This window comes from Oryza sativa, chromosome 1 (genome assembly GCF_034140825.1).
Source record: "Oryza sativa Japonica Group chromosome 1, ASM3414082v1".
NCBI lineage: Eukaryota > Viridiplantae > Streptophyta > Magnoliopsida > Poales > Poaceae > Oryza > Oryza sativa.
The window spans coordinates 37646941-37713676 of NC_089035.1; the positions used below are offsets into that span (position 1 = coordinate 37646941).

The 66736-nt window shown below is 41.5% G+C and overlaps 10 protein-coding genes across 31 annotated transcripts in view; 3 read left to right on the plus strand and 7 right to left on the minus strand.

Moving 5' to 3' along the window:
• The first annotated feature begins 865 nt into the window (after window positions 1-865).
• LOC4324752 (uncharacterized) lies at window positions 866-3803 on the plus strand. The gene is made up of 4 exons (XM_015764821.3): window positions 866-1991; window positions 2071-2231; window positions 2310-2663; window positions 3021-3803. The coding sequence occupies exons 1-4, from the start codon at window positions 1643-1645 to the stop codon at window positions 3294-3296; spliced, it is 1140 nt and encodes a 379-aa protein (XP_015620307.1). The 5' UTR covers window positions 866-1642; the 3' UTR covers window positions 3297-3803.
• Window positions 3099-11656, minus strand: LOC4324753 (RNA polymerase II C-terminal domain phosphatase-like 2). 13 transcript variants are annotated; one of them, XR_010737927.1, is made up of 18 exons: window positions 11158-11656; window positions 10370-10840; window positions 9448-9658; window positions 8734-8891; window positions 8586-8656; window positions 8387-8492; window positions 8221-8310; window positions 7811-7859; window positions 7368-7498; window positions 7232-7285; window positions 6867-6963; window positions 6540-6714; window positions 6314-6394; window positions 5899-5964; window positions 4539-4607; window positions 4265-4300; window positions 3319-3391; window positions 3099-3242 (listed from the first exon to the last, which is right to left on the minus strand). XR_010737927.1 is itself a non-coding variant. In XM_026022341.2 (17 exons), exons 1-16 carry the CDS (start codon window positions 11488-11490, stop codon window positions 4288-4290), a joined length of 2214 nt encoding a protein of 737 aa, XP_025878126.1. In that variant the 5' UTR covers window positions 11491-11656; the 3' UTR covers window positions 3099-3391; window positions 4265-4287. The 13 variants fall into 13 exon arrangements, 4 of the variants coding, with proteins under 4 accessions (XP_025878126.1, XP_025878125.1, XP_015620273.1 ...); XR_003240234.2 differs by having other exon boundaries at window positions 6506-6714; XR_003240235.2 differs by having other exon boundaries at window positions 4534-4607; window positions 6506-6714.
• Window positions 11657-13902: 2246 nt separating this feature from the next.
• On the minus strand, window positions 13903-15693 carry LOC4324755 (cis-prenyltransferase 4, chloroplastic). Its single transcript, XM_015773493.3, has 4 exons — window positions 15314-15693; window positions 15164-15231; window positions 14400-14883; window positions 13903-14325 (listed from the first exon to the last, which is right to left on the minus strand). The coding sequence occupies exons 1-3, from the start codon at window positions 15677-15679 to the stop codon at window positions 14430-14432; spliced, it is 888 nt and encodes a 295-aa protein (XP_015628979.3). The 5' UTR covers window positions 15680-15693; the 3' UTR covers window positions 13903-14325; window positions 14400-14429.
• A 3774-nt stretch (window positions 15694-19467) lies between these two features.
• LOC9266107 (probable 3-deoxy-D-manno-octulosonic acid transferase, mitochondrial) lies at window positions 19468-23260 on the minus strand. Of its 5 annotated transcripts, none has more exons than XM_015765505.3 (11): window positions 22928-23260; window positions 22787-22829; window positions 22236-22358; window positions 21950-22069; window positions 21796-21874; window positions 21519-21656; window positions 21178-21275; window positions 20763-20853; window positions 20534-20653; window positions 20374-20444; window positions 19468-20034 (listed from the first exon to the last, which is right to left on the minus strand). In XM_015765505.3, the coding sequence occupies exons 1-11, from the start codon at window positions 23239-23241 to the stop codon at window positions 19837-19839; spliced, it is 1395 nt and encodes a 464-aa protein (XP_015620991.1). In that variant the 5' UTR covers window positions 23242-23260; the 3' UTR covers window positions 19468-19836. The 5 variants fall into 5 exon arrangements, with proteins under 5 accessions (XP_015620991.1, XP_015620993.1, XP_066162054.1 ...); XM_015765506.3 differs by having other exon boundaries at window positions 19584-20034; window positions 21519-21635; XM_015765507.3 differs by lacking the exon at window positions 22236-22358.
• A 402-nt stretch (window positions 23261-23662) lies between these two features.
• LOC4324757 (GABA transporter 1) lies at window positions 23663-29922 on the minus strand. Its single transcript, XM_015765508.3, has 5 exons — window positions 29599-29922; window positions 26976-27206; window positions 24879-24976; window positions 24580-24766; window positions 23663-24476 (listed from the first exon to the last, which is right to left on the minus strand). Exons 1-5 carry the CDS (start codon window positions 29705-29707, stop codon window positions 23728-23730), a joined length of 1374 nt encoding a protein of 457 aa, XP_015620994.1. The 5' UTR covers window positions 29708-29922; the 3' UTR covers window positions 23663-23727.
• Window positions 29923-39607: 9685 nt separating this feature from the next.
• On the plus strand, window positions 39608-44690 carry LOC4324758 (nucleobase-ascorbate transporter 12). The gene is made up of 10 exons (XM_015773074.3): window positions 39608-40220; window positions 40304-40401; window positions 40489-40659; window positions 40788-40888; window positions 41699-41834; window positions 41926-41976; window positions 42082-42369; window positions 42667-42901; window positions 43008-43294; window positions 44071-44690. The coding sequence occupies exons 1-10, from the start codon at window positions 39767-39769 to the stop codon at window positions 44290-44292; spliced, it is 2043 nt and encodes a 680-aa protein (XP_015628560.1). The 5' UTR covers window positions 39608-39766; the 3' UTR covers window positions 44293-44690.
• Window positions 44691-45804: 1114 nt separating this feature from the next.
• On the minus strand, window positions 45805-48945 carry LOC4324759 (uncharacterized). Its single transcript, XM_015756193.3, has 4 exons — window positions 48553-48945; window positions 48034-48467; window positions 47669-47948; window positions 45805-47270 (listed from the first exon to the last, which is right to left on the minus strand). Exons 1-4 carry the CDS (start codon window positions 48658-48660, stop codon window positions 45948-45950), a joined length of 2145 nt encoding a protein of 714 aa, XP_015611679.1. The 5' UTR covers window positions 48661-48945; the 3' UTR covers window positions 45805-45947.
• A 479-nt stretch (window positions 48946-49424) lies between these two features.
• Window positions 49425-51921, minus strand: LOC4324760 (protein BUD31 homolog 1-like). The gene is made up of 4 exons (NM_001405434.1): window positions 51766-51921; window positions 51067-51204; window positions 50800-50987; window positions 49425-49857 (listed from the first exon to the last, which is right to left on the minus strand). The coding sequence occupies exons 2-4, from the start codon at window positions 51158-51160 to the stop codon at window positions 49702-49704; spliced, it is 438 nt and encodes a 145-aa protein (NP_001392363.1). The 5' UTR covers window positions 51161-51204; window positions 51766-51921; the 3' UTR covers window positions 49425-49701.
• Window positions 51922-56534: 4613 nt separating this feature from the next.
• On the plus strand, window positions 56535-59398 carry LOC4324761 (WD repeat-containing protein ATCSA-1). 2 transcript variants are annotated; one of them, XM_015756294.3, is made up of 9 exons: window positions 56535-56837; window positions 56998-57255; window positions 57370-57529; window positions 57618-57798; window position 58008; window positions 58120-58411; window positions 58543-58697; window positions 58774-58863; window positions 58946-59398. In XM_015756294.3, exons 1-9 carry the CDS (start codon window positions 56685-56687, stop codon window positions 59135-59137), a joined length of 1482 nt encoding a protein of 493 aa, XP_015611780.1. In that variant the 5' UTR covers window positions 56535-56684; the 3' UTR covers window positions 59138-59398. The 2 variants fall into 2 exon arrangements, with proteins under 2 accessions (XP_015611780.1, XP_015611788.1); XM_015756302.3 differs by lacking the exon at window position 58008 and having other exon boundaries at window positions 57618-57820; window positions 58186-58411.
• A 372-nt stretch (window positions 59399-59770) lies between these two features.
• LOC4324762 (uncharacterized) overlaps window positions 59771-66736 on the minus strand; it is a 9722-nt gene continuing 2756 nt past the window's right edge. The window contains exons 4-16 of one of the 5 annotated variants that reach the window (XM_015756230.3): window positions 65899-65987; window positions 63490-65243; window positions 63269-63400; window positions 63073-63139; window positions 62921-62960; window positions 62660-62732; window positions 62522-62584; window positions 61932-62009; window positions 61175-61347; window positions 60971-61017; window positions 60663-60882; window positions 60233-60593; window positions 59771-60109 (exon numbers count right to left, since the gene is read on the minus strand). In XM_015756230.3, the coding sequence (XP_015611716.1) occupies window positions 60319-60593; window positions 60663-60882; window positions 60971-61017; window positions 61175-61347; window positions 61932-62009; window positions 62522-62584; window positions 62660-62732; window positions 62921-62960; window positions 63073-63139; window positions 63269-63400; window positions 63490-65243; window positions 65899-65987 (3011 nt within the window). In that variant the 3' untranslated portion in view covers window positions 59771-60109; window positions 60233-60318. Of the gene's footprint in view, window positions 60110-60232; window positions 60594-60662; window positions 60883-60970; window positions 61018-61174; window positions 61348-61931; window positions 62010-62521; window positions 62585-62659; window positions 62733-62920; window positions 62961-63072; window positions 63140-63268; window positions 63401-63489; window positions 65244-65898; window positions 66002-66736 lie in introns of all 5 variants that reach the window. The other 4 variants (XM_015756222.3, XM_066305960.1, XM_015756214.3 and 1 more) reach the window with 4 other exon arrangements.

Genomic DNA, 66736 nt, shown 5'->3' on the forward strand with positions numbered 1-66736 from the left:
ATTCATGAATTAACGAAAATGTGCAAGAGCTCTATTTGCCTTTGCCATTCTATTCTATGGGTCAGCTTGCATTTTGCGTATGACACCCCCACCCTCTTTAGCAGCATCTACTAACTCGGAACTTAATTTAAAAGCCATATTTTGACCCAGACGCTTTTGGGATGCTTCTAATAACCAACGAATGGCAAATGATCTCCCTTATCTATATCCTATTCAATCAGAACTTTCCGCATCGATCCTTTTTATTACGTCTTGTTTTTACTCCTATATTCTTGTCTAGATCCTATTCAATCGGAACTTTCCGCGTCGATCCTTTTTATTACGTCTTGTTTTCACTCCTATATTGGGATTTACCAGTAATAGTCCTTCCTTTAGTTTCAGATCCTTCAAGGCTTCAATCCTCCCTCCTAGAACCCTGTTCCCTGCATTTGTATGTCAATGAAATGAATGTTCGGGTGAACTGTATGTCTATCGTTTTATCTACTCCCATCATACGTGTATTGTTGGCTGTATATATCCACCTATGGATATAGAGGCTGGATTTCTATCCATTATCTTAAAAAAAAGATCATACGTGCATTGTTGTCAATGTCTGCAGTGCACACTTTCATTTGCTAGAGCAAATAACTCACGCGGTCATGCCCTCGTTCCCTCCGGTTTGTTTGCACTTCAGTTCCAGCTAGCATCCTTTTCTTCTGTTGCATTGATGCCGAAGCGAGAAGGCAAGAAACCATTTGCCATGGTGCTCGAAGGCTTGTAAGAAAACACGGGCATTTGTTGTGACTTGTACGGTTGATTAGACGAGCCGTACGACTAGGATGTTGCTGCCTCTTTTTTTTTTTCTCAACACGTTACAGTTTCCTACATACAATATAGCACTTCATCTTGTAAATACTTTTTCCTCCCCTACTTAATATAACACCAGCTTTGTTGGCTTCATTTTTTTAAAAAAAATATATACTCACTCCATTTCTAAATGTTTAACACCGTTAACTTTTTAGCATATGTTTGACTGTTCATCTTATTCAAAAACTTTTGTGAAATATGTAAAACTATATATATATATATATATATACACACGAATCAAATGATAGGAAAAAGATTAATAATTACGTAATTTTTTTTAAATAAGACGAACGATCAAACATAATTAAAAAAGTCAACGGCGTCAAATATTTAGAAACGAAGGGAGTATATAACTTTTTTTTAACATATATAGCACTTCATCATCTATTAACCCACCACAAGTCCACACCTGTGCAGTGCTGTGCAGAGCTAGTCTCAGTTGGCACTCCCGGACGGCCCGGTCGCCCGCACGGCTTCGCTGCCGTGGCGGATCCAGTCCACGGCAGCGGGCGTCGCAAGTCGCAACGCAACGAACGGCAGGGGCAGACGGATGCGAAACACTCGGCGCGCGCGGATCCGACGCGAGACCAGGGCAGCTAGGAGAACGGGGACAGGAGGGCCCCGCGGGCGCTAACCGCCTTGTCACCACGGCCACACACACTGCCGTGCGCGCGATTCCCTCGTCCCACCCTGCTGAAAAAGGCCCGCCCGGAGCGCGAATGCATCCGTGCCGCGTCAAGCAACTCTCGGTGGTGTGGTGTCCACTGTGCAGCTCCCGTGCAGGCGTTCCGCTTTGATGGAAACCGCCGCGGCCGTGGTGTGCCGAGGCGGCGGGCTGCGCGCGCCGGCGCGTCGCGGTGGCAGTGACAGCAGCACGACGCGCGCGGGTGGCGTTGCTGCCTCCCCGGCGCCCGCCACCACCGCGCGACGGAGGCCGCTGCTCGTCGCGTCGCTCGGGGAGCCCCTCATCACGGCGCAACCCTTGTCGTCGTCCCTGGGAGATGGCGCCGCGGTACACGAGACGCTGGCTCGCTCCGATTCGGTGATCCCGTCGCTGAAGCCGTCTCACTGCGTTGATCACTCGGTCCAGGTTGACGCCGACGAGGAGACCGGCTCCACCAAGACACTCCCACCTCCTGATGACGGTGAGCTCCACTCAAAAATTACAAAATCACAAGACGATGCGATTCTCTTAAACAGCTCATGATATATTCTACCCTCCAGTTCCTACGAAGACAGTGCACGTCAAATTCGTGCTGCAAAAGCGGTGCGCGTTCGGGCAGCGCTTCCTCGTCGTCGGCGACGTCGCGGCGCTCGGTCTCTGGAATCCGGCGAAGGCGGCTGCTCTGGATTGGTCCGAAGACCACGTGTGGACAGTGAAGAAGGTGAATCCCATCACGCGAATCCTTCCATTCTCCGTGTATAATCTCGTAATGAATCATCCCCACTTCTGATCTGTCCAGGAATTGCCAGCAGAAAGATCGATCGAGTTCAAGTTCTTGCTGCAAGATCGATCGGGACATGTCGAATGGCAGCACGGTCGTAACAGAATACTGCATGTAGCTGACACCTCGAACACCTTGATTGTCTGCGAGGACTGGGACGAGGCGAAGAATCAGCAAGTATCAGAAGAGATTGGTGACGCAGATGGGATATTTTCAGGAAGCGATGGCGTCTTCCAGGAAGATGAGCTTCAACTGGGTGAAGAACAAGAGACCAACAAGGGTGTGACTGTAGGTGTGGATGATGCAAAATCGGCTTTAGTCACTTATATTTACAGGGAAATGATGGGAGCAAACGACGCGATCCAGCCACAGGTAAGTTGCCTGGTGACAGTATTGTTCTGTGTAAAAGGGCAGCAAACATTTATGTGCAACAATATACTACTCCCTCAGTATTTTAATGTATGACGCCGTTGACTTTTTGACAAGTGTTTTACATTTCGTCTTATTTAAAAAATTTATGTAATTATAATTTATTTTATTGTGATTTGATTTATCATCAAATGTTCTTTAAGCATGACATAAGTATTTTTATATTTGTATAAAAATTTTAAATAAGATGAGTGGTCAAACGTTAGTTAAAAAGTCAACGGCATCATACATTGAAATAGAGGGAGTATTTAAGATCAGCTTCTTGTTAATTTAATCGTCCCTTTTTCTTTTCTAAATCAGTTAGCATTGGACAAACACCACAAGATTCCAGATGAGCTTAGTGGGGAGGCAAACATGGCAGCACAAGATGGCAATCACACTGCTACTGCAGCCGCAGCTTCTGGTTTTGCTGGAAGCAACGGTGAGGATGCCATCTTGCACAAGGAGGGCGATCCAGTAGAGAATAATAGGCTGGGGCTGGCCAGCATTTTCTTCAATGACATGGCCTGGACCAGGAAAGCCCTGCAGCAGTTGCTCCGAAGCCTTGGTTTCCAAATCGGCACGAGAAAAACATGAAGTAAGCATCAGAGACGCTGACCTGCAGTTTTGGCTGATCACACGGTCTCGCGGTGCCTTCATTCAAAACTCGAAAGCTTCTACATGCTGCAAACCTACAAGGAACAAGTGTATTGAGAACTGCAACAAAAAACCCTTTACGTTGCTAAGGTCTGCAACACCAGCAGTACTTGTTAGCAGTGCAAAAAGAGCAGGAAAGCTGTTAGCAGTGCAAGTATGTTTAGGACCAGTAATGACTAAGCTACCAAAAAACTCAATTAGTGAAATGCATATTGTGGTTAAATTTATCTGTTCGATAAATTCTGTAGAATACATCTAGAATAAGAGCCAGGAAAAGCTGAAAGTCTGGAGATTTGGCATAACATGTGCTCCATAACCACAACGTATAAGCTCAACCACATGTACTTTAATCCACCAGATTTACGTTCATTTCTCAATCATTTCAGTTGTAATGCTAATATGCTCTTGTTCTGGTGATCTAGTAAAAATGATGTCCATGATTTGCAATGCTTTCTTTAATTTACATAAGAAAGCTGGCAGCATTTAAAACATGTAAACGTGAAATATCAGCGTGGACATTCCACTTTAATTAAACTAACTTGTTTACAAATAACTGTATCCGTCAAGGAAACAGTCAATATTCATGACATACCCCTACCCCTACCTGTTTACAGCTATCCAACTACGCCAGTATCCTGTGAAGATTACAGCTTTGGTTGTATGGAGCAAACGGTCCAAGGTCAACAGAATCCACGATGCACCATGCCCAATTCTCTATAATTTATCACCTTCTAAACTCGGAGAGGCAAAAAACACTTTGCATGAAAATCATGGTTCAAGAGGCAGCCAGCCAACCATAATTGGAGAAGCGCTTCCAGTAATAAACCAATGGATTGCCAGAATGCCACAATTTTGAAAATGGCATGTTATCAACAGCTGGCCTCACATTTCAACATTATCAAACTCACCTCTGTGGGATATAAGGGGAAATTCAGCTGTTGCATCTGGAATAAAAATAATAAGAAGAGATGACAAGCTGTAAGATAAGAGAGACATAAGGACTGAATAATGATTAATTTACATCTTACTATCCAGAATACAAGATATTTTTAGGAAGAGATACTGGCAAAAATACTCAATGAAGTCCAGAACAAAACATTATTCGTAAATAAAAATAGCATTCATCTGCAAATTAAGATATGTTGACGTGCAAAAACGGCAAGCATCAAATAGCTACCTTACTGGTCTCAAATGCTTCTTGATTTGTGGGTCCGTAGTTGTTTTCAAGGTCTTCAGCGCCTCTTCTGCAGCCTGAAACAAAATGTTTAGTGGTGAGTATCAGGAAACCGCAGCAATAAAGAGGCTATAACAGTGCTGTTGCCCCCTCGAGACAGAACCAGCACACTTTGCACCAGGCAGTTATTAGTGGTTAATGCAAGTAACTGGATAGTTAGGCAAGTCCTGATAAAGTTTTTACTGGCCAAAATATTTCCATTCAGTTTTGAAGTTTAAATGTATCAAAGTCACTAGAAGACCTACTTTTGTTCAAAATGATATCCTAATAATGGTAATGTGTGGACCAAGTGGACAGCATTCATGGGTTCGAATCCTGAGAAGGATTTAATTTGTTAGAAATCCCACAAGCCCTTTTGGCCAAATTGGTAATGGTAAAGATGGCATTTCCAAATTCCCACAAACTCTTTTGGCCATAACATATCACGTGAACACAAGCTCTGGTGCACTCACTGTGCACACCAACTGACATATACATACTCATAAAACAGAGAGTTTTTTTCTTTTCTTTTTTTTTCCTTTTGGTAACCGCTGATATTTAATGGATTTGAATTCCAAAACTTATATATAGGTGGAGTAAGATTAGAAGTAAATGAACAATTTTATTTAAGATTTTCTGGTGACATTGGTTAGTTGTTGTGCACAAAGTGCACCTGAAGCATGTGTGCATAGGAATGTCCCCCCTTTTAGTCGATGTTAAGGAGTATATTTACATCTCATGTTCATGTCAGCAGACTTGAAGCTCACCTGCCATTAAATATCAAACCTAGTTTACGGGGGTGTTTTGGCCACTTCAGGAACAACTTCAAATTTGCACAATATTATGAGGCCGGCTGAAACAGGTAGAATTTTATAAGGCAGCTTCTTGGTTCAAGCTTGCTAGTGCAATTAATGTTGGGACATTAATTTTGGACAAAGTCATGCTGGTGGAGCATTCTAGGAGAATGTGATTCGGGCTTGTTGCAGGCTTGAGGCAGCAACCTCGAAACACAGAGGCATCTTTAGTATTCCCAATAATTGTGCAAATGTCAAAAGTCAGATCCTAGTTAGATTAGTATACACAATTCCTATTAGACAGATTTTCTGCAATAAAGCACAATATCATGTAGATATATACATATGAAATGTACAACACTACAATCTTTGCAAGCCAGCAGGTGCCTCATTTATCACATCTGCGTGCAAGTCAGTGCAATGCCTGATGCAAATATAATTTAGAACGACAGAACTCAAAAAAGTATTTAAAGTGGCAATGCATCAACACATAAAAGCTATGAACAAAAGGCGAGAGCAATATAAAATATAGTACCTGAAGCTTCGCAAAATCTTTGTTCAAATCAATGCCCCTCCCAAGAATTTGTCCTCCTAATTCAGCCTACAAAGGATAACAACAGTTGCAACATTAATTGCATTAACAAGCTCATATAAGTTAATTTTAAATAGGCAATTAGCAAATATCCAATTTAGTTTAGTTTCTAAACACTTGCCAGTATAATACAGGAATATTTGTCATAAGCTAAAAAAAACTAGGTAGCAACCAGCCGGCTCCCTCTGGCAAGTAGTAACCAGCTAGTTCCCTTCTTCAAACAAAAACCCAATACCAGACAGGTGAGAACTGGTCTGCTCCAGAACTGCAACACCCGGGTACACTGTGGTATAAGCCAGAAGGCCCACAACTATGCTAGGAGAATTCTAGAACGATGCGACTATGCAAGTTAATTAACCTGGAAATGGTATTCTCCATTTAATGCTGAGCCAGAATCCCGTACTTGATCGCGAAATACTACATGTTGGTCCTCCAAGCACTAGAAATAGCAATTGCAAATTACAATTCAATTAAGCAAAGTTAAGAAAAGAAATAACACATTAATAAGGACACTAAAATGGAATATAAGTGCAGCAGCAGCATCTCTTACAAGTTCTCTAATAAGACTTATAACAGAGGACAACCTATCCAAAGCTTTTGAATGATCCTGTTCTTTTAATGTACTTCCAGATGGCTCTTCCATAGAAATATCCTCTGAGAGAGTAATATCTTCGAGAAAGCCATTTCCACTCCCAGGAGGCTTGTTCACATCTTTATTAAGAACTCCAGCAACAGGAGCCATGAATGACAAGTAATTGCCTGCAAGTCAGCCAGATAACAGGATTTAAGGCACATGGAATTTCTCATCAGTGAATGCTTTAGAAAAAGAATGACACCTGTAAACACGGAATTGTAAAACAAACGTAACTTTTCAAGCTTGCAATAATCAAGATGTAAAGGATTATACTCACTTTCCAAATTCTGGAGAGCTTTTTCAGCAGCTAGTACTTGGGCTTCATCTCTTGTTTTTCCAATGCCGATCCCGATTTTTTCATTACTAAATAGAACCTGGAACATCATATGTATAGGTAACATGAGGATCACATGATTAAGTAGAGATATCACAGCATTGCTATACAAATCTGGTAATGCACCCGCAAGCAAACAGCTTCAGAGCAAAAGCACTGGACTGATGCTGAAGTTGAGAGTTGAGACGCCAAAGGAAATGTGTCTCAACATTCTAAATATATATTTTTCTCAATTAGAATTTCAGCCCAAGCTGTTGCCAAGACCACATGGAAACGAAGTATAATATGTAAAAATTCAAAATGCCAACCTCAACAGAAAATTGCATGTTTTTTCCACTGCTTACAGTAGACCTGAACTCCACCTAATGAAGAAAGAACAGGAGATTACTCTCAGCTCATAAGGGCAATGGCAGAAAACAAATATAATCTTAAAGATCCAAATACCCTGGATTCGCACAGCCGTCCAATTTCTTGCAACACCGTGACAAATAATGAGGGGGTTGTTGCCAATGATCCCCCGTTAGATTGGATATTTGTACCACCTGGAATGCCACGGAGTGCCACTCCGTCGTCATCTACAAAGATTGGTTTATGTTACTCGAAGCATCAAATTACAGATCCAAAACAATATATGAATTGTACTTCTTTAATAATAGTGAGGTACAATTAGGATTTTCAAGCATAATGTTGATGCTGCTGCATTTCATAGTAGAGTACTCTTTCCTTTACAGGGAAAAAATGGTACAGAGAAAACCATTCCCTCTTTTAATGTCCGCAAGGTAATAATAAAAAATGACTAAAGTGATTTATAAATGCAAGGGTTCAAGAAAGCCCAGGAAGAAGAACCAAAAGAAAGCCAATAAAGATAATGGACATGAGGTAAGTACCTGACAAACGGGTTGATGATGGTATTTGTTTCTGGTCTCTAGGATATGCCTGAAATAAGGAACACACTAGCATGATCATTATATACTAGTCTATTACAAACTGATAAAGAAACTAGTGATGATTTTGCTAGCTAAGTGATAGAACTGTGGACTTAATTTTGATACAAGGACAAATCCAATTGTAAGCCAAAGAAGGATCAATTTGATACACCTACATTTCTTCTAAAATGAAATAACACAAAGTAGATGGTTATAAATAATTGAAATCAAGCTACATGACAGCATTTATATTATGCTGTATAACAGCGCTTACCATAGAAATAGGCATCATTAGCTGATTTGATCTAGGTGAAAAAAAAAATCAAGTCCCTAAAAATCAAAGCAAAGCAGAAACGAAGATCAGCACTCACCAGCCCATTCAACCTCTTCCCTACTTCAGCTCCACTCATACCCTCAGGTATAGGGGCAACATCCTTATTGTTTGGTGCAAAATTAGTGTCCTGGAACAAAATTAGCAGTTGGATAACCATTTAGAAAATAAACACACACAAAATAACAACGATTCAATAATGTTACCTCACAGACTAAGTAGTCACCAACATCAGGAGCATATGGAAGATCTAGCAACTCATTTTCATACATTAGTTCAAACACTTTTCTCAATAGATTTTCATCGAACTCTCTGCAATGCATTGATGAACGCAAAGAATAACATTACAACAGTAAGCATGATATCATCAGAATGCACATACGGTATCTTATATTTTTTACCAACCTGAAGAAACCACCACGAACATTGCAAGCAACATTTCTTGCAACACAAAGCACAGGCACAGCATTTGCCATCTAAAATATGCAAACAGGGTCCAGAATGAGATATTGTTGACCAAAAAAAGTGTAAGCAATAAAATACAAATAAATACCTCAGCTTGTGGGGCATAATATGGAGTATATGCTGGGACAACATGAACTCGAGGTTGATCCTTCTCATCCCAAACCTGCAGTCGGTCATCAATTACCATGGCCATCTTCGGATGGCATCCTTTGTCTTTAAAAACATTCTGCAGACACTTTTTCGAACCTGCCATGAAATAGAATAATGAATAATATTGGTGGTTATGTCCATGAAATTATGGCAGGAACATAGTCCAGAGCTGAGACAATAGAGATAGTAAAGCGAAGATCTATGTTATGTATTATCCATATAATGGGCAATGGCAAAGCGCAATTTCTCATTCACTTAAGCATTCTACACAAATATTATATTGTTTAAACTAAGAATAAGTTTTATACAAATTTAAACAATATTTAGTACTACTTATGCACTATATTTGAAGTTGTAAGGATAAGAATGAAATACAATACTAAGGGAATGAACGATACATGCTAGAAAAACTATGGGTTTTCTCTCTGGGACACTAATCTGCAATACCGAACCCATTCCTTCTCAATAACTTGGAAACACAACATAATTTCATTGTACATGAAAAGATAGATAACACAGAATATTCGTGTTCAGTGTTTTAAAGTAGCTACTCTGTGTTTAGTAACGATGTCAATATAACAAAACATGTTGAGACAAGAAAGCAATGAAAGATAGCAGAAAAAAAAGAACCTCCAATTTCTTGAAAATTTACCTGACTTTACACATACTACACGCTCTGCAAGGTTATGAGAGCTTATCAAGTTGGCTTCTGGATCAAGAAGCCTCCACATCTCAAGAGCATAATCTCTCTCAGCCATTGTACATACATAGACCTCAAATCGTTTGCGTCCCTTAGCAGTCAGGTAACTTCTCAAATCCTCCCAAGCAGGCCTTAGCTTTACAAAAACACTAGTATCGCGAACCTGAGCAGAGTATTAAAATCAGACAGGGGATAAGGTAATCACCTCAAAAAAGGGAACTAATTACAGAATTCTACAATAATTAAAAACTCTAGTTATCTCAAAATTTTGAATAACTAGACATATGAGAATTATACTGAGCCCATTTTCAGTCCAGAATGACTTAATCAGCTTGATTAATCGTCTCAGATAAGCATTACAAAAATAATTACTAAAATAGAATCTCTTTTTTCTAATTGGCAGCAAACATATGAGCTGATAATAACACATTGTGTGTAGGTTGTCAAACTTTGTGTTAATTGTTATTTCATCATTTCCCAAACCATCAGGCTACAAGTTCATTTCTGCATCTGTTTTATTCATAAACATCACATGTACAAAGCAAATTATGTAACTATGCAGATCATACAGACCTGTAGGTAGAAACAATGAGCCTGAACAAATATGTCTTATCCGAGGATCAAAACTGCAGCAATTACAAGTCATTTATAGAACTTATTTTTGTACCATCGCTAATAACCAAATAGACATACAGCATGCCTTTTGTGGGCAGCAAATTGGAGCCCAGTTCTATTTTTCCAACCCAGGAATAGGTCCAACTGATTTCAAAGTGTAATTCTAGATAACCCCAGGCCAAAAACATGCACACAGGCAAACGATAACAACATTTCATTTAAATGAAATATATTTATACATGATCTATCTGAATTGTACCTCTGGATTTATGCGAGTTAGAATCGCATTCCTTTCTGGCAGCCTGATAACAGGCCGGAGAACACGCTCCTGCCCACCAGAGATAGGCAGAACTTCCTCCTTTTGGGTCCCAACGATTCTGCCATTATCTGTAACTGTATCTGTGTCAATGAACTCCTTGAGCAGCTCCCTGTCCTCAATATACCGCTTGATTTCTGCAGACATCCCTGCTATCCTGACGGGGTCGTCTTCAATATCCATCCTACGGGAAAGCATCTCGATCCGGTCCTCAAAGGACTTCATTGTGTTAGCGACAATAAGGGTTTCATCGAGATCAAATACGATAGCAAGGCACCGCAAGTTCAGCATCCCAACAGATGCTGCATAGATCCCAGAGCGTACTGAACAGCACCAAAAGCATGGCACCTTCTCCACCTTGCTCGGCATTGCCACTAGGTGTAGCTCCTCATCTCCAACTACTACCACTGCGCTCTACACAAACCCAAGGAGACAAAAAATTTTATAAATCCTATTATTTCGTGCCCCTGATGGAAATATCATCAATGGGAAACATCATCCGAACGAATCAAACCACATCAAACACACAACCCATCGAAGATCCATAATAGAATGTGTAAAACGCTTTGATTACTGGTGATTGCCCCAAAATTTAGAAGTGGCGCTAATACCATTTCCCAAGTAGTCGCTGTAAACAACTTATTTCGCTTCGATTTCGAATGGGAGTACCAGCTATACTAATACAAAGCGATGGACATGAGCGATTGTTGAGAAATTGCGTGGGGGCAAACCTTGTACTCGTTGAAGCAAGTGAGGTAGAGGCGGTGTAGGCTCGGGTGGGGAGGCATCAGCTTGGCCTGGAGCTTGCATCGCACGGAGAAGGGCGCGATGGTCTGCAGGATGGCGAGCGGCGGGCACCGCTCGCTCGTCGGCGAGAGGTGGCTGATGCGGATCTCGTTGCTCGGGAACGGCAGGCTCCCCTCGGCCCCCTGCTTCATCGGGAACACCTCCGCCTCGCCGAGGAACACGTCGCCGTGGAACATCCGCATGGTGACCCCACCGGCGGTGGCACCGGCCCCTCCTCCGGGGACGGCCGCCTGGGGCGGGGCGCGGGGCGTCGCCATCGCGGGCGAGAGGGAGGAATTGGAGAGAGAGAGAAGGGGGGAGAGTGAGAGCGCGCGCGGCGTGGCGTGCGCGAGCGAGAGAGGCGCCTTTTGCCTCTCCTTGGCTGCGGCCTGCGGCCTCCGCCTCCCGCTTCGACGGACGCGGATTCGCGGGTTTTGGCAATTTGGGGGGAAGAAAAAGGGGGGGGGGGGGGGGGGGGTGGAGGAGAGGAGAGAGGAGGAGTCAAGACTGAGAAAGAGGGGGCTTCGGTGCGCTTATATAGGCAGCCTGGGGGCCGAGGCGTGAGGGTGGAGGGTTCCGTTTGTCCGGTCCGGTCTCCGGTCTGGCTGCGGTCGGTCGGACCACGTCGCGTGCCGAACCCGGCTCGGTGCGTCACTGGGTTAGGCACCCCGGCACGGCATGTACGGTCGGTGTGGTCAGAACGAGATCACTGATATTCAGGTCCCACTTATTTCAAAGGCTACTTTTTCATCCATCCAATATGGAGATATTGAATTATACGCTACTTTTAGATGTGGCAATTGACTATTTGCCACTGAATCCACATGTCATTAAGATAGGTGTGACAAATAGTTAATTGTCAAATCTAAAAGTGACAAATAGTTAATTGTCAAATCTAAAAGTGACAAATAGTTAATTGTCAAATCTAAAAGTGGCAAATAGTTAAATGCCCCAATATGGGGTACGGAGTACTTGCTACTCCCTTTCATTTTCATTTAGGCGGCTGTATTGAGTTCCTCTGCCAAAACTTTTTTAAGTATATGGACAAACATTTGAAGTATTAAATATAGACTAATAACAAAACAAATTATAGATTCCACATGTAAACTGCGAGACGAATTTATTAAGCCTAAGTAATCCGTTATTAGCAAATGTTTACTGTAGCATCATATTGTCAAATCATGGCGTAATTAGGCTCAAAAGATTCGTCTCGCAATTTACATACAAACTGTGTAATTGGTTTTTTTTCCCGTCCACATTTAATGCTCCATACATGTGTCTAAACATTTGATGTGTTGGAATTTTTGAAAATTTAAAATAAACTAAACACGGCCTCACTTTGATTGTCATATTTCAAAAAATCAGATTTTAAAATTTGATCATCACATTTTAAAGTGAATGGAGGGAGTAATACAAAATCAAAAAAAGACTAAAATACCACTATTTTTATCAAATCTCAATTTAATTATTCTTCCTTTTATTTACTCCTAGTGAATTTATCTCATACTTTCACAAACTCCGATTTGAGACAAAAGAGAAGAGCAAAAAATAAATAAATTTACTCTAGGACGAAAGCAGTACAATTTATTACTACATCCGTCTAATATATTAGCAAAATCTTTTATATTTTAGGATGGGTATAGTATCGTATTGAAGTTGATCATTGCAAAACTGACATATGGATCTCACTTTTTCTAGGGTCCATGCCTGACTCCTACAGTCCTACGCAGGAGTTGCATCCGGCGTGGTTTGCACCGGGAGACTAGTTTTTGTTTTCTGCATATTGGGGAATCTCCTTTTCTGTTGAATTGTACTACTGCGGACCAGCTTAGAACCGTGTGGGAAAATAGGAAATGCTTGTGGAACAATCAGGTTGGATTGGATTTATGGGTGGATTGGGATCAAGGATAAATACTCTGTGAATAAATTTTGGACAAAAAAATTGGTATCAGCATTAGTAATAAACAACCAAGCATGTATGTTAAACAACTTTCCGTTGGCTGCTTCAACTGATATGTACAAACTACTAGTAGCATTCAGTGGGAGTAAGTATGTATGCATATATATATATATATAGTTCACTCTTATCATATTTCATAAGATTTCTCATGAGCTGTAATCAGGCATGGGGTACTGATGATTATATCTTCGTACCCCAACTTCTATAAAAAAAAATTACGGTTACATAGACAACTAGACAAGCACAACCCGTGAACACATTAGTACTTATTCACTCACCTGAACTGGACACCCTCTACCTCTTTTACATGATTTATGTGCTAGTACTACAGAGACCGCAACAATGGTACCAGCATTTATCATGCCATCGATCCTGCCATTGATCATAATGGAGCAATACAAGGACATGATATGCTTAAAGTGTGAAGAAGATGCAAAGGACAATGAATAAACAAGAATTATAGAGTTGTATGCACTCTAGGGTTCAAAATCTCGGCGAAATTTGAGCATCTAGAGCCGGCTCAAAATGCGCATCTCGAATGGTTTTATTCAAAGTTTATTGGAGTTCATTGAAATTTTGCTAAAATTCGTTCAAAATTAACGAAAAATCACTTGTAGTTGGCATTAGATTATTTTTATTTTTATAGTTTGTATAACCGGTGAATAAATGGTCTCCAGTACTAATCAAATATTATGATCAGAAAGTGTAGTGAAAAAAGAAGATGCAGGAATATGTGAGAAAAAGGAACTGAAACCAAATAAGTTGGCCAATCTCATGTTACTTGGCCGTTAATACTAGTACTACTCCGTCGAGTACACAATGAATGATTCACTGCTATCTAGTTTGTGGTTCTAATAAATCGAATACATTATACTCTTCATATGTTCCTTGTATAAACCTGTTTGTTTGTGGTTCTGTGAATCAAATGCCATATACATGACATTCGTGTTTGTGCTCCTCATCTTGCAATTTCATAGCAACATTTTTCTACTCAGTATGCCTAGTTGTCATGGTGTTTTCACTTGCTGAATTGCTTTTCTACATATTTTTGGCTCTTCTTGTACTGTATGTTCAGACTTGCCTTTAACATGGATAATTGAAGTATTGAACTAACATGAAAAATGTGATGTCCTATGCTTCTTGATCAACATTCCTGCAGAGAACCAAGTCATAAGCATTGACTGATATTTACCTGCCAACTATCACTGAGCATTTTCAGACACATACCTTTCATGCTTCAACTTTTGTATGTTTGTGCTACAATTTTCTTACACCAAATCGCCTGTCTCTGCTCTGGAAGGAGCAAAGCGCTTCGAGGTAATCAGCCTCCCCGAAATCAGGCCACAGCGTGTTGGTGAAGAAGAGCTCCGAGTACGCTGACTGCCACAGCAAGAAGTTGCTCAGCCTCAGCTCGCCGCTGGTCCTGATGAGAAGGTCGGGGTACGGGAACTCGTCGGCCGCGCAGCTCGTCTCGAGCTCGTCGGCGAACAGCGCCTCGTCGATGTCCTCCGCCGCGAGCGCCTTGCTCTGCACCTTCTGGGCAAGCTTCCGGCACGCCTGCACGATGTCCCTCCTCCCGCTGTAGCTGATTGCCAGTGTCAGATCAAGCTGTGAATTGTTCCTCGTGGTCTCCTCGGCTTCTCTCGCAATCTTCTGTAGAGAAACCGGTAGCCTTGAGCTGTCACCGATTACACGTAGCCGAATTCCTTCCCTGTGGAAAAAAAAAATCCTCATTTTGTTGTCCACATCACCACATGACATGTACACATTAGACTTTGGCAGGAAATTATACTGGCTCCTGTGAAAATTGAATCTTTTTCCTATGAATCTTGCAAGAAATTCCTATTACAAGCTGGTAATTGAGTTGCTGGTACGCCCGGAGCACTGTGGGCTTTGAGCATCTATTGGCGAACTTCCAGTTCCACAAAGCCAAGTGTTGTGAACGCGTGAGGCATTAACTAATTATTTAATTTGCAAGTACGGATGTTTACCTCAGAAACTCGGCGACGCTATCGTGGATCACCCGCTCGAACAGCCTCATCAAGAAGTCCACCTCCACCTGCGAATTCCAACATGGCGAGGACGCGTCAAGCTCGGCGAAGGCAGAGATTTCGAAGGAATCGGCGGCGAGGCGTGTGTACCTTGGGGCGGCTCCAGTTCTCGTTGGAGAAGGCGAAGGCAGTGAGCGCGCGGATGCCCCAGGCGCGGGAGAGACGCACCGTCTCCTCCAGCGCGCGCCGCCCGGCCTCGTGCCCGGCCGCCGACGGGAGCCCCCGCGCCCGCGCCCACCGCGCGTTCCCGTCCATCACCACCGCCACGTGCCGGGGCAGCGACTCCGCCCGAAGGCATCCAGGGAGGAGAGACTCGGCCGCCGGGGCTGCGCCGGCGCGCGGGCATGGGCATGGTGGTGGCGGCGCGGGGCGCGTGCTGCGGCGAGGGGAGGTGGGTAGCTGATGGGTAGCAGCTGGAGAGTGGGAGGGCAGCATGGTGTTGGCGGCTTGGCGCATTGCCCCCAAACTCCGACAAAAGGATGAAAAGCTCTGCATTTATTAACCTTTTAGAATTGTTTTTTTCTTTTTTTTATGATGTTGTGATTTCCTGGGGAATTCTAAACAAATTGCAAGAAATTGATTTACAAGAATACTACGGGACGATATCTCGTTCGAACGGTATCGTGACCTTAGGGTACGGACAAATTTGGGGATAGACGGGGAAGTATAGTTTCCCGCCTATCCTGAGAGTGAGCTCAAAAGCAAAGTGAGTGAAAAGTATTTTTCTCTATTGAACTTGTCCCTGCTTACAGGATCTAGGTCGGCTTAAATGACTCTCAACCATACACTTGAGATTACAAGTTTGCCCCTGAGGGCCTACATATTATCATACTACCCTTATAAAGTTTACAATCCTAAGAGCATTTTACTATATTTTAGTGGTCTTCAAGTAACATCCAGTGAGAGTAGTTGGAGTGATCCCTGTTACCTTCTTGAGACATGTTCTTTTGTAGTTGGAGTGATCCCCAGTTACCTTCTTGAGACATGTTCTTTTGTAGTTGGAGTGATCCCCTGTTACCTTCTTGAGACATGTTCTTTTGCTCAATGATACTTTCCCTTGACTTCAATCATCCGGGTAGAGTAATGTCTCTCTCGTGAGGGCTTGAATACATTTTTCCCATCTTCTGGCTTCTCACCTGCTAAGTGAAGAGAATTGTCCAAACACGTTGTGTTGTTAGTAATATACCCCATCAGTCCAAAAATATAACAACCTTTAACACTCAGTATTTGTTCCAAAATATAACATTTTTTTTCACCAACATTCTCTTCCCAACAATTCACAACCCTCCATCGTTCACTTTTCCTAACTACCTCCACTTCTTAACCAATCACAACCTTTCCCTATTTAATTCTAAAGAAAACCCCTGTGTACCCCTGAAAGTTCACCTAATCCCTTCTATACCCTGAATTTTGCTCAATCCCTTACATACCCCTAAATTTTAGTATGGATCCCTTCCATGCCCTTTCCGCTAGTTGACCGTTAAATTCTTATGAAAAAGTCCATTTTGCCATTTGGTATAAAGAAGTATATAAATTAATAGAGTATATTGTTGGAGCATAGAAATTTATTATATGAGACTATTATGTTTATGAGATAGTTATGCACCATATTATTTGCGATAAATATACTTTTAGATATGACATAAAAAATTAATACTTATTTATTTTTTTAGCATATGTGTTCTGATAGTAATAAACAAATCTGTTGTATTACTATGAAAACACATGCTACATAAAAGAACTTTTAATAACTAATAAATAAGTATTAAATTTTTATATCATATGTAAAAGTAAATTTGTCACAAATAATATGGTGCATCACAGACTCATAAATATAATAGTCTCATCCAATAAATTTTTACATTCCAACAATATACTTCATTAATTTATTATGTTTCTTCGTAGCAAAGGGCAAAATGGACTTTTTTTCAAAAGAATTTAACGGTTAACTAACGGTCAACTAGCGGAAAAGGCATGGAAGGGATCCAAACTAAAATTCAGAGGTATGTAAGGGATTGAGCAAAATTCAGGGATATAGAATGGATTAGGTAAACTTTCATAGATACATAAGGGATTTTCTCTTAATTCTATCTACTTTCTTAATAACTGTGTCTAACTCTAAAACTTCTTATATTCTGAGATGGAGGGAATACTGATTTGAGCAAGTGAAACTACTCAAACGCACTTTCCTTGGAATAAACATTTCTTGGGCAAATGCAAATGATCGATCAAGGGTTGTTACAGGTCAAAACTTCATTCGAGCAGATTGCATGGCTCAAATACGATTTCCTTATTGTGTGTGTTTTTGCCGAACATAGGGATGGCGTTCACCCCCTACTACAACAAATGGGATGATACTAGTTAGGTATAAGGTCCTGATATCCCTAAGGTATTAGATAATACTTGAGATCTGATAACTATAAGGTATTATACCTGATACCCAACCGGTTTCATCCCGTTCGAACGGGATTTCGTCGTACAACAACCCCTTTATATTCCTTTGTGAAGGTGTCAATAAAACTGAAACCATTGACACGTAGGCCTTTTTCCTCTTTTCAAGAAGGAAAGCTCTGTAGTTTAATAAAAATTGAAAAGAGTAAATTGTATTGGTGGTACACAAACTTATTAGGTGGGTGCAATTTAGTACGTAAACTTGTAAAATGCTTATTTCAGTACACGAACTTGTCTAGTTCGTGCGAACGAGGACCAAAATAACTTAGCAATGTTAATTTATGATGTTCATTAGGATGTGACGTGCATACGTATAGTGAGTATGCATAAGACACGTAATATTTATAAATTTCGTCTTAACTTTATCCTTCAGAATGGAAATAACGAATCTCATATGTTTCTAACCCTTATATTAGTGCTAAGTTTTTTAATCTTTCTGATTTTTATTGAATAGATATGTCTAATGGCAACCTTCTTAGATATATGTTTACATAGTATCCTAATCAACCCCTAAATTAATAAGATTAACCATGTAGTGTACTTTTCGGTTTTCTCCGCACGCACCTAGACAAATTCATGCACCAAAATGAGCATTTTACAAGTTCGTGCACTAGATTGCACCCATCTGACAAGTTCGTGTACCGGCGATGCAATTTACTCAATTGAAAACCATTGACGTATATAAAACGCTGAATAGTGTATATCCTGCATTCTTGCTCTGAACGTTGCCTTGGCTTTTTGCTCCATTTCTGAGAATACGGACGGGCAGTTAAAGGGGCGTTCCTAGTATGTGCGTACGCCGACGCGGTAGCCTAACTAACTCTGTTAGTTAAGGATAATGATGGTAATTAACAATAGATTTTTTATTTTATTAGGAGATTCTTTTTCCTAATAGATTGAAAAATTTTAAGTTACATTTGAAAACTTTTGACTTAAGATTTAAACTTTAAACTCAAATTTTGAAAACTTTCAACTCGAACTTTGAAAGTTTTCAATTTGCAAGAAAATTTTTTAAAACTTTCAACTCGAGATTTGAAAACTTTTAACTCAAATTTAAAAACTTTCAACTCGAGATTTGAAAACTTTCAGCTCAAAATTTGAAAACTTTCAACTCGTATTTGAAAACTTTCAACTCGAATTTGAAAACTTTCAACTCGAGATTTGAAATTTTTTAAATTAAGATTTAAAAATTTTTAAGTCAAGATTTAAAAACTTTTTAAAAAATAAAAACACTTGCTGCTAGAAGATTAAAAAGTAATCAGGAAAAAAAGAAAAAAAAAGGAAAGCGAAAAAAATCAGGGAAGAAAAAAAAGTGGAAAAAAAAAAGAGAAAACAGCGGTGGTTAGATTTCGCGGGCGCACGCCGAGTGGGCCGTATGGAAAAAAAAAGAGAAAACAGCCGGGAGTGCGCGCTGCCGGCGCGCGCGAATTAGGTTTCTCGCAGTTAAAGCACGTACTGTGTGTGTATCGCTAGACAGATGCAGAACGGCTGAAGAGCAGTCTGTCTCATGCCAATGTGCAAACCTGCACATATGGTCGCACGCATAATGAAACGCAAACTGCGCATGTGGTTGCTTACTGAGAAACCAGAAACGGGAGAATACTGTGAATACCTATAGCTGATCGAATATTCTGCCCTCCCCACGGGCCACCGGACAAAAGAAAACCCCGCTGAAACTGTATTTAGTCAAAGTAAAAGTCACGCATGGCACGCCTGATAAATCATGAAGTTGTTAGGACATGCTTTTCAAACTTTTGCAAACCTGATTACAGGGGATCAACCAATACAAGAAATAAACAAAGTCAAACAATCAATTATCAGCCATACTGATAGGAGACGAAGAACTGCAAGTCTACAACAGCTGACCCACATCACAAGAAAATACAAAATGAGAGGGGCTCCAGTAGAATTCGTCAGAAATGTTAGATTGCTAAGAGGAGCTAATGGCCTTTAATTTGATATTTGTGTCATCTGTCACCGGCATGCTAGGAGTACAAGTTTGTTATGTGCATCAGACTGTACAGAGAAATTCGTGAGACCTTATCTTCCTAATAAAGAGGACTCATACATTGTCAACCTGTCCCTGCAAGTTACTAGAAGATGTCAATGTTTTAAATGTGACTACCCTGATTTTCCATACTTCCATGTGCAAGCCTTCCATACTAACTACTCGAGAAGCTGTCGCATGTGTCTGTTTGGGAACCAATAGTGAACGGGTGGACTAAATTCCATACACGATTGACAACTCCATCTGACATAAAGGAAAACGCATCTTTTGCGGCTCTTTGACATGCTTCCAGAGCTCTAGAATCACCAAGCAGTTGTTTTAGTGCTTCCAAAAGTTCATATTCTCCTTTGACCTGAAAAACATTTGCATTAATCCTCATAGAATGAAAGGGGCTGTAGCTCCTTGCGATGTTTAGGTGTAAAAAAAAAAAGAATCACCCATGCAGTAAAGCAGCATACCCACATTGCAAGCATAATTTATTGAAAGAGCAAGTAGAAGGCAATTCATCCTGTTACCGTCCAAACTAATTTCCAGAAGTAGGGACAAGGCCAAGTCAATAATTAACAAAATACCTCCCCTAAGAAGGCCACGAAATAGTAGTAATCCCACTCTTAATCGAACATAGTGCACAAATGATGCGGCATTTTTTGTGTCAGTTAGATAAATAACAAAGTACAAGACAGATTATCACCTGCTTGACAGCTAAAGGATTTATTTGCCACATTTCGACCAGCATATGATAGAAGTGCCCAACACTAGGACCTGAAAGACAATTAATGAAACTCTAGACATTCCGATTTTGTAGAAAAAGTCATTCAAAATAGTCAGATGTGTCTTGCACTCTTGCGTACCAGTCATAACAGCGCAACCAACTGCAGCAGCCTCAGAAATATTATGTCCAGCTAAGCCGGGCAAAAAAGAACCCCCAATAACAGCTATTGGAGTAACCCTGTAGAGCATTCTTAATTCACCTATTTTCCATGGTATTTCATTCATTAACTAACATTCAAAAGAATATACACAGTCCATACTCCATACTGAAAAAATGTGCAAACTTAAGGCATAAGAGATAGCACAAACCTAACGTATCAACCACATATATACTGGTGTTTGAAGACACCACTTCTCTTGTTGACCTCAGCACAAAATTCACTTTCTGTTTCTTCAGGGTCTAAAAGAAGATGAGTAAAGAACTAAAGATGTGGCCCATACATATTATACTATCAGCATTGAAGTGAGAATCATATGCTACATGCTCTAGAACCATAAGAAATTTCAAGTAATCGTATACAAACAGTTATAAGCAATTAATTTCAAGCTTCATACAGTGAACTAAGTTAGTTCCCTTTTTTTCATTACAACAATGCTACACCTATAGATTACCCAATATGATAATGTATTAAAAAAAACTAAAAGATAAGCAGTACAACCCACCAACTACTTCATCAACTAAACAGGACCAGATATAAAAGGGTAAGGAAGACAATTGACATACTTGAGAAACATTCTTGCTGTCCTCAGGATGCCTTGGGACGAGAATTAAAAGTAGAGTAGGATACGCCCTGGTTAACTCATCATGAACACGGAGAATGACTGAAAAAGAGAGGAAGCTTGTCAACATTGTTTTTATGTTGAGAACATAAGCATAGTAAGGCAAGGATTCAATTATTCAGGAAAGCATAAAGAAGTCAGCAATGACTTTAGGGATATCAATGGTGATCATCACCATAGGCAAAACAGCTACATATATACAGTTTTAGTCCTGCACACAGTTCCTTGGAAGAGCAGATAATACTGATCCAATAAAAAGAAAAGGTGGGTGTCTGAGGTGCTTACTTTCATCTTCCCCTTTGTGGATAGAAGCTGCCATCCAGATGGGCCTATTGCTGAACTGCTGCTGAAGATCTTCTATTGCAGCTACCTCTTTCTCCCCAGCAGCAATGTCACCAACAGCTAGGTAAATCACATGAATCTCTATAAATTATTGAGTTTGTGAACCTGGTTATCTTTCAAGCTCCCAAGATAATCCTTGAGAAATGCATCACTCATATGTTTATTTCAAACATACTCTCATGAACATAGGAAGCCAGAGAAAAATTGGCATGGCGCATACCGTATTTTAAATCGCCAGCAAAATGGATGATCTGTGGTGGTGCATGAAGTAATTGAAAACGAACAGCTTGAATAGTACTCTGGAACAGATAGAAATGAATACAATGGCAATAATTTTACATCAAAATAAGGTTTAGAACCCCACCACTCCATACCAATGGGATAACAAGTGATAGTTTGGAGAGCATCAAAGAGACTAACTGCAACCCTAGAGGCAAGGACCAACGGTTGAAAGACTTCAATGACATGCGCGCATTTAAAAGAACCACTGCAATCTGAAAAATAGGAAGGTCATTCACAGCAGATAATTAAATAGTGAAAGAATGTACTATGGACCGAAAATATAGCTAATCTGCCATTGCACATGGAAAAAACAAGGGTAACAAAGGGAAGCCTAACCACTTAGTAGAAAATAGTCATTATGAGAAAAAAAAAACTTACCCCTTTCTCTGCTGCAGACAAAATGAGGTTTGGCCAGAGTTCACTTTCCATAAGAAGTATCAAATTTGGTTTCCAGTATCCAATGAAACTTTCTATTGCATCAGGACAGTCAAGGGGTGCAAACTACACACATATGTATTTCAGTTATGTAAAACAACAATAAGCTACCGTAGATGTATATAGGGCATATCAAACATTTAAACTATCCTTCTGTTAGCCTATTCGTGATTCCCTTCATCTAAACAAGTTCCATCTGTTCCCAAAACTTTGCTTGATCTGTGTCTGTACTATCGAATATTACCACCTTAAAGGTTTAATATTACGAAACCTTACTATCATAGTTCAACGAGTATAATATGACCTTAGTTTAAGGGATACATATAATGAACAGACAATATCTATCTGCCTTGACACAGTTCGAACCTAAAATGTCCTTTTTTTTCAAGAACAGTCCATCAGTAAAAATTTGTTGTGCATACGCCATTTCTCAGAAAACTAAACCGGCCGTCACGACAGGGATCTGAAAGTACAAGAGCAATTTCCGAGCTCACCTGATATATGACACCATCCGGGAGCAAGTCTTTCATCACTTCGCTGCATTGAAATCAAAACAACCGAAATAGAATATGGCCACATTACACGGAAATGAGAGAGCCAGGCAACTCGTATTTGCGGTAATGGGGGAAGCTTACAAGGATGAGAGGGTAGTAGTGGTGAGGAGGATGGGGAGACCAGGGTGGAGGCGGGCGCAGTGGCGTACGACCGGGAGCGCGGCCATCCCCTCGCCGAGGGATACGGCGTGGAACCACACGAGCGGCGAGCCCGGACGAGGCCGCGCCACCGACGGCCTGCCCAGCCGCTCGGGCCAACGCGACGGGTGCTCCAGTCCTCGTAGCCGCCGCCATAGAAGCGCCGCCGGCGCCGCCGCGCGGCTCGCCGCCCTGTACAGCTCGTACAGCGCCCGGCCGCCGCGCGCCGCCGACGCCGGCGTGCGGGCCGTCCGCATCGAGCCTGGCCCGTCCAACGACTCACGGCCTGGGTCGCTTTGGGCTTTTGTTAGCGGCGCGTGAGGTCGCGTGCTTTCAGTACCGAGCCCAACTTACCTCTCGTTTATACGCCTTCGATATAAGAAAGCGTCTCCGGTGTTGAGTCTCTCCGTATTCATAGACAGAACACACATTTCTGAGCGAAACTCAGGCTATATTTCTGCCTCGATTGATTTATGCTTATGCATATAAGATAAAAATTAAAGTTTAAAACTCAATTTTGGCGTTGATTTTGTTATTTTCTCGTTGTAGTTTATTTTACAGTATTTTTTTTTAAATCACTAAAGACATGCTATAAATTATTTTTAGTTGCTAATAAATGATTAATAAATATAATATAAACATAAGTGGGAAGATGACTTCTTTTAAAAAAAAGAAAAATAAAAGGAAAAAAAATCTTCTTCCTGCATTGATGTTCCTTTGTCAAGAGTTAAAGCATAATAACATCACACGTTCGCGAACAGTTTATAGCTATTGGCGTCCAGAATGATCTGCCGGACCGCGGCGACTGACGCGACGACAGCGAGCGCGGAGAACACGACGGCGATGGTGGTGTTGAGCCAGAACACGGCGCCCTTCTTGGACGGCTTGAACGTCACGTTGTAGAACACCGCCGGCACAGCGAAGTCGAGCGGGAGGAAGCCGAATGCGCCGATGAGCGCGTTCATGTCGCCGAAGAAGGGCACCATGGCCGCGATGGTGGTGCCCAGCGCGACGGCGGCGGTGCGGGAGAGCACCCGCGGCGCGACGTTCCTCGCGGCGTACTGCCCGGCCTTGGGGTCGGACAGGAGGCCCTCCAGGACCTCGTTGGTCGGCTGCAGGTACACCACGGCCACCGCCGACAGCTGCAGCAGCGTGAAGAGCTCGATGATGAGCAGCAGCCACTCCGGGATGACGGCCCTGCCGCCCACCATGAAGTTGCTCAGGAGCGTGCCCTGCGACTGGTTGCCGAACGCCCAGTACCCCGAGATGGCCACGCTGAAGAACGTCGTCACCACCACGGCGTAGCACAGGCACAGCCCCTTGAACATCTTCCCCGTCACCGGCGCCGCCACCGTCGCCTGTATCTCGGGGATGATTCCATTGCCGTACGTCGTGGCGATGACGGCGATGGCGTTGAACACGCCGAACACGCGGTCACGGGTGTTGGCGCCGGCGATCGAGTAGTCCTTCTCGGGCGCTCCCTTTGAGCTTCCTGCACAAAATTCGTCAGTCCAATTTTAATCCGTCGCGTCGACAGGCCAAATTAAAGCCCAATAGCTAATCTAAATAATGGGCCGGGTCGCCGGGAAACCTACCAAGGTAGATGCAGGCGGCGACGGCGCAGAAGCTGTAGGCGAGGCACAGCACGAGGGAGATGAGGTTAACGTGGCGGAGAGAGTGGAACGACGGCATCTGCGCCAGGATCATCATGAAGACGCCGAAGATTGCCACGAACACGTACAGCTTGATCGTGCCGCCCGGGTTGGCAATCAGGTAGATAGCCTGCAACGCGATCGAGTAAGAAATGTGGATTCATACCATGTGCAATTGATGAACGCGATCCGATCCGATCCGACACGAAATCAGTTCGTGGACTAAGTTCTGATGAAGATACCTTCATGCTCTGACCGGCTAGGAGAGTGCACGCGACGACTGCCCCGAAGCAGACCAGGAACTGGATCGGCCCGATGTAGAAGCGTCCCCATCCAGGCCCTGCATGCATCACCGTGGAAAAATTAACCATGAATCTCATCTCAGTGACAGTGATTTTGTCGCGGTGATGAAGATGAATATCCCTTTCGAAACATTTTTTGTCAGATGCGTGTGTAATTAAACTGTATGAATCTGCTGCCAGATGGCACTAAGGACGATTCCTTTTTCCCAACACGTACGTTAAACCTGTGCTTATCTGTCCAATGTCGTATCAGCTAGGATGCTAGTATATGACTGATTCTACTACACCTGGTACAGTGCTACTCCCTCCGTCCCAATATATAAGAATCTAGAACCGATGGGACATTTTCTACTACTGTCCTGTCCAGATTCGTAGTACTAGGAAATGTCCAATCCAGTTCTAGGTTGTTACATATTGGGACGGAGGGTCCAGTTCTAGGTTGTTACATATTGGGACGGAGGGAGTATTTAAGATTGACATATTGACAAGAAACGGCGCGCGGTGCTGGTTTTTTTCCTTCGCAAGCAGTATCAATCGATTTAGACAGGCAATCAAGTGGAAAGCTGGAATATTAAATTCCACAGCAAATACTTGCCGACAAATTCGTCAAACTCGACCAATTGCATGATCTGTAGTACTAATGTGGGAATACTATCCCTTTCGACCAATCAAGTTTTTCTCTATATATCCGCCAAGCGCTAACTGGAGTTTTAATTAGTATTATCTAACCAGTGGGGATTCTTTCCCTCGTCGACTCTTGACAGTGACAAAATACGAGCCCTAGCAGCTGGACTTTTCTAACCTGTACTGTACCGTGTTACGATTTTATTGAATGCTGCTTAGTCAGTTACTGAAATCAAGCAACATGTCGGCTTCAGACGCTGCACTCACTCCGGTTGAAGAGTTTACCGGTCCGATATAGTATGGCCATACCCATTGCTCATGAATGCTGCAGACACGTACATGTCGCAAACTCGCAAATGCGAAATGGGACTTGATTTGGCCAAATAATACAGCTGACTTGTTCCGCACAAGAAAAGGGGGCGGGCAGCTGACTTTCTTGTGAATAAAACAGGACATCAATGATCAGTCGCTAAACCTGTCACGTCTACAAGTTGGTGTTCCTTCCTCCCTTCCTTTCTTTTCTGAAAGAACACTGCACTTGGCGTTTCTGCCCCTATATTCAAGGTGACGACATAGGTGTTGATGTATTGACTCATCCTCATGTCTCGTTTGAACGCAAGAATATCACAAACTATGTAAATGCTTCGAAAGAAATGGTCCATTACAGAAAAATAAATCCCGTGTTATAATCAGAGGTTGTTTTCTCCAAATTCTCAATTCGGGCCTTTAGGAGCCAGGGCTAAGTGAAGACATGGGCGAGAGAATCTTACCTGCCTCGTGATGGATACTAGTACCCACTACTGACTTGTACAGTTGTACTGTATTCGTTTTTTTGGGTGAAGGCTGAATGCCACGTCCGTCCATTGTGAACGCCCTTACTATTGTATTGTAATGCTTTTGGTATTGCACGTAGTATGAGTTTGCGAGACAGTTGTCAGCCAATGCAATTTTATATGCAGATTCTCCTCCATCTACCAATTAGCTTGGAGTTGCTACGTGCCTTCCTTTTAATCACTTATGTACTCGAGTTTAATGAGTATATTAGCATCAACCTACTACATTATTTCCATTTTAATGGGAACCTAACTAGTAAATAGTAATAGGGTGTGTTCAGTACCTATTCTTGCTATAGCGGTTACGGCTGTAGCAGTACTAAAAATGGCTGTAGTTTACAGCAGCGTTTAGGCTGTGTTTAGTTCAGTGTAAAGTTTAGATTTTGGTTGAAATTGAAAATGATGTGGCTGAAAAGTTGTGTGTGTATGACAGGTTGATGTGATGGAGAAGGACTGAAGTTTGGATTCAAACTTTGAATCTAAACACAGTCTTAATTGTGGCTGAAGCAACAATCCCTGTCGATCAATCTCATTGTTTAACTGTAATTACGGATAGATAGGTATACGAGTGATTACTGACCTAAAATATCGGTGGCCATGTCCCTGAAGCGGAGCTGGCGGCGTCCTTGCTGCGCGTGGTGCTCGAGGACGAGGGAGATGAGGTTGTACGAGTAGAAGGTCACGGCGGCGCCGATGACGAGGCAGATGAGCCCCGCCGCCCACCCCAGCGACGCGAACGCGAACGGCAGGCTCAGCAGCGGTGGCGCCACGATGGACGTCGTCAGGTGGTACCCGCAGTGCAGCCATGACCCTGCGCATTTATACAGCAGCAGCATGATCAGTTTTTTTCTGTTAAACTAGCTAAAGGTACTGTGCATTGCGGCGAATATCATAAGAGATAAATATAAAAATAAAAATTACAAACCTACTAACGTAGTTAGTTAATTAGGCATATTATGTCATATCAAGTGCAAAAATACTCACATTTGAGGATCTTATGGTCTAATATGTTAACTTATGGTGATGGGGAAAACTCAGACACCCTCACTAATATCATTCAAAGTAGTATATCATAGATATAGAAAAAGAATAACATTACTCCTGCTAGTAGTTAGCTAATCTGTTAATCCTACTGGTATTTTTTCTGTTTGTATTAGTCGCTGGATGATGATAAGCTGATTGGGAGAGGCTTCCGCAGCTCCACTCGGTCAAAAGTTGTAGGAGATGAAGGATTGGCAAAAGAAAGTTCACAGGTTAGCTAAACGCTTGGAAGTTGGAATATGGCGAGTAAACACGTTTCTATCAGTCGTTTCAAAAAAAAAAAACACGTTGCCATCGGAAGAAACCCCATCCCTCCATCAAACATTGATCAATCCTGCACAATGCCCATACCTACTTTCCAAAGCTGTATGTCTTACACATGTAGTACTCCTCAGTCACTAAACTTGCTTTGACAATCGAAAGATAAAAATAAAAGAAATTTTGCAGTCATTAAAAAAAAGTACATCGAGATACCTAAATTTTACATTAAAATTTTTGGTACTTCTAGATACATTTTTAAGGATGGTAAAATTATCCTAAAATAAAGTTGTTGATACTAGTATGTTTCAGGGGTCAGCAAATCAACAGGGAACTATGAGGCATTGGGGGCAGTGAGCAATTTGATTTTGTTAAGCCTGCAGTCTCACACCTAATTCGATTTTCCTTTTTCCAAAATAGACCAAATATGATTTGATTAGTACATTACTCCTACCATATTCCTCACTCCATTCCAAAATAATCACTACGATGAGTTTCCGTGTACAATTTTAATTGTCCGTCTTATTTATTTTTTTAAAAAAAAATAAAAAAAATATAAGTCACGCACAAAGTACTATTCATATTTTATAAGCTAATAGCAATAAAAATACTAATTAAATTTTTTTAATAAGACAGACGATTAAAATTAAAAAAAAACTTATAACTGCGCTTATTTTGAAACGGAGAGAGTTCTAGCTAACCAACCTCCCGATGCCATTTATAATTTCCTCGAGTCAAGAGTATCTGCGCTAGTGCGCATGATAATCAACGAGATGGTGACCTGTACCAGTTCTCCTATACGATACAGACATCACGCTAAAGACTGAACGATTCATGCCTAATTTATTTTTTTGGAATAAAAATAACAATACATCGTTATTATACTTTTATAGTTCACTTAGGTCCATATATTAATATATTTTCTGTCTGCTTCAACAAGACCAAATAGACGTGTAACCATTTCATGGAGCCCGAAAGGTTGACTAATACGAGTACTGTATCGTGATATGGGGGATCGGCTGAGCTAGCAGCCTAGCAGAACAATAATATGAATTGCCCATGTTTACAACTTTACATGCATTGCTATTGATAATAGGCTTGATAGCCAGGGAGCCCATCATCCCTGAAGTACATTTTCTCTTGTCTCTTCTCTGAATGTTGAAAAAGAATAGATGTAGGCGTGCAGGCAACGGATGTAGGGGAACGGAAAAAAGCGAGCAAAGAAAGAAGAGAGTTTTTGTTACTACATCCAATCTTCATAGGGTAAAACTGTGAAAAAGTAGTGCAAAAGGATAGATGGGCAGGGACCATTCAAACATCTACATCTGTCCAAGAACTTTTAATCAGAGTTCAGGAGACGCACCCAGTCATTCAAGTAGAACAGTAACGCAGTACCCCTCACAATGGCTGCCGGGTACATGCGCTGAGGAAAATTAACCGAAACAATTTGTAAACCATCATTTTTTTCCCGTTATCTTGGTAGTTTGTACAGTTTTTGGGTACGATTATTAACATGAGCCAAATCATTTACATACGGATCATATCAATCGGGATGGCATAGCCAAATCCTGCACAACAACACTTCATCAAACCATCTTGATATAGCAGCCAGAACAATCTATTAACTCGTACATGTTAGTTGGCTAGTTGCTACTGATTAGTTAGCCAGCTCTTTTGCTTATTAATAGCTGGGGACAATCCATCAACAGTCTAGAATATACGGCCTCCGATGCTCCCAGAACACAAACAGGTTACGCTTATATGTGCAGCTAGCCAAACATGCTTGCTGCCTGACATGCGCCAAAGAGGAATCAAGAAAGAAATAACGAAAGAAAGAAAGAATAGTGGGTGATCAGAAGCGAGTAAGCGAGAAACAAGAGAGCTCATGTCAGACACGAACGCACCTTTGGACTGAAGGACGAAGAGAGCCCCGGCGTCGAGCTTCTGGCCGACGGTGTCGCCGCCGGCCTCCATCTTCTTCGCCTCCTCATCCTCCCTGCTCGGCGCCCCCATGACGCCTCTGCCGTCGAACGATTCGGTCGCTAGCTCTTTTGTCTTGCAGGTAAAACCAAGGGAGCGCCAAACTACGGGTTGATGGCCTGAAACTCTTGGGGGACTCGGACGATACGATCTACAGTTCTACACGGCCGTACGTTGTTTGTCTCTGCCTCTGCGCGGTGTTTCTCAGCAGGTGAGCGGGCTCTGGTTTTGCCTTTTGCGCTTCTACTGCTGAAGCTGAACTGCGTACTCCATATATAGAGAAGAAGAAGCAAGCGCGCTCGCGGACCGGGTGGACACCGTATGACGCGCGGGCGAAAGGGACAGTGCGGCCTGTGCGCACGCGGCACGTCGCGCGTGCCACGGCGGGAGAATCTCCCGCGCGCTCGCTCCCGCGACCAGGCCGGGCAGTCGGCAGAGAATCGCTAATACGTTAAGATCACGAAAAAAGTCATACTTTGGAAACCAAAAATAAAAAGAAAATCCGTCGAGAACCCAAACGAGGAAAATTTTTATTGTACATTGTAATGCAAGTATGAGAAAGTCCATCTAGTACTACTAGGATTTTAAGCCAAAGGCCGTCCAGTATCGTAAACATAAAAAATTGTCAACGGACTCAAAACTTCACAATTTTATTCGTGTACAACCTTTTTGACAGGCATGGATCCTCTGCATTACGGCAACAGAGAAGAGCTAGTGCTACACACACTAATTTGTGCCTGCTACATTCTTTGGTAGCCTTGGCTTCGCCCACTGGCCACTACCCTCTCCTTGCCAATGTCACGTGGCCACCGAAAAATAGAAAACATGTCAGGGAGGGGATAAGTACATACTCCGTGGCTCCGTCCCACAGTGTAGGAACCTCTAAGACCTATTCTAGAACTACAAATATGGACATGAGTTTTATCATAGGTTGCTATATTGTGGGACAGAGGAAGTACTACATATTTAGGTATGCATAATGCATGTACTAGTAGATCCTATTGTGTATGTGTAAGTTGTAGTGCTAAAAAACCTTGGATTTTTTTATGGTATAAACAAAGCCATTGTAAATCTCATTTTGCATTAGCATAAATGCTACTCCCTCCGTTTCAGGTTATAATATGTTTTGACTTTGATCAAAATCAAACTACTTCAAATTTGACTAAATTTATAGACAAATATAGTAATATTTATAATACTAAATTAGTTTTATTAAATTAATAATTAAATATATTTTTATAATAAATTTATTTTGGGTCGAAAATATTACTATTTTTTCTATAAACTTGTTTAAATTTGAAGCAGTTTGACTTTGACCAAAGTCAAAACATCTTATAACCTGAAACGGAGGGAGTAATATTTGTCTTTCCTAGCCATGTTGAAGACCGGCAGTTTAGGCCGGTTAGCTGTATATAGCATAGGTGCAGCAGAGCTGCGAGCTATAAGAGGCTGTTCAATTGGTGGAGCATTGCGGTGGTGACGATAAGTGCGAAGAGGGTGTTGTAGGCGAAAACCTAGCCTGAGGTTTCTCTGAGCCATCAACGCCGATGCCTACGGACATTATTATCCTCTCTTAGAGCATTGTTAAGCCATCATCGACACCTTTCCACTCATTAACATCATTCTTCATGTCAAAACCCAGTCCGAATGGATGGGCGGTGGTGGCGTCTAAGATGTCATGATCTCTTTGGTGGTGTTGTTTGGGAAGTTTTTTTCCTCGCTTTACCGTCTTTTCTTAGCTTTTTCTTGGCAAATTTTTGGTTGACGTCATCTGGTTAATGTGAGGGACGAGCGGATCTTCTTCTCTCTCGCCCTCTTCCTCAACCACTCTACATGAGGATGATTAGGAACTCATCGATGATTTGTCTGAGTAGGATCTTGCAGGTCTAGCAGCGATCGGTCAAACTTAGCGGCGGTCGGTTTGTTCCTAGTGTCTTCTCCTTAGTTGTGTAGGGAGCTGTTAGCACGTGGTGGTTGTGTTTTGTTTTTTTTTCATTGGTCACAATTTTTTCGTCATGTAACTTTGTAATTTTTCTATGCCATATCATAAGAAATTTCACGTTGTCTTGTGCGGGATCGTTAAAAAAAAATCCTCGTGGCTGCTAGGAGTCACTTATTATCATCGAAAGGCGGTTGATGTCAATTATCGTTTTCTAATCATGAAAATGACGTTGTTTCCCTATTTAATGTTACAAAATTTAAAATAAAATACAAAAAATAAATTCAGTTAATTAAACTTTTGATTTTGATTACATTATTTTTTGTTTACACTGTGAACAGTACTTTATATTTCATATTGCTTTCAGTTTATAATTTTCAAAATAATTTCAACGTTTTGAATTGCAACAGATTCTCACAGTAAAAGATGGCATTAAAATATACTCCAGTTTTCTTTGTTTCGATTACAAACTCCAAATATACTTTCTACACGATTATTTACTTTGAACTATCGGTTCCATGTATAACGATCATAGTATTTTGATTAATAGTCTGCATACATTTAGAAGACAATATACATAATTAACTTAGAAAAAGTAAATAGATTTATTTATAATACGACACAACTATATCCCTTTGAAAATAAATCAACAAAAATTAGTTGCTGAATTTTGCCATATCTCTATCTCTGCAAAGATGCTCATCCAATAAGCCAGATCGAACTGTTCCTAGCCTCTCATCTCATCGTCTGTTTGTTGGTTTGTTTCAATCGCAACCAAATTTGAGTTCCGAAGTTTAATTTTAGAGTTGATCTTTTTTCTTTCGTAAGTTTATTTAAACTGCTAAAAATACCGTTATTTTTTTTTAAAAAATAACATTTTTAGTTCATTTATTCGTTTACGACTTAGCCGAAACTCAACTAATCAAAGGATAACATACAAAACGGTTAAAAAAATTCCTTCGGATTATCGTGTGGTTTGCAAGGTGTCGAAGTCGACGGATCGAGCGGCGAGACCGCGAGATGGACACGGATTAAATGGTGCGCGCATGTAGCGCGGCCGAGAGGCTTGCACGAGTCCGTGGCCCATGAGGCCTTGACGTACGAGTGGCTTATATGCTCGCCAACTTGGCCACCATATATAGCACAGAAGTGCTCGTAGAGCTCAGAGTACTCGTTTTCCTTACCGACTGATGCACCTAACTAATCCGCCGATTGGTGTCTCGTTCTCATCTCTACTAGTGCTGTGACCGTGCACGTCGGTCGTCGGAGGGCGGGCGCCTTCATATCGATCGTGATCCTGACGGGACGTCATTCCCGGGGGTCAGTACTGTTCGTTTTCAGAGGAGCAACAGAGTACTTCCTCCATCCCATAAAAAATAATCTAATAGTATGAAATATGACACACAGAGCCTGCTTAGGCCTTGTTTAGTTCGCGAAAAAAAAAATTTAGGTATCACATCGGACGTTCGACCGGATGTCGGAAGGGGTTTTTGACACGAATAAAAAAACTAATTTCATAACTCATCTGGAAACCGCGAGACGAATTTATTAAGCTTAATTAATCTGGCATTAGTATATATGGGTTACTGTAGCGCTTATGGCTAATCATGGACTAATTAGGCTCAAAAGATTCGTCTCGCGATTTTCACGCAAATTATGTAATTAGTTTTTTATTTTATCTATATTTAATACTACATGCATGTTGTCAGGGTTATGGATACCGCATACCTAATAGTAGTCGACTAAATCTCGGCAGGACCCACCAAATATCATGTCTTATACGGAAACAACCTCCGGATATAGAAGGAGTTTCGTATAAGGAAGGATGAATAGAATTCTACATGTAAACGACATGTACTACTCGGATTGTATCCATATTGGTTTTCTTAGTTCTATTTGGACAAGGGGACACCTATGGGTATAAATACAAGGCCCCCTAGAAGGACAGGGGACACGAAACAATAGATCAAGACACAAGATCAACATACAAGCCAACACGCCTCCAAATATCAACATCAAAAATTAGCTTAGACAAACCCTATCTGGTACCTGCGGGGGCCGGCAAGAGGGGTCAAGCACTATCTCTGATCTCGACGAGTTCGTGCTCGAGGAAGAAGACTACCCTGTCATCGACTACGAGTTAGTTATCTAGCCGTCAAGTCGACGACAGCCAGATATGTTATCCCACATGTTGTATTTGTGTTATCCAGATGAATAAAGAGCAACACCGGTTTCGGCCAATAGGATGTAGGGTTATTACCTGACAATTCAGGGGCCCGAACCTGTATAAAAATCCTCACATCCGTCTCTTTTACCTAAGTCTCGCATATATCCTAGTACCAACGATCCCCATACTATGCAAATACCGGAATCGCGACATCAAGCGTCGACACATGTGTACAAAGATTCAAATTGACGTTTTTGGGAAAAAAAATTTAGGAACTAAACACGGCCTTAGGCTCTGTTTAGGGTCTGTTTAGTTCGTGAAAAGAAAATTTTTAAGTGTCACATCAGATGTTTGACCGGATGTTGGAAGGGGTTTTCGGACACGAATGAAAAAACTAATTTCATAACTCGCCTGGAAACCGCGATACGAATCGTTTGAGCCTAGTTAATCTGTCATTAGCACGTGTAAGTTACTGTAGCACTTATGACTAATCATGGACTAATTAGGCTCAAAATATTTGCCTCGTGATTTCCTCCCAACTGTGCAATTTGTTTTTTAATCTATATATAATGCTCCAAGCATGTGTCCAAAGATTCGATGTGATGTTTTTGGGAAAAAAATTTTGGGGAACTAAACCAGGCCTTAGTTTCCATGCAAAAACTTTTCACTTTCACATCGAATGTTTGGACACATGCATGGAGTATTAAATATAGACAAAGAAAAAACTAATTACACAGATTATGTGTAAATTGCGAGACGAATCTTTTAAGCCTATTTGCGCCATGATTTGACAATGTAGTGCTGCAGTAAACATTTGCTAATGATGAATTAATTTGGCTCAATAAATTCATCTCGCGGTTTACATGCGGAATCTGTAATTTATTTTGTTATTAGATTACGTTTAATACTTCAGTGTGTGTCTGTGTATCCGATGTGACACGCCAAAACTTTTCACCCCTGGAACTAAACTAGGCCTTAGTTCTCAAACAAAGTTTTTTACGCTGTCACATCGAATGTTTGGACACATATATAGAGTATTAAATGTAGAAAAAAAAACCAATTACATAATTCGCCAGAAAATTACGAGCCTCCAATCTCATTCCTAGCGTGTGTTAGGGACGCGCACGCATGTGTGTCGTGGTGTGAGTGCAGTGTGTGTTAGTGTGCGTCCTGAGTTGTTCCCTTCTTAAAAAAAAGAAAATTACGAGATGAATCTTTTAAGCCTAATTGCACCATGATTTGACAATGTGGTGCTACAGTAATCATTTGCTAATGATGGATTAATTATGCTTAATAAATTCGTCTCACAGTTTCATGGCGGAATCTGTAATTTGTTTTGTTACTAAACTATGTTTAATATTTCAAATGTGTGTTCGTATATCCGATGCAACATGCAGGGGCAAATTTTTTTTGCCAACTAAATAGGCTCTATTGGGGAGATACTGTACTCTCTCCGTCCAAGAAAAAACCCAACCTAGAAGAAGATGTGATCCCGTCCAGATTTATTGTACTAGGTGGGATGGAGGGAGTATGCACGTAGTACTATAATATTAGTATTAGAATGTGTTGTATTCAGTTCTAATATTTATTTTTTATGGGACGAAGAGAGTACAACAACATATATGTACGGTGCACAGCTACGGCCATGTATATGGATGCAATTAATACGTCGGAATCAGAAGGCCATAGGTTGTAAAAAAAAAAAAACGAAGCGGCACAAAACAATATATGGTTAAACTTTATATATATGTCTCATTAATAGTTTGATGCCAATACTTAAAAATATACAAATAGAAAAATAGAAATCAACTTTTAGGTTTCGAAATTTAAATTTTGGATGTAGCTAATTAAGCTACTCTATCCGGTTTGATAATACTCTACTTGTTATTTTGGACAAAACTCATATCAAACTTTAAAATCTTTAACTATAGATAATAAATTCTAATGGAGATCATACAATATAGATTAGTCTTACAAAATACTTTAACAAAATCATATATTTATTGATGTTTTATATATATTATTAAAGCCTAACGATTAAAGTTGTTTTAGATCACGTTTTTATCCCAAACGATAAATACTATCACGGAAGTACTCTCTCCATAAAAAAAAACTAAACTTAGGAGGAGACGTGACATCTTTACAATGAATCTGGACAACCCTTTATCCAGATTCGTTCTACTAGAAAACATTACATACTTGTATAGTTTAAGTTTTTTTTTAAGGATGGAGGGAGTATGGTTGCTTTTTCTTTTTTTTTTTAGGGGGGCGGGGTTTGATCGGGCTGTCAATCTGTCACCACCTACTATGGCGCAACAGCAGTTGAGAAGTTGAGAATTGTTCAGATGAAGCGAGTATCACGAGTATCGGGGTTTGTGATGCTTACTACTTATATAATATAAAACTGTATTTTTGGGTAGCAGACAGATAATAAACTCTTTAGAAAAACAACACCTGAATTAATTATTGCAGCTGAAGATGACAGCATATCTGAGCCAACTCGCTGATTAATTAGAACTCAGGATCCAACCAAGGAAAGGATTATTAATCCAGAATACATGAATGCAATCGCAGAAACTGCGATGCAGTCACTCATTGGCAAGTGGCAACTGGGCATATCATTGTATATTTGAAGTTTCATATGATAAGTTTTTTTTTAAAAAAAGGGGAAAACAGTAATAGATTGTGCCTTTTCATTAAATATAGGGAGAATAGCTAATTTAGTCCCTAAAGTTTCTCTGTAGGATCAGTTTAGTCCTTAACCTTTTAAATGGTCCAAAGAAATCCTTAAACTTTGTCATAAGGTCTAGAATAGTCCTTGGGTCCACCAAAATCATTATATAAATATGCCATGTCATCATTGATGCAAAATCTATGATGAATTGTCCAATTTACCTTTATGTATATCATAGAAAAATAAATATAAGGGTGAATTAGACATAACCATGGGAAAAAATACTTATCCTTTTTTTCACCCTTTTGAGGTATATTTTTGCTCTTACATTTTACTTTTTGTTTTTTATTTTTCTATGATATATGTAAGGGTAAATTGGACAAATCATATAGATTTTGCATGGAAATGTGACATGGCATATCTATGTGGCGATTTTGGTAAGATCAAGGACTATGTCAACCCACGTGACAAAATTAAAGGATTTGTTTAGACAGTATGAAAGATTAAAGACTAAAATGTCCCAGGAGCGAAATTTTAGGAACCATATTAGCTATTCTCCCTTAAATATAGCAGAAGAAAAAACAGCACAAGTTTCATATGATAAGTTGATAGCGCTGTAGTTGCTGACTTCGTAAGCTTGCATGCTCCTATGGTTTCCACACTTCAGCAAACTAGATGGCTGCTAAATAAATTAGTAAACTTTTTGATCCGTTCCAGGCTCCAGGCTAGCTAGATCCACGTACTTTGTGGCAGCAAAGACTTTTTTGCGTAGGTCGATCGAACACTTGTCGTGTATGCATGAACGCCATCGGTTCTAATTCTAAACTAACACCAACTAATCGATCACGGGCTTCTAGCTATAGATAATTAATTAGTACTAATATGGAGTACATGAGTAATGTAATCCTAACAGGAACACGCCTCTCTGGTGCCTGAAACTTCACGCTGCTCGCCACTAATCGAGTACTCTATTTGGTCAGAAGAGAAATAAAATGGTATAGCAACAACACATATTTTGCAGCATCGTCTTTCTATGACGTCTTTCACAGTAACTTACTCTGAAATATGAATCAAACGACCTCGAGTCCTTGACAAGTCCAAGAGGGAGTAGGCGAAAGAATGTGACGCCATTTCTGTTCTTCCGCATAAATGGGCAAAGCTCGCGTTATTTTTATTGTAAAAGAGGAAAGAGATATTGCTGTTTGTCTAAAGTTGGTGATCCAGAGATAAGAAAAGTTCTGGAAGGCTTTGGATTTGCAGCAGAAAGTGCGTCCACCACCATTAGTGGGGACTGGTAAAACACTGCATTGATCCCCTTGACTACTTGGCTACTGCATCCAGCAGTGAACATTTCAAAGGATAATCATGTGGATAGATGTGTCGGAGTACGGAAGCGAGAAATTAATCTCAGTTTCGGCGACTCTCTTCATTAAACTTCTGCGTGCTGGCTGCAATTTTCTTCACATGGAATGCGAATTTCTTCATATAGAGTAGGAGTAGGCATACTGCTACTGTGCTAGCGAGGAACGGTCTTTTTTTCCTAGTCCAGTCCATCAATGACATGGGGTGTGTCCGTGTGTGTCGGTATGCCGTGAAATGCAGTATGCAAGCATGTTCAGGAGACAAGAGGTACATGATCTCCATGTTCTCAATCAGGTCTGTCCCTGTTCACTATGAGACATTACGGCGAAACCGCGAAAGGGCGAAAGATAAATTAACCCTTGATGGTTCATATTGTAATACACGAGATCTACCTTTCAATTACCACGTGACTTTGTGTGTCCTGAAATCGACCAGACATAGCTTGGCATAGAGATTGCATAGGTCATCCACATCTTAAAAGCTTGGATTCAACATTTTCAACTAGAATAGTAGTGTGGACAAATATATATGTGGGCCTTTAGTTCTGAAAAAAAGGGCCTATCCGGGCCTGCCATTTGGCCCATATCCCTTGTTATCATCTCCAACTGGGCCCATGACATAGTTGTGACAAGGAAAAATGTGGGCCTTTAGTTCAGAAAAGGCGGGCTTTCGCTTTCTGCAAGAGGCCCGTTTGAAATGTTGAAATTTCTTACTAAGTCATTTTTTTATTCAATGAAATTATAAATTCCAATCTTTAGTTTGACAGCTCTCAGCCGTATCTTATTTTTACCTAAGTTCAGCATTAAGCAAACCTTACAGAAGCTGAAACTGGAAAGTCTAAACACATTAAAAGCCAATATTGTTTTGATGAAATAATTATAATAACAAACTCTAATGCTAAATCTCTATCTATGTTCCCGAGAATTTGCATAGGGTAAGTCCATTCGAAACGTTGGTTTTTTTTTACATATTTTAATCTATTTTATCTGAAATGGTTTAGGGCTGGTTTAAAATGGAATATTGACCAAAATACTGTAGTGGATTATCTACGCGGTTATAGATATAAATCTAATATTTTGATAAATAAACATAAAAATAACTTAATATAGGCGTAACAGGCCCTCACGAAAAAGAAACCTATTCTGATTTCACCGCGTAGCCAAGCAAGCATCAGGCTCTCTTAGCCAGTCTTAGGGCAAGTATAATAGTAGGCTATAAGCTGGCTAAAAGTTAAGGTGGAGAAGAGAAGAGAGAAGAAGTGGGCTGTAAACTTACAGTCGGCTTGGAAACAAGATCTAAGAAACTCTGTGAGAGAGACAAGTGGACCCTATATTAATTGTAAAGAGCTAACTATTATATGGGTAGACTGAGAGAATGCTACAAAGAACCTTATAGCCAACAGATCGGTTGTATTATTAGCCTTGCTCTTAGAATAGATACAATAGCAGGCTATAAGCTAGCTATAAACATATTTTAAAGAGATAAAAGAATAGAGAGAAGAGCTAGCTGCAATACGGACTCCAAGACATAATGTATGTATGATATGTAGTATCAGGTATTACTAGTATATAGTAACCAAATATTGTATAAATTAGCTATTATATGACTATAGATAATTTAGAGTTAGTAATTGGCTATACTGTTAAACTTCTCTTAGCATACAGCAGTAGCACCCGAGCTAACTGAAAAACATCAGCCCCTCAGCCGTCATCCTATCTCACCAAAAATTTCAAAACACACGCCGCACAATCGTGACAACGCCATAACGTCCACTGGCGCCGCGGGCCCCACACTGCAAAATCTCCGCCTCCCCTTCCCCACGCATGGATTAGTACGCGTCCAGCTCACTCACTGCTTGCTTCCGCCACCCCGCACCGCTTCCCCCTCCCCTCCTAATCACCACCACCGCTCACCGGCGGTGACCTCCCCCCCTCCTCCCCCGCCTGCGCCATGTCATCCTCCTCCGGCGCGGCTCGCCGGGCGCGCCCCGGGCCATGGCCCCCCGCACCGCCGCCACAGCCGCAGGCGCAGCCCCTCTCCTGGGCCAAGCGCACTGGCTTCCAGTCCCGCGTCTCCGGCGAGTCCGTCGCCATCGTCTCCGCCTCCAGCTCGGGGCAGGTATCGCTGCCTCGCCCCGCCGAGGCACCTTCCGATCTGGAGTCCGGCCCACCGGCCAGGCCCAACTCCGCCCTCCCGCCCCCTCCCGCCGCCGCCGCGGCCAATGCGGAGGCAAAGCCGCAACCGCCGCCGCCGCCGCCTCCTGCGAGGACGCGGAGGAGGGATTCGGATGGCGGAAGGCCGAATGGGCAGGCGGCCGCAGCGCCGCTTCCTCAGCTGCTGGAGGAGGAGGACGACGGTGCGCCGGAGCGGCCCAAGTACGAGCTCCGTGACAGCCCCGGAGTATGTAAGTGCTCAAAAGAGGAATTAAATATCCCACACTGTCATGTGCGAGCGCGCTGATTTACGAGGTTTTACGATGTGTTGCAGTTCCAATAGCGGTATATGGATTTCAGCATTACATCTCCATGCTCGGCTCAATCATCCTGATCCCACTTTTGATGGTTCCTGCAATGGGCGGTTCACCTGTGAGTGTGGCTTCAATTTAGTAGTAGTTCTCACAGCATGTTTGGTTTTGTAGGTTTAGTACTTAATATACGCTGTTGGATGCTTAGGATGATATGGCAGCGGTGGTGTCCACGGTGTTGCTTGTCTCAGGGATGACCACATTGCTGCACACATTCTGTGGGACAAGGCTGCCTCTTGTGCAGGGACCATCCTTTGTATATCTTGCCCCTGCGCTTGCAATAATCTACTCCCCTGAATTCTTTGGGCTCAATCACAATGTATGTTTATATGTATAAATTTTATTTGTGTTGGCGTGATGCAATGCCACATGTTGTCATGTAGGGATTGCCTCATCATTGCTTTAGAGCGTTTGTTGTTGAACCTAACACGTTGTATTTCATTGCAGAACTTTAAGCACATCATGAAGCACCTGCAGGGAGCTATCATAATAGGAGGTGCATTCCAAGTGCTGTTAGGATATACAGGCCTAATGTCACTATTTCTAAGGTGTGCAGCTGTTGCTGTTTATTAGATACAAATACATTCATCTTTTTCTCCTAGTTGTCTGCTATCATGTGGCTTGTTGACATGGCAGTATATTTCTCTATTTACCATGGCCACATGATTGGGTTTGGTAGTAAGTCGATCAGATTTTTATTTGGAATGGTGCATACTGAGTACTAACACATTCTTAAGAAAACAAATGATCCAAAATTTCTACTGTACTACAGAGATACATCTCGTGATGACTGTGAACAACTTTCTCTTATCTATGTGGTGTTTGTTAACAATGGTCACGATATGTTAATAAACACCGATTATGATACAGGTGTTTTACTATGGTCTCTATTGGTATTTTATAGAATCAATCCAGTCTGTTCATACTCTCTAATCTAATGGATTGATCTATTTATACTACCACCTCAACTACTTGTAGAATATTTTTTTTCTACTGGTAGTAGATATCATAAATCAATGGTTGATATCGCTTCTACTGGTGATGTTAGTAGAAGACCACCATAGAGGTATTCAAATAATAAAGGAAACTTTGTTGGATATTACTAGTTATTATACATATTTCCTGCTTCTGAGCATCCCTGTTATGAATTAATTTCTTTGCATAAACCGTTGTTTCTCGGACAATAAACATACTTTTGCATGTCTTATAAACTGATGAATCCAGATCAATGAAACATTAGTAAGCCTGCCTCTATTTCTTCTGACTGTACCATCAACTGTATATTTTTGTGACAAATAGTAATACATATGTATCTCCATCTTCACTGAGCATTTTGTCATTAACTACCTCTGTTTCAGGTTGATAAATCCAGTTGTCATCTCACCAACCGTCGCAGCTGTTGGACTTTCGTTTTTCAGTTATGGGTTCACTAAAGTAGGGTCATGTATAGAGATGGGCCTATTACAATTATTGATTGTTGTTATGTTTGCACTAGTGAGTATGCAGTAAACCAACTTGTTAAATGCATTGTAATATTTTGTGCAAATAATGTCTTAAGCTGATGATCTGTCTATTTCTGTGACAGTACCTCCGAAAAGTAAAGTTATTTGGCTACCGGGTGTTTTTAATTTATGCGGTAAGATTTGGGCTAATAGTTATTTGAGCTAATACCTCCATCTATGCTAGTCATTAGTGTGATTATGCAATTCTAATTGCTGAACTTTTGGTGCTGCCTTCTTAGGTTCCTCTTGCTCTAGGGATCACATGGGCTATCGCTTTTGTTCTAACAGCAACTGGAGTTTATAGCTACAGAGGTTGTGATGCAAATATTCCTGCCTCAAACAATGTATCAGCCTATTGCCGGAAGCATGTACTGAGGATGAAATCTTGTCGCGTAGACACTTCACATGCCTTGCGATCTTCACCTTGGTTGAGATTTCCATATCCGTTGCAATGGGGCACTCCAATTTTCAGTTGGAAAATGGGTCTTGTGATGTGTGTTGCATCTGTTATTGCATCAGTCGATTCAGTAAGTTTATAATTGCTTTGAACTTAGATGATGCTTGTTTTTCTTTCTTTTGGTTTGTTTACTTTTCATAAATTTGGATAAACAATCTAGTACTTACTGGGAAATGATCTACAAAGCATATTGTTGCTCCCCCTGCTAAGCATCAACTTAACATAAGCTTTCTTCTCTGACAATATTGTTAAATGCCTGAAATTGGATCACTCAGTAAGTAGGATTCTAGAATCAACCATTCATTGCTCTTCACTATCCAATTTATTTTTGTTTCCTGACAATTCATTTATGCATTTTGGACTTAAGGTTGGTTCCTACCATGCATCTTCTTTGTTTGTGGCCACAAGACCACCAACAGCTGGGGTTGTTAGTAGGGGCATTGGTGTTGAAGGTGTCTCCACAGTCTTAGCTGGCTTGTGGGGTACAGGAGTTGGATCTGCAACAATAACAGAGAATGTACACACAATTGCGGTTACTAAAATGGGCAATCGAAGGGCGGTTGGATTTGGTGCTATTGTACTTATACTACTCTCTTTTGTTGGTAAGCAACTATTTGCACTTTTTCCCCTGTGTTGGAAGAGTAGACATCATTTAACTGTGACAGCATTCAGGTTCTTGCTATAACAATTCTTGTGTCCCCATTGTAGGAAAAGTTGGTGCCTTCATTGCTTCTATTCCTGATGTTCTAGTTGCTGCTCTTCTTTGTTTCATGTGGGCCATGCTATGTGCCCTTGGCTTATCCAATCTTCGGTATAGCGCCAAGGGAAGCTCCAGGAACAGTATTGTAGTTGGGCTAGCTTTGTTTTTGTCCCTGTCAGTTCCATCGTACTTTCAACAGTACAGATTACAGCCTAATTCAAACTCATCAGTTCCAACCTACTTCCAGCCATACATTGTTGCATCTCATGGACCTATACACACTGGATCTAGTGGGGTATGTATTCATCCGTTCTTTTCTAACACTATGCTGTTTGCATACTAGAGTTTCAATGGAAATACATAAACAAAAGACTGGTGATACACATGCAGAGTCCATATTATAGTGCTCACATTATTTATGAATATAGATAGTTTGCCAACTGTAACTCTTCATGCCGCTTGCCTGGTACAATAACAAATATCTGGTTTCTTTCAGTAACAATATTGTTGTGGAGTGTCTTATGGAAGTATCCTGAACATTTACATAACTATATTGTACAACTGGAGAAAGCAGTAGAAAGAAACATAAAGAAAGGAATAAACAAATCCTGGGAAAATAGTCGGAATTAGAAAATTCTCATTAAATATAGTCCTTTTTACTCCTCTGTTTTGATATGAACCCTGGAACTTTCATTTTTCATGTATATACTATGCTTCAACTGAAATTAGTCAAGCTATAAATTCCTAGTGGTAATAAACTTTATCGAGTAGAAGTGCTTAGGTTGAGTTCCATAACTTACATATGGTTCCAGCATAGTTTCCTTCTTAACAAAGAACACAATTATTTCACTCTTATATACCGTGCCATGATATTTTCAATCCCATTCACATGAATGATATATTGCTTTCTAATTTACTGCGTAGGCACATTTGCAGTATATAAGAACTGTTCTCATTTTATTTGTGAAGCCTGACAAATTCATTCATATAAGTCTCAAAATATGGCAATATTTTTGCTATATGTTTATGTTAACTATTTGATTTGCAATTCCTTTATTTCCTTGCTCTCAGGTAAACTATATTCTCAACACGTTACTGTCACTCAACATGGTCATTGCGTTTTTGGTTGCCCTCATACTTGACAATACTGTCCCTGGTGGTCGCCAAGAGCGGGGTTTGTATGTATGGTCAGAGGCGGAGGCGGCAAGGAGAGAATCAGCTGTCATGAAAGACTATGAACTTCCTTTCAAGATTGGACACGCATTCAGGTGGGTGAAATGCGTTGGCCTATAGCACAGTTTTGGTGTGGTTTGTAGCCTTGGCCAACTGCACAAAAAATATTCTGCAGCTTCCAAGAATGAAAAATGGTTACTGTGCAAAATCTCAGGCGAAAGAAATGGTTAGTCACGAATCATGACCGACTGTTTCCCAATGTTTTTCAACCAAGGTATCGACTATCGAGTGTACATACTGAATTGCTCTCTAGGTTAGTTGTCTTGTCCTGATGCAGATGCTAGATGCATCAGGGGCTTCCCACATTTTTTTGGACTACCTTTTGTCATCACTTACAGATTTTGCTCTTCTCCTGGTACTATTTAATTGGTGTTAGGGATATCTATTTGTACAGGCGGTAAATGATCTGAACCAAACCTGAGCTGTGCTTAATTGATCTAGTTATCTTACTTTCAACATTTCCTGTGTGTGGATATTTTACTTTCAACTTAGCTACTAGTGATAGCGAGTTTCACCGTGCCAGGTTTTCCTGCTGAATTATCTCATCCTCGCAGTGCTAAAGGCTGGCATCCATGTCAACTGTTAAGCATGTAAAGCTGCCTGTCTGAAGTACATGGGCAAGGAATCAAAGAGTCTGTAATGTTACGGGGCTATTTTTCCAGTTGCCACCTCCCAACTTTGGCATAACCCAGCCTGTACACATTGGATCTTTGCTGACTTGTTGGTTATCATGGCTGGCTGACTTGTTGGTTATCCCCGTAACCACGTATATAGCCCAGTTCTGAGACCACTCAGGCACTCTAGAGGGCCTTGTCGTGGACACTAGACCCTCTTTTCTGAGGGGTCAAAGCCAATGGACCTCGCCACCGGCCTGTACCGATGACGAGGCTGACAAGGACCTTCACATGGAACGGCCGTGCCGGGCACGGCGGCACGGGTGGCTTCTCAGCACGCTCCTTCCAAATTCCAATGCTGTTGCTTGTCTACGGCTAGCTGCGTGCACGGCTCGAATGTCGCGTGTACAGCAGTTAGCACGTACTACATGAGGTACGGCAATGATGCCGGTTGTCACCGGATGCAGCACAATATGCAAAACATTATGATGAATTCACTGGGATAAAAATGTGTAGCAAGCTTGATTCCGAAGTCAAGCAACACTCCGCTATCATGACTGCTGGGCATGCCACATAAACAAAGGACAAGAACTGGGGCATGCCAGTATAAATTGCTAGCCGCAGGCCATCCAGTGGCGCAAGGCTATTGCTTCTTTGTGACCTGCAAGGCTGCAAGTTTGCAAATGCACTTCAACATACTCCCTTCGTCCCATAATATAAGGGATTTTGAGTTTTTGTTTATATTGTTTGACTACTCATCTTATTTAAAAAAAATTATGCAAATATAAAAAAACGAAAAGTTGTGCTTAAAATACTTTGGATAATAAAGTAAGTAAAAAAAAATAATTCCAATTTTTTTTAAAAAGATGAGTGGTCAAACAGTGCAAGCAAAAACTCAAAATCCCTTATATTATGGGACGGAGGGAGTACCAATTGTCAAAAAGTGGCGCACTTCCCATGTCTTGGTCAAATTATCTCCCCTAGTAATCGAACGCCTTCTTCACAAGGATATGCAGCCATGAGAAATACTACTTGTCAATTATCAGTGCTGCCTTCCGCTAGTAAAAAAAGCAAAGAGAACAAATTCATGCATGTTACAAGCTACAGCATCCACTTATTAGAAATAGTGTAATCGCAGCCACGCTGCATGAACAGGTCTGCATCTGCAAGGGGCCTTCCCTTCCTGAAATCTTCAGCAAGTCCGGGAATTCCGGAGAGGAAAGAAGCTCCCCTTATTGTAAAATCTGAACTTGGAGTGCTACACCTACCAGAAGTAGGCACAGACAGCAGCCCAGAACTGTGTGGATCGTAACATGGCCTCGTTGAAAAGCCATGATCATCTCTTATCTCTGACGGAGCTACCGTGACACGATCAGCAGTGTTGCTCACGAAGGCGTTCTGAGGAGCAGCTGCAGTTGGTCTCAGATTGAGCTCTGAACCTCCATATTTGTTGCAAGTTGAGACCATCTCGTCCTTTGGAAATGAGTCTGTTGGCAACCGAAACAAGCCGGCAATGCAGATAGGTATCTTGATGTCATCCACTATCTCTCTGTGGTAATCATCTACCGGAGCCGGGAGAGCCAGGATCTCCTGCCGGTGTGGGCTTGAACTGGTCTGTTCCTCTGTCAGTGAAATGGTAGCGTCGTCATTGGCAGGCAAATTCTCCCTGTCATGGTAATCCTCTGGTGCAGGGAGAGCCAGTATCTCCTGATCAGGAGATTGGCTTGAGCTGCAGAGCTCATCTCTTGCAGAATTGAACTCGTCGTCGACGGGGGAGTAGCCGTCGTCTTCTGAATGTTCATGGTCCCCTGGTGCAGGAAGCGCCAGCGTCACCTGGCTGGGTGGAACTGGCTTGCTCAGCTTCTGACTCAGGGAAATCCTGGCAAGCTGAAGTGCCTGAAGAACACACTCTATGTCCATGTTGCTCGTTGGCTGTTGATCTGGCCCTGCATCGACCTGGTTGTCGCCATGGTCATGGAAGCGTGATGAGCTCCAATCAGAGACCTTGCTGTTCAGGGTGGCATCACTCATTGACGGGCTCCCATCTGATGGCGCTTTGATGTCACAGTAGCTTGAACATCCATCCGGATTCTCGTTTCCTTGTTCTTGATTCTTCCCTGTCATTGTGCCGGCGACATTAGAGTTTCCTTGAGACTGTGCATGACAGTGGCCGTGAAGCTCCTCGTGCGAGTCACGTTGGTCGGCTGCTGCTTCTTGTCCTGATGTGTCTTGGGGTGATTCAGGAAGGGAACCATTCAACAGAAGTCCAGCAGAGCGGTTGTTGCTGGCGCTGGGGTGATTTTTAACGCCTGGTTTTGCCTCTTCGTTGCAATGAACCGCTTGATCCGCGAGCCTAGAATGCTCCTTGCTCTGCTCCCAACCATTTTCTATCTGGCACGCCTTATTCTCTGCCTCAACATGAACCTGGAGCTCCAAAGACAAAAGTATGAGTAAAATGTCAAATTTTGAACCAAAACAACCAGGTTTCACTCATGATACTAACTAACCTGTGGGTAGCACTCTGCAGTGCATTTTGTTATTAAAAAAAAGCATTTTGAGAGAGCAAATTATTTATACTTATCAAGTTGGTGGTACACATTTTTGTACTGCATGTGCACTAAATTTGGTAGCATGTGGAAGTCAAGGGGAAGTTGACTCTCTCTGTGGCGTAGTTCATGGTACAAAGTTATGAGATTATATTTTTGTTGTACACATGTACTACTGCAGAAGTTGCTTCATGTGAAACATTTTCTCTGGAAGTGGAAGAATTTGGTATCACAACTCTGAGCAGTGTTTCTGTGTAACTGTGTTTGGTTGCTTACCTTGGCTGAGCTCCGATTCTCGTTGAACTGCTTCTCCCACTGCCTCTGAGCTTCTTCCTCCGCCTCATACTGGCCGATCAGCTCGGCCTGCCTCTCGAGCACCCTTTCCATCTCGCCGTCCTTCTCGTACCTGATCACATACTGACCACCAGCAACCTCGCCGTCCATGTCCGCCTGGCCGTCGTCGGTGCAATCCGATCCATCTTGCTGCCCCTTCTGACTCCAGGCGATCTCCTCGACGTCGCCGCGCTGCTCTTCCGGCGCCGTCGACTTGCCATTGCTGATGAGCAGAGCCGTGGGATGTTAGAATTCGACAAACAATGGCGTGTGCGGTGTGCCAGCGTCTATGGCGGGACGGAGCTCACCTGAGCTCCTTGCGCTTGTTCTTGCGGCAGGACTGCCCCATCCGGTACTTGGGCGACGGGTCGGAGGAGAGGAGGTAGAAGTAGCTCCTCCGGTGCTTCTGCTTGAGCTGCCTCGCCTTGCGCGGGCTCACGCTGCGGCCTTTCCACGACAGCCCGCCGCCGGGCTCGGCCGTCCCGGACAGCGCGTCCTCCGCCGCTTCGCACTGCGCCGGCGGCTGCTCCTCCCCGCGGGAGCCGGCCGTGTCGCCGTCGCTCCTCGCGTCGCGTGGGTCGTCATCCTCCTCGCCGTCGCGGTCGGAGCCCGAGTCGAGCACGTCGGAGAGGTTGCCGCCGAAGCCATGTGACTCCAGAATACCCAGCACCTCCGTCGCCGCCCGCTCCGCCTGCCGCCTCTGCGCCGTCACCGCCTGGACCTGCTCCTCCAGCTCCGCAACCTACAACCAAGTGACCCAACACACGTAATCAATGGCGCGAACGACAGCGAGAGTAGGCTGCCCCTGCGCGCGGTGGCTGGCTGACCCTCTTGGCGAGCTGGTCGGCGCGCTCCTTGGCGGCGCGGGAGACGGACCGCTCGGAGAGCAGCCGCGCGCGGAGGAAGTCGACGGTCATGGCCGTGGAGTCCGCCATGCATGCCACCGCGCGCACGCTCACGCGCTCCCCGAGCCGAGCCGCGAGTGACGTTGCTGCGTACGTATGCCGCTCCGCGCACTGTCACATGCCGGCGGTGTGGCTTGACCGGCGCCGCGTATTAAAAACGGCTTGGTTTCCCGTGAGCCGCGCACGGCGCACACGCAGCGCGCGTCGTACTCGCGGCCGCGGGCGCACGGCGCACCGACAGCCCAGGACAGGGAGTACGCTACCTACGCGCGACACAAGCGCCCCGCTGCAGCACGAGGGCCACGGGCTGACGAGACCACCGCAACGGTGTAGTTAGCTAGGCTGCGCCGTCCATTTTCAAGGGAGAATGGCGATGCCTCACCTACCTGTATCGACTGATCTGCCTCCTGCCCTGTCCGGGGTCCAGTGGCATATTGTCAATTTGGCATCTTACAAAATCATGAGAGTTTGGATTTATGGTGTACTGTGTACATGAACTCCAGTAGCACTTGTTTATGGGGGTAAATTCGTCGAGGACAAGAGTAGTGAACGTGGTACAGCTTTGCCATGTTCGAGCAACGCGACGAAGCCAGCAAAACTACTCGTCTTCTCTTGTGCTACTGCCTACTGCTACTGGTGCTGCTCCAAAAATGGCCGAGATCTCAGGCTGTCCTTGCTTGGAATCTTTCTGCTTGGATCACGAACTTCTACCGCACGGAAACATTTGAGTCTTGCAACGGTTTCGATAAGGTCATTCAAAGCAAAGTCAGCTCATCGTGCATAGAACAATACGTCTTCAAAGACCATAGCGGCAATTATAGCATCGAGTAACAGATGTTTCCATTAAAAAACTTTAGAATACACATATGCAGGGTGTTGAGGCCGATGATCAAGCAATGACCATGCGGCAGATTAATGCAGACCGTAACCACAATCTCAGGTACTTAAATAACGTCATACCCGGTAGGCGGGTTTACAAAACGTTTTCGTAAACGTTTTTAGCCGAAATTTCGCTCAAGAAACATTATGTCTGCTTAGTTTGACAGATTCAAACAAGATAATGACGATATCTCAATCACCGCTGGCACAGCCTCTGCATCCACAGTGAACACATTCTATAACCTTCTCCTCTCTGAGATGCTTGGGGACCCGGCAGACGCATGTAGTTGCAAAGTTGTGGTCTCGTGTCTGTATGCATCGAAGACAGCAAAGGCGCTCATAACCCGGCTGAAAACACACAAAAAGAAGCAATGATACATTTGATATAAGAATGCCTGACAAACTCTTGTGACAAAAAAGCATCTTCTGGATTTGCATCTAAAAAGTGACTGAAAACTTTGACAGTTGAATTCGTCACGTACGTCTCACAATATTCTTAGGGCAATTTAGGCCCCTCGTTATCAATGTTCAGACAAGTATATAAAGTAGTAATATGGAACACAAGTATTGCATCCCTCCCAAATCTGCCAACTTTTATCAGATGTCCAGGAAAAAAAATATCATTGGGTGTTAGAAGTCTATCCATGATTTGATTTCTGGTTACATCAGCTGCTAGTATGCCAATAAAAATACATAGCGGAAAATATATAAACATCTTTTAGTCAACTGCCTTTTCTTTTTGCTCCCAAAATCTTATTTTTCATGGTGCACCCATATAAGAGAATATCTAGTCCATAAATCCCCACGTCACTCATGCTGCATTATTTCACTATTTCCTACGGTTCATTGCAAGAAATCCAATAAGGCACTACTCAACTTTGACATACAGCTATTAATCGCAGGTTCATACATATAGATTAGATTCTAAAACAAGATTTATGATGTGTCATGTCAAACTAGATCAGTATGTGATAGCTTAACCCAATATAATTGATTTACTGCAAGAAATGGTAGGATGCGGTTAGTTTAGTGTTTTATTTTTCATAGTACAAGTACAAAAAGTATGGTTCAAGGCTTCAAGCAGTTAAGTTACATTCTAAGCATGGGGAAAAAATGTGAGAAACTTAGCGGTGTATCCAGGGGTCTATGGCTTCATCTGAATTATCTTTGTACACAAGTTAATTAAAGTCTTAAAGATTATACAAGGTGGATAAGGCATCTTACTAAACTAGCACAGAGTATAAGGAATGATGGGCATCTTACAGAGCAAATCATGGGTCGAATACTAACCTTTTTCCACTTTGCAATCAGATTACGGTCTGCATAACCCTGGTCCAGGCAAAACTCATACAACTCTTTTGATATCTCCTTCCTTCTGTAATAAAGATCATATATGTAGCGACTTCTTTGATGGGAAATACGGAAAATTGGCCAGAGGGCTTCGCACTTTCTCTTCCCATCATGTGTGTCATTTTCAGCTACATGAGTAGATGATATTAGTATCCATATAAGAGCAGAAGTATCAATAAACATCTGAAAGGGGAGCATATGTCATACCTTCCCTCATTTTGGCATCCAACTCACGGATAGTTGGTTCAATAAGCTCCCATCCTCCAGGATATTTGACACGGCTTGTCTTTATTTTAGGCATGTTCTGTCAATGAACGTCGAGCGGCTAAAGCTTGCAAAGAAACCCTGAGGACATAGAGTAGGTGTAAGATTCACAATGCAATACATTTGCACGGTCAAGCTCTTCCATCGAACTCAAGAGATTATAAGAACATAATACACACTATTACATAGAATTTAGCCCCACATTGAAGCCTTACATCAGATATGCTATATATTCCTTACTATAAAGGAACTGTGTTGAACACAAATAGCACAACTTAAACAGGTATTTTGCATCTTCAGGCTAACAGTCTTGTCGAACCATGATTTAACCCTATTTTGCAAGTACAAAATATGTGCACCTCGAATCGGTGAATGGACGGTCTAATACCTAAAGAACTAATCGACACGATGATAAAAATCGTGGAAAAGGTTCCCCAAACCCTAGGCTACTCGGAAGTTTTTTTTTTGAGGGAATACTCGGAAGAATTTCGTCCCAATAACCACATACGCGAGAATTTCGTCCCAAGGAGGAGACGAATTGAACGGATCCAATAAACAGCGAGGTAGAAACTACTAAAGCATCCAGCGAATCATCTTCAGGGAAAAAAAAAGGGAATCATGGAGCGGAAGACGAATAATAACCTCTTGGCTTGGGCGGCCTTGCAGTCGCCGGATGGAAGCTGTGGCGCGCGGGGGAGCGGCGATCCAGAGGGGGCGCGCGTCGTCCACGCCGTTGGCCTGCGCTGCGCTCCGCTCCGGTCGAGCAAAGACGGCCGAAGAGGAGACGGGCGGGTTTGGAGTTTGGACCGGAGCTACCAGCTATATGTCGTGATTCTTTTTCCCCTCCTTTTTTTTTTTTGAGAGGAGCTATGCCGGTTTGACGGTTTTCTCCTCTGGTAGCAGTAGTATTTGCTACATCATGGGCCTCAAGAATCAAAACGGGACACCAACTGTGCTGAAATCCAATTCGGCAAACAAGGTTGGTTTGGTTTGTAGCCAGGGTATACGATTCCGACATGCTCTTTCGTTTCGGACACCGGTGGAATTCGAAATTTTTGAAATCCGGTGGAAAACCGGTAAATTCCGAACAAATTTCATAAACCAAAATTTGAATACAAATCCTTGAGTTTGCCGGCAAGTTCTCGAAAACCGGTCGGTTTTGGCGAAATTCCGATCGAAATCATCAAAATTTCGATCAGTAATTTGTTTTCTTTTTTAAATTCTTTATTCTTTTCTTTCTTGATGTAAGTTTCAGTAAATATACATAATACATCATTTTTCGAACATTTATATCCCAATAGGTTCTATGAATATCATACTCCCTCCGTTTCACAATGTAAGTCATTTTAGCATTTCCCACATTCATATTGATGTTAATGAATCTAGATAGATATTGTCGAGGAGCGATCCTCTCTAGTAGGTGGTCGTGAGACCCCCTTTTGTGAGTTCGGCTGGGGGAAATGGCGCGATGACAGGAGTTTACTTCCGCTCGCAGTCTAGCTGCTTGATCGTTGTCGGGACTGTATGGGAGATCGAGGATTATACAGGTTCGGGCCGCTACCGAGCGTAATACCCTACTCCTGTGTGTGGGATTATGGTGAGTTTTTACAAGGGATTTCAAGCTCCGACGGGGACCTAGCTGTTCTTCCTTCGAGCTTGAGTTCTCCTCGAGTCCTCCCTTTTTCCCGGTGGTAATGGTCCTCCTTTTATAGTTCAAGGGGATACCACATGCACCGTTTGCACCTACCCCCCACGAAAAGGGGTACCCACATGGTCCTAATCATATCGCTATCCTTTGCTTCAACCGGAAGCAACATGGTCGCCTGGCTTCAGGTGGGGCCCAACGCCGTCCTCCGCCTGACACGGGGGACATCCCTATCATTCTCTATTAATTGTATGAAGGCTTCGGCGGCCCATCACGCGCGTGGGGCGCCCCTAGCAGCGTGCCGACGGGACAGGGCACACCTGCCCCCACTCCGCCTGACACAGGGTGGAACGTGGGGGCACTGCCCTCCGTCCCGTCGCCTGTGACCGGTCACAGGCCGGTCATGCTCGATTGACATGGGTCAATCGAGCGGCGCCGCACGTCCCCCAACGCCGCATTGAATACGGCGTGGGACGGTTGGGGTACCGCGCATTAAAGGCGCGGAGCATCGTCTTTCGCCCCGCCTCCTCTCCCCGCCACGTGGTGGCCAGGTGAGGGCCCCGGGGTAGCACGCCCCGAAAGCCCGAGGGGTGCGGCGTGGCACCCCGAGGCTCCCTGGCCACCTCTCTACCCGAGGGGCGGGGGGAAACGAGGCCGTGTGGCCACGCGACCAGATGGGAAAGATATTTCCCTTTACTGTGCGTACCCCTGGGCCCATTTCACCGACAGATATATATGTCTAGATTCATTAACATCAATATGAATGTGGGAAATACTAGAGTGGCTTACATCGTGAAACGGAGAAAATAGTATTTATAAGATTTTTTATTTTTTATCAATTCAAATTTGAATTTGGATGAAACTCCTCAAAATATCTCAGACGGTTTCTACTTTCGAGTCTCGTCGAAACATCGAAATTCCGACGAAATCCGATCGGATTTCGTCGGAATCGTAAACCCTGTTTGTAGCTCAACTTTGCTAAGTCAATATTTATGCAATGTTAAACTATATAGAATATAAAACGATTGGCATGGTTGAAAGCCAAATGCAATTTTGATAACAAAACAAGCAAATGCCTAGTCAGTTTTGTTAAAAAAGAAATCAACAACACCTTATTCTTAACCATGATAAAGTTTGATAAAGTTTATTTTAACAATAAAGTAAATAAAATTTAACTATATTACTCCCTCTAGGTCTTTTAATGACATTGGCTAGTTTGAACTAGCCAGCGTCATATATACGAAGATTATGGTGGTATAAATTTAGTTAGTTTTATTTCAATAATAAAAGGAACTAAGCGAACACTCTTTGTTTAACTTATGATATTCTATCAAGCCCATTCAAACAATGATATTATAACGAAACACTTCTCTATCTCTGCTATTATAAAAATTAAAGATGTTTTAACCGGTATTTTGGTATATCATCCATGTTTGAGTCATTTTTTAACTTCCTTCGCTTTTAGAAATACATATATGTGTTTGAGTTAGAATTTAAGCTCATTTGCTTTTGAAAATACAAAAGAAGTCGTACAAGAAATCTCTTTTAGAAAATACCCGCATACTAACTTAAGATAAAAATCGGACTCCTAATTGTAGCTCGTGATTTTCTAAAAGAAAAATCCAAGCAAATTCCTACCGTGAATTTTATCCTTTCTAAACCGTATAACAATAATAAGGTTAAAATAGTATTCACCCGTTGCAACGCATGTGTATTTTTTTATACTAAAAATGCTCGTGCATTGCAACGGGTAAAAGCTATTTTAATCTTATTATTGTTATATGGTTTAGCTAGGATGAAATTCACTATGGGAATTCACTTGGATTTTTTTTAGAAAATCATGAGCTACAGTTAGGAGTCTGGCTTTCATCTCAAGTTAGCATGCAAGTTGTTTTAAAGAAATTTCTTATACGACTTCTTTTGTATTTCCAAAAGCAAACGAACTTAAAATCCGACTCAAACACAGATCTATATTTCCAAAAGCGAATGAATTTAAAAACCTACTTAAATACGGGTGACGTACCAAAATACCGACCGGTAAATTTTTTTTCAATTTTTATAATAGCAGAGATTGTAAATCCTATCTTAGTATAAAGTTATCCCCCACTAACTCCTTAAGCTTAACATGCAAAGATGCCACATCATCATCCACTAATTAACAAAATGCTACATCATCATCCACTAACAATCATCACATTTAAACATCATGCAAACATGCTATATCTTTATAGTTTTTATAATTTAAGAGCTTTTCAAATACAAATATGTTAAATTATCATCCAATATAATTCACATAATGTTTCAATGTATATCTTTATTATGTTTTATGATATCCTATATACTTATATAGTTCATCCTTAATTAGTTAGTGCTTAAATGATTAATCTATGGTCCAAATTATCTTTCTCCTTTTTTCCTCTAATTAAGTCATATCACATCAATTGTTTTTAGCCTTTAGATGATTAATCTACGGTCCAAACTATCTTTCTGCTTTTCTTTTTCCATAAAGTCATGCCACCTTACTTTTTACGTTTGAATCAACATTCTACATACTATTTAAATTTAAATTATCATAAACCATATTAATTTACTTAATTTGATGTTATCTAACTATCTTGCACGTTATTTTTTTATTGTTATCATACTAAATTTCCGCAGCAATGCGCGGGGTTTCACCTAGTATCTCAATGTTCACACCACAACACATTCAGAGACAAACATCCACCAGGTGCCCCCATGAGCGGAAACTCTAATGGGCGATCGATCGCCCATCCCATCGGGTAGCAATCGCCCCGCGCCCCCTCCCCCCTCTCTCCCTTCACCTGGTTTCCATTTTTTTCACCGCATTACTTTTCTATTTTAGTAAATTTATGCATCTAAAGTTTATACACCTTAAGTTTACACATCTAAAGTTTAGAGACCCAAAGTTTATAAGTCAAAAATTTATGTATCCAATTCAAATTTGAATTTGAATTCAAATATTTTTTTTTATATATAGTATTTTTATACATCTAAAGTTTATAGACCTAAAGTTTATAGACCTAAAGTTTATAAGTCAAAAGTTTATATACCCGTTTCAAATTTGAATTTGAATTATATCCAATTCAAATTTTAATTTGAATTCAAATAGTTTCTATATATAGTATTTCTATACATCTAAAGTTTATACACCTAAAGTTTATAGATCCAAAGTTTATAAGTCAAAAGTTTACATACCCGATTCAAATTTGAATTTAAATTCAATTTAAATTTGAATTCAAATTTTATAGACCTAAAGTTTATAAACTTTTTTTATATATATAGTATTTCTATACATCTAAAGTTTATACACCTAAAGTTTATACACCTAAAGTTTATAAGTCAAAAGTTTATATACCCGTTTCAAATTTGAATTTGAATTATATCTGATTCAATTTTGAATTTGAATTCAAATATTTTCTATATATAGTATTTCTATACATCTAAAGTTTATACACCTACAATTTATAGATCCAAAGTTTATAAGTCAAAAGTTTACATACCCGATTCAAATTTTTTATATATAGTATTTCTATACATAAATTTTTCTAACTTTTGTTTTTTTAAAAAAAATTAGTGGTGTACTGTAATAGGAAGAGAAGAAGGGAAGAAGGAAGGGGAGAAGTAGGAGGAGGTACGTATTGCCTATAGGCGGAGGGGTGGTGGCGGATGAGTCGAACATGGAAGGATCCGAGCCGTCTGCCCAATTTAATGGAAGCTTCCAAGCGCAACCGCCGAATCCTCCTCCATCTTCGGCCAGCATAGCTCCTGCCTGGCCACCCCCAGGTTTGCTCTCGCGGCTCTTCCCTCACCGGTGCGCCGCACCGTCCACCGCCCGCCGGAGTCGCCGTCGTCGCCGCCGAGAAGAGGGACGCAGCTGCCGTGCGCGGCCGAGTGGATGTGGTGTGAGGCGGTGAGGTGGAGGGAACACGGGGAGCTGGGCGCACGGCGCTTCGAGACCGCCGCCCGGGCGCGCCGCACCGCCTCGCTCGCGCTCTCCAACCGCAAGGAGTTCACCACCCCGCACAACGGCGCCATCAACTCCCTCCAGGTCCACCCCCTTCTTCCCCCTCACTCCCCTTTTCCTTCTCTCACCTTAGAGGCTTAGATCAATTTGATTTGTACACCCCCGTAGATGGAATCTTGGCGTATTTGATGTGCAATGTGTGAGTCGCTCCCGCTGGTGTTTTGTAATTTCACAATATGGTCAGGTTGATTTGACAGAGCGGCGGTACCTACTCGCTGGCGCATCGGATGGATCAGCCGCTATATTCGATGTGCAGAATGCAACCGAATACGAAGCCGGGTTCATTGCCAAGCACAGGAGCATTCTGCTTGTGGACAAGCAGCATGAAAATGGCCACAAGTTCGTGGTATCGATGGCCGTATGGTATCCTGTGGACACTGGGCTGTTCGTGACAGCTTCTTTTGATCAGTATGTCAAAGTGTGGGATACTAATTCGACTCAAGTATGCATTCATCTGCTTTGTGGATTGCTTATTTTTCTTTTCTCTTGCCTCCTTTGGTGGTGGCAACGGTGTGATCCTGATGTTCTGATTTTTGCCTTGGCTTTCTTTTCCTAGGTCGTAATGGATTTTAAGATGCCTGGAAAAGTGTATAGCGCAGCAATGTCCCCAATTGCAACAACACATATGCTGATCGCTACTGGAAGTGCGGATGTTCAGGTCCATTTATGTGACATTGCTTCTGGAGCCTTTACCCACACGTTGTCCGGTCATCGTGGTTAGTTTCTTACTTCTAGTGCAGTGATGAAAATATGCTTGCTTTGTTTGTATGGTTACCACCTTATCCTTGGTATCTGACATGTCAGATGGTATCATGTCTTTGGAGTGGTCTACTTCAAGTGAGTGGATTTTGATGAGCGGTGGTTGTGATGGAGCAATACGATTTTGGGACATAAGACGAGCTGGATGCTTTCTTGTTCTTGATCAGTCACGGTCTCAACTAGGAAGGCGGCCTCCTTTTCTTGAGGGCACCTCAGATAAGATATGGTCACCATTATCCATCACTTACATTTGTTTTCAGAATATTTGGTTGCAATGCTAAAGCTGGACTTCCACTATTATTTTCTGCAAAAGCTTCAAAAATGTTACAGCTTCAAGTAAAATATTATGGCTGTAATGCTAGATCAATACAGTCAGCCTTCAAGTAAAAGCTGATTTCTGCGGCTATTAATTTATAGGTTTGTCTCACATATTAGTGTCAGTATATAGGTGCTATGGTATGTTTAGTGCTCCAATTCTTACAATATAAGGTCTGCATACATTGTTTCTTGTTGATTGTTGTGTCCTAGAAATGACGCGCAAACTCAGCCTTCCACTCTAGTTGTGCAAATGATCAATGTATTCATTTTTAATTTTGACCAGGATCCTTTGAACTCTTTACAACCTTCATCTTCTTCAAAGATTTACTCTGCACAGCAGAGGACAGGCAAGAGTAAGAAACAGTCACACAAATTGCACAAAAGTCAAATCCCTGGACATGGACATATCCAACAGAGATTGCACCCTGGTTTGTCTTCTAGTCAAAATTGTGCAACGGCACATTATGGTGCTGTTACAGGATTAAGAACAACTACAGATGGGATGTACCTTCTTAGCTCAGGTTGATTGAATTTAATTGCTATTTCTATGAGCATTCGATTGCTATTGCTTGAAAGGAATTATTGTCTATGGCTATCTTCTTGTTATGCCTGTATGCAGTATGCATTAATGATTGTTATCCTCTCTCTTCAGGTTCTGATTCTCGCTTAAGACTTTGGGATATTGATTCAGGCTGCAATACTTTGGTCAATTTTGAAGCTATGCGATTACAGACTAGCAAACCGCTACAATTAGCTGTCACTGAGGATCCATCACTTGTATTCATCCCATGCATGGCAAGCATTAAGGTGTGTTGTCATTTTTTAGCTTCTCAGTTTGGACGCTGAATTTTAGACTTCACCTTGTGTTGCCATATTCATGTAGGCGTACAATTTATGGTCTGGTATGACATTTCAAACATTCCGGGGGCACTATGAACCTGTTAATTGCTGCTACTGTAGTGCACAAGAACAAGTAAGTCTTCCCTGTACTCCTATCCTCTGTTAACCCTGAATGTTCCCGCATCAATACCACTGCTGAGTCTTTTGGAATCCAGGAGCTTTATACTGGCAGCAATGACATGCAAATTCTTGTGTGGTCTCCATCAACTCCAGCGTTTACTGAAATGGTATATTTTCTATTTCTTGTTATCATATATCTTTCTGTAGAATTTTCCTATATCCTATCAAATTCAAATTTCTTAGGAGTAGTCGGGCATATTAGGATATTATCGCATAAGCTTTTTTAGGCATTTGATTGTTAGCACTTCTAAGCCTCTGCAAGAAGATGATGGCAAGAGGCAAACGGATTTTGTAGTCGATGACGATAACTGGAGCGACTGAGAATTATTCATGAGGCAAACGGATTTTGTAGTCGATGAGGATAACTTGAGCGACTAAGAATTATGCATGTATAGTTGTATTATACACTGAACATTGAGCGACTAAGAATTATGCATGTATAGTTGTATTATACACTGAACATTGACATTAGGGATGTTAACAGGCCACGTTTTTTTTTCTTTTTTTCTTTTTTTAAGGGGAGCCACGTTTATTACTACTGTACAGTACTTCATCCTGCAGTTTCACCCGAAATATCACTTTGATAAAGACAGCTAAGTGAAATGTAAATATGCCAGATTCTCTCTCCGATAATGAAAATGCTCCTATGTGTTTACCCAACTGTTATGATATCATGTTAACAAAGATACATCAGATCTCTTTATCTGGTAAGGAGCAAGGACAGAAATGCTCCTATGTCGTAGGGTCGTGCTCCCTACGAGAACTTGAGCACAGCAGCGAAGAAATGCCTCAACACGTTGCTGTTGATTTGTTTAAAAAAGCTTCGACAGCCTAACAACTCAACAATCCTTAAAAAGAGATGAAGCAACAAGGCTGTATGACTTCCAAAACTTAAACAGCGATGCATGAAATTCCACCTAATATCGTGCAGTTTTTCAGCTGCATCAATAATATGTTTAAGGAAATGAATAAGAATAGCTATCAATTATAATTACAATTACAATTACAATTACAACAGATTTAGCGAATCTGGATCGCCAAAGGCACTTATTGCACTTATTTCAGACTAATGTCGAGGAAGAATCGCATGGAGTGACAGTATTTTCTATTTTCAAACCAACCTGCAATGAATTGCTGGTCCCAAAACGCAGAGAACCTCGCAGCTCAGGTAAAGCTTCAGTCCATAAGGCTATACAGCTCTGTCGGGAGTTCCAAAGATAATCAGTTATATTGCAAGCACATTGCAAGAAGTCAATACATACAACCCAAAATGGACACGGTGATCAGAATAACAGTAGAGGAAAGAAACGGATGAAACATACCACAGCATGCAACAGTTTATTGTGTAGATGGACACATGCAGATTTTCCTGATATGCAAGGAGATTCCTCAAGTGTGCTCTTGTTTCTTAGATCCTCTGACACCGGATAATGCCTGCAGCACCTCCATAGCACAACCATTTCTCGCTACCTTTATTCATGTTCCATCTCAACCGATGCAATGCTACAGCTTTAGGAGGAAAGACCTCAAAATTTTCAGGGGATTCACTACCCCTGCTGGTGCTTGTGTCAAAATTCTCTTGCATTGAAGGAGCAGCTAAAACTATGGCACCGGTTTCTTGTCCTTCATCAGGTTCATCTTGTTGACCATCTCTGATGCTCGGATTTATAGCACCATTGTATTCTGTATGGTGGTTAAGCAGGCATGTCAGGTACAAGCAAAATGATACAAGTTGCAGGTGACAGAGATTACCTGAGTTGGTAAGAAGTTTCCCTTCTTCTATAACATGCAATTGAGCTACATCTTTGCAAGTTTTAGTAGCCCGTTTGGTCCCCAGAGGAACATTTGACAAAGGAGAGTTTGGTAATGCGATACCAATTTTAATGGTTGTTCCCTCCTCTGATAATGAACCACAAAGAAAATATGGTACACGGTTCCTCCCAGGTTCCTTTTCCCAGAATCTCGGAGTAAGCTACAGTAAGTTGAATATTTCTTTAGCAATGTTATAGAGAATCACAATAGCATGCATAAATCAATAGTATATGTGCTGTTTAGTTTACCTCAAAGCAAACAGCAGTTCCATCAGCCACACAATAAGCCGCATAGCCTGGATATCAGCAAAACAAAATTACAAATTCATGAATTATCATGAATATTTGACATTTTTACTCTGCTCACATGTGGGGAACTAAATATTGATATAGGCTATAACCAATATTCCGATACTTGACATCTACTATGGTTGGACATGAGGTGAAATGCACCTGTAATTTCTGAGGCATGGACACTCCAGATCAAATATTCAGACAATTGATAGGTAGAAACACCCTGAGTTTTCGTTCCAACAAATGGCCTTCCAGTAAAAGGAACATCATTTGCGATTCTTGACAAGCTAACGAACTTTAATGTGCCATCTTCCAATGATATGACAACACCTCTGAACACAAAGATAAAAATATAACAGTTAACATTACCATTCTAGTAAACAAAAGGGTATGTCTGGCCTATATACACACAATATCACCATGAATGAAACAATGTGGTCTATGTAATCACGTCTACTTTGATCCAGTTATACATCAAGACCATGTCCAGCGAAGGAAGCTTGCATATTTAGAAGGTACGTGGGCAAATACAAACATTTATATTAATAATTATGTAAACAAGTGCAAATAGAGTGTTTGCAAAAAAAAAAGTGCAAGTAGAATTGCTTAAAAAAATTCTGATGATTTAATGGAACAAATTATATAAACAAAGACAATATCCACCTTAGCACACAATAACAGAGAAGTACAGGTCCTATGAACCACGGGCTAAGAACATAAATTACATGACTAAAACAATTGTCAATAGCAAATATGGTTTCTAGTATGTGTTCCAACATTAATGAAAACATACATCTCCATTTAAAATTAGTGCAGTGTTTCAAAGACAAGGAAAACAGCGTAAACACCATGTTAGTGAAGAAAAATCTTGTGTAATGAAGAAAAACAAGTACATTTAGTGCTTAACAAATATTACCTTGCATCCTTCAACCATTGAAGACTTATTACGGCCCTTGGAGCAGTAGTTAACTCCCAAAGATGACGATATGGATCTCTGCAGCAAAGAAATCTTATGAGATGCACTAAAATTCCCAAATTTACAAAACAAAAACAGTAGAAAACAACAGCAAATCCAAGGCGGCTGTGACAGGTAGTGATTTAACCATAACAATCAATATATCTATTAGACAAACATACTGCAGCTTCTAGAACAAGTTTCTTAGCGCCCATTGAAAAATTAAAGAAAAAAACCGTATATCGCACTGGATTCATAAAGAAACTCCTACTGACATCATTGGTCCATGTGATAATAACATATTCTGCATATCGTGCCTATCTTTTGTTTGTTAACTCGGAATTTTTACCATTAGGAAACAAACAGAAACAAATATGAATGGTTCAGAAATTGGTGGGTGCCACGAATTCAGAGAGGAAGGGGGAGAGACTACCCTCAATGTTAAGACCTCTGAGGACCCATACATAATATTAGAAATTCATGCAGGATAGGAGAGTAGTTTGAAAGATGCTTTAAACATTGCTTCAGTTCACAACAAGGCCAACACCTACCTTAAATCCCAGAATTTCAGACCATCCTCTCCAGCAGTGACAAAGGTATTCACGTTTTCCTTACTGACAGAATGACAAGAGTCAAAACTCAAAAATTATCTTTTGGAATAGACCAGAAGTAACAGTACAACTGGCTACCTCACAGATGGTGCCCACGACACGGTTCTGATGGGAGCAGATTCAGCAGTTACACACATAAAAGGTTTTGAACCTGTTTATCAACAGAACGCATGATTTAGTTTTGTTTGCAAACAGAACAGAATAAGAAATGCGAAGATTTGGGAACTCCAGTAACTTGCTTTTAAACCAATAAAGCAGTTCTACAGTCAGACATGTTGTCAGGCAAAGTGTAAATGATAACTGATAAGAGTGACGTCGTTGGCAAAACTATCTAAATACCTTGAAATGACAGGTTTGCAGAGAACTTCCATAAAGCAACCTGGAATATAAAAAAAAGTCAATCACAGAACTTTCAGAACAGCAACTTGAAAGACTCAAAGGTCACAGGATTTATGTTAAGAAAATAATTTTGCTGGGTAAGGAAAAGGTACCGTTCCATCGTGACATCCCGCCAATATCATATCATGAGAGGGTGACCAATCAACTGTCAAGGGAATGCTGTTTACCATTATAAAGAGGCAATGGCTTCAAAATTAAAGTTCATGCTGAGGAATTTAGAAATATATCCAAATCTTCCACCTAGTTTGAGCTACTACTAGCAAAAAAAAAAGTCTACAGGTCCAATACCTTTGTCTGTTCCCGCACTTTACTTTGGCAGAGCTAAACACAGGCTTCAGCTTTAAAAATCGAGGGTCAGTACCCTCCTTTGAAGAAGAGGAATATATTTTCTGAATCATGCTTGGAGATGGAACTTCCCATCTGTGCACAAAAATGAATTACAAGATGATAAGAGGGGGTGATAGATATTTAAATGAGATAAATAAGGATCTACAAGAGCATACACTCACACTTCAAGCGAGCCATTCCCCAAGAGTACTGCAAGAAAACCCAAACATGATTTATGTTCTGACTGATTTGCTGAAGGAGGTTTCCATTTTACGTCCCAAGCAACTTTTCCATTATGAGCTAAACATAAGACAACCCTTGGTAGAGAAATGTCTTTTGGGACACGAGAAAGGGTCTTTTCTGCAGAACAAATCATATTATCATCTTTAGTTGATTCTTTGAATCGAGCCACTTCTGTATCTTTTAGTTCATCAATAACCTGAGCACTGTTTTCGGAAGGAACAGATACAGCCTGATTTGTCTCTGCGTTTTCAAAGTTACAAGCAGGAGTACAACATGAAGTATATGCAGTTGATGCAGAAGATCCGTCCATGTTCTGTGCTTCAACACTAAGCACTACTGAACTTCTTTCATTTGAAACAGATTTCTTTTTATCTTGCACTCTGCCCTTTCCGGGACATGATTCTTTCTTGCAATTTTCAACCAAGGACGCATTGTCGCTTGACTTGGGAATTGTCTGAGTTTTTTGTTCTTCACCCCTGCATGCTTTAGAACAACCGCATTCCGTTGAAATTGGCTGCTTTCTAGGTCTGCCTCTACCCTTCTTGGCACTTGATTCTTCCTTGCATTTTGCAAGACATATGCCCTGTGCTGGTGTTGCAGCATGAGATGTTCCAACACTCAAATGGACACTGTTCTCTATAGCACAGCTTGATGGACCAATATCATTTGCTAAAATGTCACAATTACTCTTGGCCAAGACCACGAGATTATTTGAATTGGTCAGAGTAGAACCTTTCTTTGGGGTCTCAGTACCAGGAACAAATACACAACTGGTTGTACTCGGAAATGGTTTCTTCCTAGGTCGTCCCCTCCGCCTCAGACCAGTTGAGTTACTCTTGTTGCCTGATTCAGGTAAAATATACGTAGGCAACATGGATCCTATGTCAGACTGTCCAGATTGCATGGAATTCTCAATATGAATTACTTCCTTTTCTGGCTGTTCTCTACCCCTCTGACCTGACAATGGAACTGGGGAGGCTGCATCAACTGCAGCATGAGTTATATTAGCACCAGACCCAGTATTTTCAGTGGGACCCAAACCAAAATCAATTGAACCAGGCTGACAGACAGAATCATTTCCTAATTCAGTATCAGTGCCTGGAAGATGCTTGCTGTTGCTTGGAGCAGGATACTTTCGGGGCCTCCCCCTTTTTTTCTTGGGCTCCATGCAGGTTAAAGCTATTGGAGATAGAGCTGTAGACAAGTCTTCTGTTAGTTTAATGCCAGACAAACCTTTTATTTCAACAGGTTTTTTCCTAGGTCGCCCTCTACCTTTTCTTGGAGTTGATTCCACAGGATTAACAGTTGGCATGGGATAAGCTATTGCAATGTCACATGAAACAACTGCTGGACTGACAAGAGGATAAATAAGAGCAAACTCTTGACTTCTGTCGTTTTGGGATGAATCTTCCACTTTGGCAATTGGCAGTGGATATTTTCTTGGTCTGCCCCTTGGTCTTTTGACACTTGGTTCCAAGTGATCATCAGAAGTTGTGATGGTCTTTCTTGGTCTACCCCTTTGTTTTGGTTGATTGGATGGATTATATTTATTGCATGCAACCAATGACTGATGAGGATGACCCTCTTCAGATGGTGCTAGGAGACACCAAACTTGAATTATACCTCTCCCGATTAACGGCATGCCAATTTTATGGTAAGAAGAACCAGGAGGGTGAGCAGCAACAGCAAGATACTGCAATGTATAGGAGACGTGCAAATAAGGTTATCAGCTCTCAATAACTTGTACTCTTAGTCATATACTTTTTTTCAAAAACCAGCAAATACTTGAAGATATAAACCATAAAAAGAACATAATACTAATTTCATAGACACCGCACATTCAATGCAATCATGCAATTAGTCTGCATGCAAAGATGTCCTTGGGAAGAACTCCCTTCGGTCATTTTCTTATACATGCTTTATCTCAGCGCAAGGTTTTATTAAGTAAAAAAGAAGTAAACTGCCATTTTATCGTCCTGCAATGCACAGCACATAGAACTGGAAATGTTGAACCAGATTCACTGCTTTAACAAGAGTTGGAAAAGATGAGAAATTTTACTTTGATTCCTGTGAGCATCTAAAATGGGAAAAACAAATACAGAAAACCAAATATGCCTAATAAAAGTAAACGTGGGGAGTACTGCAAGAGATGTCTTTAAATTCATGTCACCATAAAGTATGTCACTCAGTGAAACATGTTAATTTTCCCATTGACATATGAACTAAAGAGCACTCATCATACTCATAGTCACAGCAAGTAGTGGATATTGGAACAAAAAATATGCTGATGCATAAACAATTTTGAAGCCACAACAAGAGAAAACTTTCAGTATTATCATAGTTATAACCTCACAGTTTATGGGAGAATGAGGCCTGTCACACAACCTAGGGCACCAGTCCAACGCCCAAACATTGCCTCCGGCAAATATAACGAAATCTGAGCTGCAAAAGCTAAAAAATTATTAAACATAATTTAATCAAGATGGCTTCATAGAGTCAAATGGGTATGAAAAGCAAGGAGAAGTGAAAGAATATATACATGGCAGGTAAAAAAGTATTAACAGTGTTTATCACACTGTGAGGCAGGTACTAAATAAAATGAGAAGTGCAAAGGCACAAAAATAGTATTAGATCAGATCTATTTTCATCAATCACAAAAAAAAAAAGCAACCCCCCACAACCCCCAACCCCAAAAAAAGAAAAGGAAGAAGGTTTGGCACGTTTGCCAAACCCAATGTACGATTGTTCTTCTGGACCAAAAGAATGACCCACTACTCCCAAGTTGATGTGGTTAGTAGTTTTGAAGTGTGTGCAGTCAATTTAAGAAACCTTAATAACTAGCATACTCTTAGTAGTTTTGGAGACTGTACTGAAATCTTTAAACAAGTTTGGAGGGCTTTCAAAATAAGATTCAAGTCCCGCATCTCGTGTTTCATAGAAGACCTACTCAAAGAGATCAAAGGAGGTATTCCCTGAAACCTGAAAACTACTAACCAATAGCAGGAATACAATATATGTTGACAATTAGTCTGCTTATTGGTCATGTTACAGCAAATTATCAACTAGTGAATTGCCAAAGGAGCTAAAATAATACATAAGCAGACATCTTGGGTTATTCCTAATATCAACTGAGAAACTTAACATAGCCTATCTCCACTAACAGTATGACCTTTATTGACAAATATG

What these genes read in the sequence shown, in the direction of transcription:
- LOC4324758 (XM_015773074.3), top strand. Translation starts at nt 39,767, where the DNA reads ATGTCATCCTCCTCCGGCGCGGCTCGCCGGGCGCGCCCCGGGCCATGG. An exon ending in TATACTACTCTCTTTTGTTG is followed by an intron (nt 42,902 to 43,007) that starts GTAAGCAACTAT and finishes TCCCCATTGTAG; the next exon opens with GAAAAGTTGGTGCCTTCATT. An exon ending in TACACACTGGATCTAGTGGG is followed by an intron (nt 43,295 to 44,070) that starts GTATGTATTCAT and finishes CCTTGCTCTCAG; the next exon opens with GTAAACTATATTCTCAACAC.
- LOC9266107 (XM_015765505.3), bottom strand. Translation starts at nt 23,241, where the DNA reads ATGCGGACGGCCCGCACGCCGGCGTCGGCGGCGCGCGGCGGCCGGGCG. An exon ending in ACTACTACCCTCTCATCCTT is followed by an intron (nt 22,830 to 22,927) that starts GTAAGCTTCCCC and finishes ATTTCAATGCAG; the next exon opens with CGAAGTGATGAAAGACTTGC. An exon ending in CGGATGGTGTCATATATCAG is followed by an intron (nt 22,359 to 22,786) that starts GTGAGCTCGGAA and finishes ATATGTGTGTAG; the next exon opens with TTTGCACCCCTTGACTGTCC.
- LOC4324760 (NM_001405434.1), bottom strand. Translation starts at nt 51,160, where the DNA reads ATGCCTAAAATAAAGACAAGCCGTGTCAAATATCCTGGAGGATGGGAG. An exon ending in GGATGCCAAAATGAGGGAAG is followed by an intron (nt 50,988 to 51,066) that starts GTATGACATATG and finishes CTACTCATGTAG; the next exon opens with CTGAAAATGACACACATGAT. An exon ending in TGATTGCAAAGTGGAAAAAG is followed by an intron (nt 49,858 to 50,799) that starts GTTAGTATTCGA and finishes GTGTGTTTTCAG; the next exon opens with CCGGGTTATGAGCGCCTTTG.
- LOC4324755 (XM_015773493.3), bottom strand. Translation starts at nt 15,679, where the DNA reads ATGCGCCAAGCCGCCAACACCATGCTGCCCTCCCACTCTCCAGCTGCT. An exon ending in AGAACTGGAGCCGCCCCAAG is followed by an intron (nt 15,232 to 15,313) that starts GTACACACGCCT and finishes TGGAATTCGCAG; the next exon opens with GTGGAGGTGGACTTCTTGAT. An exon ending in AGCGTCGCCGAGTTTCTGAG is followed by an intron (nt 14,884 to 15,163) that starts GTAAACATCCGT and finishes TTTTTTCCACAG; the next exon opens with GGAAGGAATTCGGCTACGTG.
- LOC4324759 (XM_015756193.3), bottom strand. Translation starts at nt 48,660, where the DNA reads ATGGCGGACTCCACGGCCATGACCGTCGACTTCCTCCGCGCGCGGCTG. An exon ending in CCGACCAGCTCGCCAAGAGG is followed by an intron (nt 48,468 to 48,552) that starts GTCAGCCAGCCA and finishes ACTTGGTTGTAG; the next exon opens with GTTGCGGAGCTGGAGGAGCA. An exon ending in AGAATCGGAGCTCAGCCAAG is followed by an intron (nt 47,271 to 47,668) that starts GTAAGCAACCAA and finishes TTGGAGCTCCAG; the next exon opens with GTTCATGTTGAGGCAGAGAA.
- LOC4324753 (XM_015764787.3), bottom strand. Translation starts at nt 11,490, where the DNA reads ATGGCGACGCCCCGCGCCCCGCCCCAGGCGGCCGTCCCCGGAGGAGGG. An exon ending in TGTAGTATGTGTAAAGTCAG is followed by an intron (nt 8,892 to 9,447) that starts GTAAATTTTCAA and finishes ATTTCATGGCAG; the next exon opens with GTTCGAAAAAGTGTCTGCAG. An exon ending in AAGATTTTGCGAAGCTTCAG is followed by an intron (nt 4,608 to 5,898) that starts GTACTATATTTT and finishes ATTTTGTTTCAG; the next exon opens with GCTGCAGAAGAGGCGCTGAA.
- LOC4324761 (XM_015756294.3), top strand. Translation starts at nt 56,685, where the DNA reads ATGTGGTGTGAGGCGGTGAGGTGGAGGGAACACGGGGAGCTGGGCGCA. An exon ending in GATGTACCTTCTTAGCTCAG is followed by an intron (nt 58,412 to 58,542) that starts GTTGATTGAATT and finishes CTCTCTCTTCAG; the next exon opens with GTTCTGATTCTCGCTTAAGA. An exon ending in ACTGTAGTGCACAAGAACAA is followed by an intron (nt 58,864 to 58,945) that starts GTAAGTCTTCCC and finishes TTTGGAATCCAG; the next exon opens with GAGCTTTATACTGGCAGCAA.
- LOC4324752 (XM_015764821.3), top strand. Translation starts at nt 1,643, where the DNA reads ATGGAAACCGCCGCGGCCGTGGTGTGCCGAGGCGGCGGGCTGCGCGCG. An exon ending in ACGTGTGGACAGTGAAGAAG is followed by an intron (nt 2,232 to 2,309) that starts GTGAATCCCATC and finishes TGATCTGTCCAG; the next exon opens with GAATTGCCAGCAGAAAGATC. An exon ending in ACGACGCGATCCAGCCACAG is followed by an intron (nt 2,664 to 3,020) that starts GTAAGTTGCCTG and finishes TTTCTAAATCAG; the next exon opens with TTAGCATTGGACAAACACCA.
- LOC4324757 (XM_015765508.3), bottom strand. Translation starts at nt 29,707, where the DNA reads ATGGGGGCGCCGAGCAGGGAGGATGAGGAGGCGAAGAAGATGGAGGCC. An exon ending in CTTCGTCCTTCAGTCCAAAG is followed by an intron (nt 27,207 to 29,598) that starts GTGCGTTCGTGT and finishes ATAAATGCGCAG; the next exon opens with GGTCATGGCTGCACTGCGGG. An exon ending in CGCCGCCTGCATCTACCTTG is followed by an intron (nt 24,477 to 24,579) that starts GTAGGTTTCCCG and finishes AATTTTGTGCAG; the next exon opens with GAAGCTCAAAGGGAGCGCCC.